The sequence below is a fragment of the Eleutherodactylus coqui genome, chromosome 9, assembly GCF_035609145.1.
Source record: "Eleutherodactylus coqui strain aEleCoq1 chromosome 9, aEleCoq1.hap1, whole genome shotgun sequence".
Taxonomy (NCBI): domain Eukaryota; kingdom Metazoa; phylum Chordata; class Amphibia; order Anura; family Eleutherodactylidae; genus Eleutherodactylus; species Eleutherodactylus coqui.
Genome location: NC_089845.1, coordinates 55,912,421 through 55,984,509, shown reverse-complemented (window position 1 = coordinate 55,984,509; position 72,089 = coordinate 55,912,421).

Here is a 72,089-nt window from a genome sequence, read left to right as displayed (position 1 = left end):
GCAACGTAGCAGAGTTGTGTATGACGTGCACGTAGTAGAGCTGTGTGGTGCATAGCGCCACCAGAAACACTGGCACTATAATTTCATAATAATTACTAGTAAAATGATAATGGTTACCTAAAGGACACTTGTGAAGGGTCCATGCTAGAGCTGCGAGACACCGTGTGCAGAGGTTACATCACAGCGACATCCTGCATAGTCACATGATATCAGTTTGTCTGTCATGGCCACCATTTAAAATGCATAATGCGTTCAACGACGCATGCATGCGCAGACATCATGGCCGCTATAGCAAAGCACAATACGCTCCACTACGCGCACATGCCCAGATGCTTCTGTGAGAAACTTTATTGGCACTTTGTCAATCTGACAGTGCCATATATAATTGCGGCCAGTATATATTGGGTGCTAAACCATTGCTGTATGGTAGAAGGATATTAAAGGAGGGTCACGTCTATAAGCAATTCTAAATCAATAGTCATAGTGGTACTACTGAAGCAATGAATATTAAATTAGTTAAATAAAAGGCTTAATTTTAACACTGTGATATAATACTTGTAAAAACTGGTATTTTCTTAAAACGTTGTTGAAACTATTAAAAGCTCATAATGCATAAAAAAAAACACATGTATGGAGTTCTTAAAGAATTGAATAAATGCGAGTTAATAACATAAACTATACTGATTGGATAATCATATAAAAATGTATACAGATACCTACCGGTATTTAATTATAAGATGAGGGAGATATATATAGTAAAAAATAACCTTCACAAGAATACTATTCCTGAATTTATAAACCTTGTGCAGTTGGCTGATAGAAAAACCTTGGATATTAAATTGAATCAAAAATATAAAATATAAAATCAAGTGGGATTTAAAGGGGTTGTCTCGCACCGAAACGGTTTTTTTTTTTTCCATAGGCCCCCCGTTCGGCGCAGGACAACACCAAGGGATGTGTTAAAAAAAAAAAATACATATTACTTACCCGAATCCCCGCTCTGCGGCGTCTTCCTTCTTCCTTCTTCTTCCCTCACCAAGATGGCTGCCGGGATCTTCACCCACGATGCACCGCGGGTCCTTTCCCACGGTGCACCGTGGGCTCTGTGCGGTCCATTGCCGATTCCAGCCTCCTGATTGGCTGGAATTGGCACACGTGATGGGGCGGAGCTACGTGATGACGCGTAGAAGGGGGCGGAGCCAGAATGCCGCTCGTGCCTGGACCGAGCAGAAGGGGAGAGGACCGCACAGCGCAAGCACGTCTAAAAAAGCAAGAAGACATCAGAATTAGACGGATCCATGGCGACGGGGATGCTAGCAACGGAGCAGGTAAGTGAATAACTTCTGTATGGCTCATATTTAATGCACGATGTACATTACAAAGTGCATTAATATGGCCATACAGAAGTGTATAACCCCACTTGCTGCCGCAAGACAACCCCTTTAAGGTCATATTGTGGATGATAGAAATATAATCGTTGTTAATTTTTCAAATTTTTTCCAAGGTTTTGTTTAGTCCACCCGGGACGAGGGTGTTTAATCTGAATATCCACTACATCTCTTTAGCCTTAAGCCGCATGAAGGATTCAGACTCAACCACTTTCAGGGGGGTTACACACAACAAGGAGGGATCTTTACCATGTACATTCAAGAAGTGTTGGGATACACTATGTTTATCGTATCCATTTCTAATGTTAGACCTATGCTTATTCATGCGAGTTCTTTATGCATTTATTGTTCGTCCTACATATTCCAGCCCACAAGGCCATTCCAGAGATCATATGATGTTTTAACTTTCCAGATTTTTGTTCATGGAGAGCTGGAATATGGTTTTCTCCAGCAGGCTTCAGGGTATTATGTAGCTTCCTAATTGTGTAGAAGCAGTATGCGCACACTGACCAAGTCAAACACGAGGTATCAGTCTCATGTCCAAAATGGCTCTTCTGGGAGAAACATCCAGACAGGCCCTTTTATTGAAAGACATAACACCTGCCCTTTATGGGCGTTTAACAGATTACATCAGTAACATATATATTCTTATTCGCTGGGTTATATAGAATTCCCCGCCACCTCTCTCAAGTAGGAGCCTTTGTCTTAACAACGTGGCCAAACCTGAAACTGAAAGTAAATATCTCTTTGTTGAAGAAGATTCTGTGTGGGGGATGGGGAGGGACTGGGAAAACACTCAATATTGAATACAGGTATACATATAACACTATGACCTTTAACTCTTAGAGGCTGCTTGTGCAACTTATATATATATTCAGCTAACATTATACCACACATCTTTCACCATGCCATTGTCCAGCAACTACCATGATGAGATTGTGTGGCCATTAACCTCCACAAAGTTAAAAGTCATTACAATAGCATAATACATTTGGTTTATACAAATTAATAGACATTTTATACTAACTAATTATCATGTCTACTACAATGGTCTATCATTATCTCTTTTCAACCGTGTTTAATTTGGGGGCAACACTTGCACCTTATCAATCCACACCTATACGAACCCATCAGAGATTTTTCAGATGGGTTTAGGATACCGTTAGGGGGAATCTTCCGAAGACAGGATGGGGCTAAAATATTTTTTAGAAAATTATTTTTGGGGTCCCCTCCAAGTATCTACCAATGTTTATCAAGGATTTGTCTACAGCTGTGTTGGGTACTAAACTTGGTAATAAATTAAAATCTGAATCTCTATTTATCAAAACCTGCCTTTGTCTCCCAATACTTTGCAGTATGTTGAGTTTATTAGCATTTTGGGGTAGCCTTTTTCTTTAGACCTGTGAGCTGTTTGCTTTTTTTTACTCAATAAAGAATTAAATTTTTTTAATGGTAGCTGCTCCTCTTCACTTCTATTTTTCTTTATATGGAATTTAGCCGTCTGCCGTCGGCTGTTTGAGGACGAAGCTCCCGTTGAAATTCAGATCTCCCTCCAACATTGGAAGATACTGCTGGTGAGGTGAGCCCATATTTGTTTTTTGGCTTTTTCTTTAAACCTTTCCTTCAAAATAGTTGCTTGTTCTTTATTAGTTTCCACCGAGTAACAGTTTTTCCTAATCCTCCTAAACTGTTCATAAAGTATATTAACTTTCCAGTTTTTTGTGTGACAACTTAAAAAGTTCAAATAACTATTTGAATCCACAGATTTAAAATGTGTTTTGGTTTGGATCTGTCCTTCACTCGAGGATAGTTCTATGCCCAAAATACTGCATGCGAAGATCTAATATTACTGGTAAATTCCAGATTTTGGTTGTTGTCATTGATACGAGAGATAAACTGCTGAAGTTCATTATTATCACCATCCCAAACTAACAAGATGTCATCTATATACATTTGATAGAAGACAGTATGGGGATCAATAAATCTTCTTCAAAGACCCCATATACAGATTTTCATAACACGGCGCTAATCTCATGCCCATCGCTGTTCCTTGGACCTGTACATAGAATTGTTCTTCAAAGGTGAAATAATTATTATGTAAGATGAAGCAAATCGCATCTAGAATAAATGCCCTTTGTTTTGGTGGCATTATTGGATCACCCTTCAAAAAATGTTCCACTGCTTCTAAACCCAATGTATGGGGAATGTAAGAATATAAAGATGTGACATCTAAGGTGTACCATACAAAAGTGCCCTTCCATGTTATTTCCTCCATTAGGGAAAGGAGGTGGCCTGTGTCACTCAAATGTGAGGGAAGACTGACTACATCTGGGATCTCCTAAGATTCTTGAATAGAGATGAGCGAGTATACTCCCTAAGGCACATTACTCGAGCGAGTAGTGCCTTAGCCGAATATCTCCCCGCTCGTCTCTAAAGATTCGGGGACCGGCGCGGGTGACAGGTGAGTTGCGGTGGGGAGCGGGGGGGAAGAGAGAGGGAGAGAGATCTCCCCTCCGCTCCTTCCCACTCTCCCCCGCCGCTCCCCTCCTCCTGCCGGCCCCCGAATCTTTAGAGACAAGCGGGGAGATAATCGGCTAAGGCACTACTCGCTCGAGTAATGTGCCTTAGTGAGTATACTCGCTCATCTCTATTCTTGAAGCTTCATCTACGTATTGATCTTTATCTATTATTACTGTTGCACCCCTTTTGTCCGCTATTTTGATAAACAAATTTTAATTATGAGATAAGTTATTTAAAATTATCTGCTGACCTTTTGTAAGATTGGAATGAAAGACTTTTTTATCATTATTGCATAGATCTGTCAGATCGTAAAGAACATTCTGATTGAACGTAGCGACAATAATTGTCCTTGCTATTGACTGGGTAATAATTGCTCAGTAACCTCAAACCCATTGGAACAGGGTCTAAAAGGTGGAATCAGGATAAGCTTCCTTCATTATTCGTAGAGTCGATATGGGGAGTGGCCATCTGTTGTAAAGTGAAGGGTTGTTGAAGAGTCAACTTTCTTACAAAATTATTTCAATCAACAAAAAGTTCAAATAAACTGGATTTGCTTGAAAATAAACCTTTAGTTTGGTTTCTTTTCTAAGCAGTATATGTTGCAAAATATTAAATATACCATATTTTTGTGCTTCCGTTAACGTCATTTACTCGTTAAAATGTCACTTTTGAGTGGCATTTTTCCCCCTTCCTACCCCTTCTTCTCTGGGTATTCTTCTCCGGGTTGTGGACTGGGGTTGAATTGGTTTTAAAAATTGACTGAATTTGGACTGGACTATGGGTAACTGGCTGGTCATTGGCTGTTTGGATGGATGAGAGCTTGATATTGAAGGAAGGGAAGGGGACTGAGCCCTAAAAAAGACGGTGGAGAATCAGCCATTGGGGAATGTAAAAAACCATAGGCCTTTTTATACCAGACTGGATGCGTCGATGTAAAGAAGACGAAGTACTTGTTAGTTTTTGGTTCTTGGGCATGATCATATATACCAGTTCTGCCTACTGTTGTAGATGGAGGAATATTCTCAGTTTAAGTCCTTTGTGGACTAAACGAAACCTTGGAAAAAAATGTGAAAAATGAATGACGATTATACTTCTATTATCCACAACATAACCTTTAATCCCACTTGATTTTATATTTTATCATTTTGATTCAATTTAATATCCAAGGTTTTTCTGTCAGCCAACTGCACAAGGTTTATAAAGTCGGGATTCTTGTGAATAGTATTCTTGTGAAGGTTATTTTATCCAATCAGTATCGTTTATGTTATTAGCTTGTATCTATTCCATTATTTAAGAACTCCATACATGTTCTCCTTTTTTAAATGCATTAGGAGCTTTTAATAGTTTCAACAAATTTCTAAAAAAAACTAGTTTTTACTAGTATTATATCAGACTGTTAAAATTAAGTCTTATATTTAATTAATTAATAGAGATGAGTGAACGTACTCGGCCACACCCCTTTTTCGCCCGAATACCGCGATTTTCGAGTACTTCCGTACTCGGGCGAAAAAATTCGGGGGGCACCGTGGGTGAGTGGGGGGTTACAGCGGGGAGTGGGGGGGGAGAGGGAGAGAGAGAGGGCTCCCCCCTGTTCCCCGCTGCTACCCCCAGCGCCGCCACGCCTCCCCCTCCCCCCGGCACCCCCCGAATCTTTTCACCTGAGTACTGAAGTACTCAAAAATCGCGGTGCTCGATCGAGTAATTACTCGAAACAAGTACGTTCGCTCATCTCTATTAATTAATTTATTTATTATTTATTGCTTCAGTAGTACCACTATGACTATTGATTTAGAAATGTTTATAGAAGTGACCCTCCTTTAATATCCTCGTTTCATACAGCAATGGTTCAGCACCCAATATATACTGGCCGCAGTTATATACAGCACTGTCAGATTGACAAAGTGCCAATAAAGTTTCTCACAGAAGCAGTCTGGGCATGCATGCGTTGTGGAGTGTATTGTGCGTTCCTTACGGCGGCCATGACGGACAAACTGATATCATGTGACCATGCATGTCGACGCTGTGGCGTCACCTCTGTGCCCTTAGTCTCGCGGCTCCGGCAAGGAACCTTCACAAGTGTCCTTCAGGTAACCACTATCATTTTACTATTTATCTTGAACTGTCTACAATGTTAATTATGCTTGAGAAAGGCGCCTTTGAGCACAGAAATGCGTCACATGCCATCAGCTGGTTAGTCTGATTATTTTTGTGGGTCTTTTTTTATCCCCATCTGTACTTCGTATTGACTTTTTGTTACTTTTTATGGAGTATAAAAACCTCTGCTAATCATTAGTCAGATGTGCGGAGGAATTTTTCCTATACTACGTTTTATGCAGTTACTATATACTTTTGTGAGCACCTCAGCCAATCACAGGCAGCTCAAGCTGAATGACTGACAGGCGAGAGCCTGTGATTAGCTGAGCGCCTCAGCCAATCAGAAGCAGCTCTTTCAGCAGGCAGGGATTTTAAATCCCTAGCTGCTGAAAGAACTGCATTACAGAGCCGGGGACAGCACAGAGAAGACACGGCTGAGCGCCGGCAGCTGAAGAAAGGTGAGTATGTTTTCTTTTTGTTTTATCACCACTTTTCCTTGTTTTTCAGGGAAGGGCTTATATTTAAAGCCCTTCCCTGAAAAACAATTACAGGATGCCGGCAGCTGGATCCCCTACCGCAGCAGTCATCTGTGACAGCTGTGGTAGGGAATTCTTTATACCCTGCAGGGATAAAGAATTCCTTTGCTGCATCTGTCACAGAATTCTTTTTCCTCGCAGGGATGAAGGAAATATCTGCCACATGCGGCAGATGTGTTCTTCATCCCCGCGGAGACATGGCAGCGGCGGACAGGTAAGTACTTTTTTTTCTTTTTTCTTTTTTTTTACACTAAAATTCTTATTTTTCAGGAAAGAGCTTATATTTAAAGCCCCTCCCTGAAAAACAATTCAGGGGTGCCGGAAGACCATTGTCTTCAACGGAGCCGCTGGCAGCAGCCGCGGCTCCATTGAAGACAATGCGTGAATTCCCTATGGTGCACGCATGTCCTATCTTTATAGGCATGCGCCTGTAAAACACAGACATGTGCACACACCATAGGGAATGCATTGGTTCTAATAGAAGCATGTTTTCACGCTTGTGTGAAGCAACCCTTAGTATGTAAAAAAAACTAATTAATTAAAAAATCACATATGTGGCATCGCTACGTTCATAATGACCCAGAGAAAAATGTTAGCACATTATCAAACTTGCACAGAGCCTGCCATGCAAAAAAAACATGGAGAGAATAGCAAATTTTGCCTATCTTGCCTTCCAAAAAATCTGAATAGAAAGTGATCAAAACGTTGCTTGGATTAACAAATAGTACTATTAAAAAGTACAACTCATCCTGCAAAAAACAATAGCTCATGTTAAACCACTGACAAAAAAGAAAAATGTTAGTGGTGTTTGAATGCAGCAATAAGTAAATAATACATTTCTTTTAAGGGTGAAGAAGTAGCAAAAAAAACCCTATCTAAATTTGGTATTAGTGTAATACTGGCCTGCAGAATTAATTAATTAAAAAAACATGCCAGAATATCAGCTTTTGTTAATCTTGCCTCTAGAAGGCAATAGAATAAAAATCAATCAAAATGTTATATATTCCTAAAAATTGGATACATGAAGACTAGAGTTCATCCCACAAAAAAACAAGCCCTCATATGGCCATGTCGACTGAAAAATTAAAAAAGTTATGGCTCCTGGAATTCGACGATGAAAAAAACGGAAAAATTAGTTGATCATTAAGGCGCAAACAGGCTTCGTCACTAAGGGGTTAACAAATATTCTGGCATCAACTGCTTTGTCGTAATGCAACATGAGCAAAATAATATCTCTGTCTTCTCATTAGCAAGGAATGGAAAAAGACAAAACAACAGAGAGGAGGACAACTGTGTGGATGTTGCGCAGGATGATTGACTCGTACACATTTTTGTTGTTCGGCAATAGCCTTTTCTTGTACAGTTCACAGAGGATCAGAGGTAGGATTGACTTATGATCTCCGTCCCGCTAGTTGGGTAGAACATATGGAGGAAACTTTACCCCTTCTTACCTTTTTATTACACAGATTAGCTCAATATGATTAATATGCAGTTATGGTTGTGTCAATTCTTGATTACCTACCTGCATCAAGTTTTAACACCTTATGGCTGCATTCCCACAAACGTATATCGGCTCGGTTTTCACGCCGAGCCGATATACGTCATCCTCATGTGCAGGGGGGGAGGATGGAAGAGCCAGAAGCAGGAACTGAGCTCCCGCCCCCTCTCTGCCTCCTCTCCGCCCCTCTGCACTATTTGCAATGAAAGGAGGTGCGACGGGGGTGGGGCTAAGTGCCGAGAATTAGCCCCACCCTCGTTCCGCCTCTCCCCATTGCAAATAGTGCAGAAGGGCGGAGAGGACACAGAGAGGGGGCGGAAGCTCAGTTCCTGCTCCTGGCTCTTCCATCCTCCCCCCCTGCACATGAGGACGACGTATATCGGCTCGGCGTGAAAACCGAGCCGATATACGTTCGTGGGAATGCACCCTACAAATTATTACCATCTTTGTATTTCCAATTGCTAAATACACAATGCTCAATGAGTGTCCTGCAACAATATAATAAGTGTCAGTGCAGTAAAAGGCAATACCCAATCAGCAGTAAGAAGTAAGGCTGTATACTGCCCTGTAACTGGAGCCACTTTGGAATGACACTGGAAATTTAGCTTGGGGGCCTCCCATTTCTTTTGATCATCTTTCAGATGTTTCTACACCTTGACTGGAGAACAGAAGGCGTAAATTCAGTTGATTGGATATCATTTTAAAAGTAACACCTCTGTCTATATAAGGTCTCACAGCTCACAAGACATATCAGAGCCAAAACCAAATCTGGAGGAGGAAATAACTGCCTGTAGAGCTCAGAGACAGGATTGTGTGCAGGCACAGGTCTGGAGGCCTCCATAATCCTTAAATGGAAGACGTTTGGAACAACAGGACCCACCAAACACAGTAGGGGAGAAGGGCCTTGGTAAGAGAGGTGGCCAAGAACACAATGGTCACTCTGACTGAGCTCCATTGATTCTGAGTGCAGATGAGAGAAACTTCCAGAAAGTTAACTATCACTGCAGCACTCTACCATTCTGGACTTTATAGCAGAGTGGCCCGAAAGAAAGCTCAGTAAAAAACACATAGAAGCTCACCTGAATTTTGCTAAAAAGTATCTAAAGGGCTCTCAGACTGAAAGAAACAAGATTTTCTGGCCTAATTAAACTACGATTAAACTTTATTAGCCTTGGGGCTCTTTCATGCAAGCATATATCGGCCGCTGTTTTCATAGCCGTTCGATATACGCTATGATCTGATGCATTGGACTCCAATGTATCAGATCACATGGCCGTGTTCCCGCGGCAAAAAAGAGCCCGGTTGGGCCAATATAGCGCCAGGCGCTTTCACGTCGGGCTGAAAAGATAGTCCTGGAACTATCTTTCCGGACAGAATACGTCAGCTGCTGCATGGGCTCCTATGGGAGCCAATGACAGCAGCTGGAGAAGGGAGGTGGGAGGGAGTTTAGCAGCATGACTTTTAAACTCCCTCTTCTCTCCTCCTCTCTCCCCTACTCTGGCTGTTTGCAATTTAAGGGGGCGGGACAGAAGCGCCCCTTGTCCACCACTTTCCATTGCTGGCTGCGGACAAGGGGTTGGGAGGGGTGAGTTTTCTGCCCCCCCCCGTCCCGCCCACTCCCATTGCAAACAGCCGGAGGGAAGGAGAGAGGAGGTTAGCCAGCAAGGGGGAGGGAAGGGGAAGCAACGGCATTGCGGCCTCGGCATAAATGCGCTGTGGCCTGTGCTGCCTGAACAGGCGCACAAACGTTAGATTTATGCGCCCATTCACATGTTGTTATGGTGCCGGCGGGCGCACGTAAGAACGCCTACGGCCATGTGGGAGAGGCCTTAGGGCGCCCACCCACTGGCGATTTTTTTTTCTTTGCGTTTTGCGTTTTTTCTCAAGAGCAATTAGAATTGAATGTACTCCTGTCCACTGGCGTTTTTATTTTGCGTTGCGTTGCGTTTTTTAACATAGGAACTGTCAGTTGCATATGTGTCCTTATTTTTCTCCTAATGCACCCATGAAAGTCAATGGAAATTAATGGAAAAGCCGCGAAAACGCGGCAAAAAACGCCGCGGAAAACGCCGCGAAAACGCTGCGTTCTTCACGCACGAAAATCGCAAACGCCAGTGGGTGGGCGCCCTTTAAAGGGGTTTTCCGGGAAAATACTATTGATGACCTATCATCAGGATAGGTCATCAATCGTTGACCGGATGAGGTACTAGAGGCTCCGTTCAAGGGACCAGTTTTCTGTAATAAATGGTCCTTTTGCTCTCATATTGGAATCACTTACTTATATCAACGTTACAATCACACAGAGAAAGTTTCATTCGATTTCAAAATATTTCAGTTAAGGGATTTCTTTTTACAATGAGTGTATATGTGGGCTATAGAGCAGGAATAATTCCACACTGTGTGAAAACACTCCTAAAAGGACAAAAAGTTAGTTGTCAGGAATATATCTTTCCATCTTTCCAGCTTCTCAGGAGAAAAGTTAGTTGCTTGAGATTGTTAATAACATATTGTTAGCTTATAAAACGCAGCCAAGTGTTATCTTAATAATAGCATTGCAGTGTACATATATCTACTACAGCCGGGCAACCGTAATATTCAGTGCCCATGTGGGTTGTCTCTATGTAAAGACTGAAGCTGTATATATATATATATATATATATATATATATGAGAGTAATGAATGGGCCGCTGAGTTGTACAGAATTAAACTACAGAATGGAAAGCGTTAATCAGTAATGGAGGAGACAAAGCAGAAGGGATGGGCAGTGAGACATTCATAGGCTTAAGAAAAATGACAGGAAATCTGTCAAGGCAGATGTCAGGACTCAGGATGGCAAGTAGGAAGTCAAAGGTAGCGGCTTCACATCCGGCAGGACTGACAGCAGGCATGCTCTAGTGCCCCTTGCGCCTCGTAGTCTCACGTCTTCCTCATCTAGTGATTATTGCAGTTGAGAAGGTGTGAATAACAGACCTATACAGCACTCTCTACTAGTTGATGTCACTGGACTCAGATAGAAATCTGCCATTTAACATCTACAGCTCCTTTGTAGACCTAGGTGTCTCAATGGCTACAGACTAAGGGCTCAAACGGATGGATGCATGCGCTAATACGCTCGCCGCTACGGAGCATATTCGGGCATGAACCAGGTTTTTCTATTTTGACTGTTCAAACTCTGCATTATTGCCCACAAGTTTGGGGGAAAAAAGCCAGAAAATAGGTCCTGCCTTATCTTTCTCGCATGTAATATTAATACGTGAGAGAGTAGTACAAAAAGAACAGCAGAATGAAAGAAAAAGGTAAGAGAAGGACAAGACAAATGCGTGGCAGATCAGAAGTGAACAGGAGAGGTTGGCAGGTGAGGGCAGGTCAAGGTGGGCAGCAATGGGCCCTTCTATTCCGATTATCAATGAGAAGTGTATACTGTATATCGGCCCCTGTCTGTACAACCCAAGAAACCACAGGCCGCATAAAGACAATTATTCTTAAGCAAAAAGGATAAAAACTAATAAAAGCTACAGGTCGCCCCACATAGACCGAGCCCTCACATAGCCCCATCGATGGAGAAATAAAAACAATTTTGGGTCAGAATATGGCAATAAAAAGAATTTTTTTTACAAAAGTGTTTAAAAGGGGTTGTGCCAGAATATCAAGTTATCTACTATCCCCTGATCGGTGGGGGTCTCACACGCTGACACCCCTGCCAATCTCAAGAACAGGAGTCCGTGTTACCTGTCCTTCTCACTGAGAAGTTACTGCACCCCCTGCAGCGGGGAGGAGACTGAATGGAGTGCCGGTCATGCAAGCACACCAGCGCTCCATTCACTTTCAGTGGGACTGCCGAGTACCCAAGCGGCGCACCTGCTCCGTCTCTCCCATTGAAATGAATGGAATGCTGACCATGCATGCTCAGACAGCACTTCATTCAGAGAGACGTCACTGCAAGGGTAAGGAGACCCCCACAGTGAAAGGAGAGGCAGTCCCGTTCTCCAGATCGCCTGAGCGCTCAGCAGTCACACCCCACCGATCAGCAAGTTGTCTCCTATCATATGGAAAGGGAATAACTTGAAATTCCCTTTAAGTAGTAAAACATTAGAAATCCAGCACCGTCCCCCCAAAAAATGGAAGAATTGCATTTTTTTCCATTCTACCAATCTTTAAAAATGTTTTAATATATTATATAGTACATTAAATTGTGCCATTAAAATGCAGCTTGTCCCACAGAAAGAAAGCCCTATATTGATGGAAAAAGAAAAAAGGTATAGGTCTTGAAAGAAGAACATGAAAAAACAATTAAAACGCAAGCCCCAAAATTGGCTGGTACTTATATGAACACTAACTTTTCACACAAGTTATCCTCCTCTAACAGCCGATGTGAATATCATCAATCTTGTAATATACTTGCAGTGATTGTGTTTGTTTGACCACTGAAAATCAAGTTTAAAATCCCTGCCACTAGGGGTCTTCCTTCCAGAAAATTTGCAATCCACTGCCTGTCGTTAGATATTTAGTTTCTCTAGAAACAGGGACATAGGTACACTGCTAGTTACTACTTGCAACTGAAGCGTGGGCATTCAGATGCGACCCTGCAGTTGATTGGAACAGTGCTATGCAAGGCAGCATGGGAAGTATGGGAGAGGAAGTCCCAGCCAATGCAGTACTGGCAGAATGGCTGCTTATGTCTTGCCCCTACCTATAAATGGATTGCAAACAGCAGGTCACCAGAAAAATTGTAACATATGCATGGACAACTGAATTACCAGAGCTCAGACTGGGTGCAAACAACAGCAAAGCAGCATCCAATGAAGACCTGGAAAGTTTTTTGAAAACTTTGTTTGCTTTACAGCCCAATATCGCGCTTGCCAATGTGAATTCTTCACGCCATTGCAAGGCATTTTTGATTCAAAACCGCCTTGCATAACTTCCGTAAAATTGTGATCCTCAGGAGTTTTTCCACGTGCATCAGAGGATCGCAAGTGTTTCTCATTGATTTCAATGGGAAACATCACATCGCACTCGCTCATGTGAATAAGTTCATACAAAAAAATGTTCTTATTCATATGAGTATTGTGCATCACGCAATTCACAAAACGCGCACAAGATTCTTGCCTGTGTGAATAAGCCATTATAGGAACACAGTGCACTGAATGAGTCCTACATAGGCCAGCATAGGGCCGAGGGACTTGTGGATCGTTGGACTAACTGCCCTAACTCTCCTCCAAGTTTCTGCAGCATTTGAATGCTTATTATGAGGTTCTGCAGCATCTGAGGTGTTTATTATGATGTCCTGCAGAAGCAGAGAGGCGTTGTAGCATTTGAGGTGTGTATAATGAGGTTCTGCAGCAGCTTATGTATTTGGAGGTTCTACAGCACCTGAGGTGTATATTATAAAGTTCTCGATCCTCTGAGGTGTTCTGCTGCAGAACAGTATAATATACTCCCCAGCTGCTGCAAAACCTCAGTACACATGTGAAGTGCCGATGGCCATTACATTATGAGGTTCTGCAGCAGCTGAGATGTGTGTTATGATGTTTTGCAGCCACAGATTCCTTAGCAGCTGCTAAGCCAAGAAAATGTGTTTTTTTAAAGTAATGTCTTATAGATCAGCATAACAGAGTTAATAGTTGAAAACATATTCATTCAAATTAATTATACAACATTATTCTTAAAAAGGTTGTCCAGTTGTAAACTATTTATTGTCTATCCACACGGATCAGCTGTTTGTTGGTCTGGTACTCTTGTGTCCTGAGCTGATTTCTACAGGAAGCAGACAGCTCCGTTTGCACTGCAGTGGCCAAGCTTGGTATTGCAGGCTACGTTACTACTGAAGTGAATATGAACTTTGCCTGTAATACCAAGGCTGGACACCACATTGGGAATGGAGCTGTCTGCTTCCTGTAGAAATCAGCTCAATTCAACAGAGTTCCCAGGTGGCAGACCCCCGCAATGTAATTCAATTCTGATGTTCTTGTGTTATAAGGAAGACAAACATGTACCTTACAACACCAGAACATCAGAATTCAATCACATTACGGTATTGATGGAGACATAATTTATGCTTTATTTGCTACTTCCTTTTAATATCTCTGGTTGATCATGGTCAGCTTCTTATGTGGAGTGATTCAATCTTGGACCACATCCCTATTGTGTTGTTCCACCACTCCGCTCCACAGCTGAACTACAAGTCTCAGCCAACTACTTTTGGTATTATCCCAGCATTTGGACCATATTCTTATTTGTTGTTCTGTCCCTCACTTCATATGTGACTGTGCTACTTGAACTACAAGGCTCAGCAGACAATTTGCTTGTAAGTCTAAGGCGGGCTTCACGCGAACGTATTTGCACACGTAATACGCAGAGAATGGAACCCATTGATTTAAGTTGATTTTTTAGTTCACATTTCTGTATTTTGCACGCGCATCATGGTAGCGCAAAAAAGGAGTCCCATAGAAGTCAATGAGGGGATGCGCAAATACATGTGCAATATGCAAGGAGATGCGCAGGAAAAAGAACACATCTGGAACTCATTAAGACTAATTAGCCATTTCAATTGATGCGCGAAAGGGCTTAAACACACGGGCGTATGCGCAAAAACGCTCGCTGCAACGGAACGTATTTGTGCATGAACCAGTCCAAAGCCTTTTTTCTAAGCTTTTCAAACTCTATTGCGCATTAGAAAAAAAACGGATAGGGCAGGACCTATGTTTCTCGTGTGTAGTAATATTGCGCAAGAATCACGCTAGTGGAAAGAAAACCATTGAAATCAATTCATCATTTTTTGCGGTCGCAAAAACAAGTGAGAATGAACCCTTGGAAATCAATGGATTCTATTCGCTGCGTTATGCATGCAGGGATTTTCCGTGCGCAAAATCGCAGCGAATCACGTTCGTCTGTTTAGGCCCTTATTGTCCAAAAAAGCTTAAATACGAGTCGATGCTGTTACATATTACAGCAGGAAAAGCTACAAGGAAACAGTAAAATGTTACATGTAATCACAAAATATAACAAAATAGCAAAAACATTCTGATCACCAACCATAAAATAACGTCTTTACATAAAGAGGGTCAACACAAAACAGGCAGCCAACCCATAGGGTCACGGGGAAGGAACGCTCACAGGAGCGCACTGCAGATTTATTGCAGCACTAAGCGTGGAGCTTCATGTCTGACCTTTTCACCATCGCACCATCTATAGACTACTGACTGAATGGGAAAGAAATATTGTACATCTCCGACCCCGTCACCCCATGCATCATGTTATGGGCCGCATCAGGAGCCACAAGAAAGGAGCTTTGTGTCGGCTCTGCTGCAGCAATAAAGGCTATTATTAATAGGGATTAAAGCTCCACTACTTCAGATGGCTGGGAGACAGAAGTCAGAAGGGGATTTGGAATATTGTTCCTTTATGTCTTTTGCGAGTACTATCACTTCAGTATAAGTAAGGCTATGTTCACATCTGTGCTGCAACCTCAGTTTTGGAGCTGCATGCATTTTTTCTTCCGGTAAGACACCGGGCAGCTGAGCGTAAGCTGAACAGTCACCATTATAGTCAATGGGGTCTGTTCAAAGCTGTTTGGTTACGTCTAGAGATGAGCGAGTATACTCTGTAAAGGCAATTGCTCGAGCGAGCATTGCATTTATCGAGTACCTGCCCGCCTGAGATGAAAGGTTCGGGTGGCGGCGCGGGGGAGCAGTGAGTAGCGGCTGTCAGCAGGAGGGAGCGGGGGGGGGGGGGGGGAGAGGGAGAGAGACATCTCTCTCCCCCGCAGCTCCCTGCCCGCCGCCGGCACCCGAACCTGTCATCTCGAGCGGGCAGGTACTCGATAAATGCAATGGTCGCTCGAGCAATTGCCTTTAGCGAGTATACTCGCTCATCTCTAGTTACATCATAAGACGGATTCGTTCGGCCAGGAGGTTCCCCTTTCCTGCCCCTCGAACGGATCCACCGCCGCAGATGTGAAAGCAGTGTGAGTTATATCTTTGGTCTAAACATTACCAGATTCGCATACTTTTTTGTGCATTTAGTTTGAACACATCAGCAGTAAAAAAAACGTTTTCCTGACGTCCATCCCTTAGTTGTGTCACTGGTTTATCAATAACTGTAAAACTAAAGGCCCATTTATCCACAACGATTATCGCTCAAAATTCGCTCAAAAGCCATCTTTTGAGCGATAATCGTTGTGTAACTGCACTGATATCGTGCAGTTTTCATTCTCACATCGCTCATCGTCGTCTTTCAGCACGCTGAAAGACAACGATGAGCCTTATCAGGGATTCACAGCGGGATACAGCTGATACTATTGTTTCAGCTGTATCCCGCTGCCTGATGACAGGCTGGGTATAAAAACATCTGGATGCAGAAGACAAGCGGGGACACCCCGCTTGTCTTCTGCATCCTCTTGCTCGGAGCGCTCAGCTGTACAACAGCCGGGCACTCCATGTAGAAAAGAGCTGGATGCAGAATGCAAGCGGGGACATCCCGCTTGTCTTCTGCATCCTCCGCTGGCAGCACAAAGTGATCGCTCATCTCCAGCGATCCTCTTGCGCTGTAAATGACACAACGGTTATCACTCAAAAGTCGCTTGAGCGACATCTTTTGAGCAATAATAGTTGTGTCTAAACTAGCCTTAGCTTGTCCTTTTCCACTGAGCATAGATAAGGTGGGTCATTAGGCAATGCATCCAGTCCTTTTTAATTGTATTGGAAGCTTGTTTGTTATGGTTACACTCAGGACCTACACTGAATGACCACTTTACTATAGACATCTATCCTTTAACAATTGCAGCTTCCCCATATGGAAATTAGACACCTGACCCTGGAGTGCAGCATAAAATCAAGTGGGCACATTCCCCATAGACTTGATTCAGTGTGAATCCAAATTAGAATAGGAAAATTGAGCGATCTGAGTGACTAGGCATGGCAGGAGCATAGCCGGGGGAAAGGGAGTAGGGGGCATGTGCCCCGTGTGCAATGAGGGGGGCACCAGACCAGTCTACAGTCAAAGGAGGAAATCAGCTACTCCTTACAGGTGAGCAGAGGAAGAGATAACTTTAGGGTTAAAGAACCTTTGGTGTGATGATCAGATGACCAGTCATATCTATATGAGAGCTGCTGGAGAATCTGTATGACCTTTGATGATGTCATGAGCAGGTGATAAGTCACCTGTAAGACCCCAGGCTGTACTGCTAGGGGAAGTTTTTTAGGTTTTTTCTGCAGTCCAGGAAATGAAGATCCACATGAGCAAGTGAGAGAGATCTAACACTATGTGGGGGCACATAGGAGAACACTATCGCTGTGGAGGGGGTACAAAGGGGGATTTTTACTGTGTAGGAGCAGGATGGGGAACATAAATCTTGGCAATTGGGCCCTTGATCTTTTAAGACTCTAGTAACACCCCTGGCTGATGGGTCACTTGATTTTCACCGTAGATTTAAAGTGGAATCTCCTCCAATTCCACATCAAATGTGCAGAAAAGTCCGTATTTAAAGTTTCTAATTAATTTAATAAGAATCCTTGCTGTAGTGTATACAATGGATTTTTTCTGCACGTGAACATGAAATCCACATGTGGAAGAAAAAGTGACGTCACTTCTTGATGCAGATTCTGTGTCAGAAAATCACGTGCAGATTTTTCCCATTGACTGTGCTAAATCCACATGGAAATCCGTGCAAGAGATCTGTGGAAACCACATGGATTATTGATGATTAAACAGCCTAGGGGCCCGTATGAACAGCCTAAAAGACCCAGCGATGCAGCAGAAAGTTACAGATGGAATGTAGCTAGCAGTTGTGGAGACTGAATTTTTGCACTGGGGGTCTGTGAGCCTTAGGCTTCTTTCCCACGAGCGTATATATGGCCTGCCGTTTTCACGGGCGGCCGATATACGCTGTGATCTGATGCATTCTGTTTCAATGCATCAGATCACATGGCCATATTCTCGTGACATAAAAGGGCCCGGCTGGCCAATATAGCGCCGGGCATTTTTACATCGGGCCCAAAAGATAGTCCTGGAACTATCTTTTTGGCCGGAATACATCGGCCGCTGCATGGCCTCCTACGGGAGCCAATGACAGCGGCCTGAGGTGGGAGGGAGTTTAGCAGCATGGCTGCTACACTCCCACCCTCTGTTCTCCTCCTGGCTCGCTCTTTGTAATGGGAGGGGGCAGGATGAGTGCGGAGCTAAACGCTGCCCAATTCAGCCTCCTCCCATTGCTGCCTGTGGACAAGGGACTGGGCGGAGCTAGGCTTCACCCCTCCCCGCCCCTTGTCCGCAGCCAGCAATGGGAGGAGGCAGGATGGGGCGGTGCTTAGCTCTGCCCCATCCCGCCCCCTCCCATTTCAAAGAGCGAGCGGGGAGGAGAGCAGTGGTGAGCCTGCGAGGGGGAGGGAGGGGAAAGGGGCAATGGCATGGTAGCCGCGGCATATATGCGCCAGGGCCTATGCCTTTGTGAATGGGCACACAAACATTAGATTTGTGCGCCTGTTCAGGAGCTTTAACGCCACACATGGTAGCGTATATCGGCCGACCGTGAAAACAAAGCCTTAGGACTTTTTTACACAAGCGTATATCGGCCAGCATTTTCACAGCCAGTCCATATACGCTTCATCTGAGCGGTCCCCCTCTTCCCTCCCCCTTATTGGCTCTCTCCTCCCCTCAGAGCAATTTGCAATGGGAGTGAGCGAGGCAGGAGGGGGTGGAGAAAAGCTCCCGCCCCCCCCCCCCCCCCGACCCTTGTCCATAGCCAGCAATGGGAGTAGGTGGGACAGAGCGGAGCTTAGCCCCACCCCCTTCTATTGCAAACGCTGGAGTGGAGGAGTGAGGCAGAGAGGCGGTGAGGGGGAGGGAAGAGGGGAACTGCTTAGATGGAAGCGTATATTGGCCAGCCATGAAAATGCGAGCCCATATACACTCGTGTAAATAAGCCCTTAGGCTATGCCCATAAGCTTTGACATGGTTACAGTACACCTGAGAACTGTGCTGCAATATTGTTTGGTACAAAGAATTACACTAATTTATTAATTAGCTGGGGGGTGTATATTTTCTCCAGGTGTAGGAAGACTTCGCTATACCTCGGGCATAGTGATTGGTGCTAGACTACTCAGGGCTAGAATTTCAAAAACCACCAACCTTCTAGAGTCTTCTCATACAGTGGTGTTGCAAATATACCAAAAATGGTTAGATAGCAGAAGTTTTCTTGATCTGAGTATTTTCATCAGCGCAGCATTCACTGCATAGGCCTTTTTCTTGGCCACTTTTGGCCTCCTAATGACCCTACTTGGCTTCCAGCTCACTCACTATCTTGGCTGCATATTACACTCATATTCTGCTGAAACCCCATTGATTTACATTGGACCATTCAGACCTGCGTTTTTCACATACATATTACATATGTGCAAAAATGATGCTGCATGTCCTGTTTTGGTGTGTATCACATGTCATTATAGTCAATGTGTGCATAAAATATGCAGTGAATATGTATGTTGCATGCATATTTGCTGTGCACTGAGTGCTACGTGTGTAATATGCAGCCAAAATACGCTTGTGTGATAAAGCCCTAACTCTGCCCCCCTGCCACTAGCCTTTGTATTTCACCCACTGCAGCAGGCCCTTACAAACAACCTCTCTTCATCCATTGGGCGCTGCTCTACCCTTGGGCCTTCCCTGCCGGACAGCGGACGTTCATATCTTCATCGGCACAGCAATAATCTAGATAATTATCTAGACAATAATTTCGGTTGGGTCCTATAGGTGAGGTCTAGACAATAACTTCGGTTGGGTCCTATAGGTGAGGTCTAGACAATAACTTCGGTTGGGTCCTATAGGTGAGGTCTCGACAATAACTTTGGTTGGGTCCTATAGGTGAGGTCTAGACAATAACTTCGCTCGGGTCCTATAGGTGAGGTCTAGACAATAACTTCGGTTGGGTCCTATAGGTGAGGTCTAGACAATAACTTCGGTTGGGTCCTATAGGTGAGGTCTAGACAATAACTTCGGTTGGGTGGTTCCAGTTAGCTCTAAAGTGCACTATTACAGTAACATGTCGTACATTCCTAAAACTCGAACTACAAGGATTGACATTATTCATGACTTGCATTGACAAGAAGTCATCAGGGGGACCAAATATAAGATCCACTTAGCATTAATGGGAGTTCCTTTTACGTTACTTACAGAGCGATTCCATAAAACAGATTTATATGTAATTTTTTAATGCTGACCTCAGCTGAGTCTAGGTCCAGAGAACAAGAGTTCACTCGAAGCAGGCTAAAGTGGAGTGTGGTGTCTAATGGATCTCCTGGTCTTCACCCGGCCTCTGCAAGGTCAGTTGGTCTTGACTGCAGATGAATTCCTAAATCGCAACCCTCCGGATAGATGTCAACTGGTGGCAGTCAGATAGGAAGAGAAGAAGCAAGAGTAGCATAGTACTGTAAGTAGCAAAGTAGTAATGGAACAGCATTAAATGATTTCATTCAGATACATAGAAAAACAGCTGGAGCAAATTAAGAAATAAAGCATTTTGGATACAAAAGACCCTTCATCAGATGTGAGCATGTGGGGAACGAACATGGGCGCTGGACCAGGTCAATGGAAGGCATGAGACGGCAATGTGCGGGTTCTTGGCTGTGTGTGCGGCCTGTGCCTACCCCACTGACCGAATACACAAGCTAGAACCTACAATGTAACAGTTTCTCCTCGCAAGATGGTGGTCGCTTACTTAGATACCAGCAGAGACAGGCAGGAAGGAACTGATGATGGTTACTTAACGACCAGGGAACAAAGTAAGATAAGGTGGCTTGATCTAGGGTTAAATGTACATGCAAGTGCCATGTGATGTCAATGGGAAACACCTGTGATCCTATCACACACGTGAGGGTCGCAATTTTTAAAAACGCTTCACATCACCCTGTAGATCACACATTGGCAAGAACGATATCGGGCCCTAGGCTACACAATTGTGATAGGATCGCAATGCCATTTCTTTCAAGTTCCCATTGAAAACAATTGACGAGATGTTCCGAGGGAACGCCCAAAGACAGAACATGCTGCGTTTGTGTAAATGACTTCATTCAAAAGAATGGATTTCATATCCTTGCAGATTTAGTATACATCGCATTGCACAATACTCGAGTGAGAAAATTGTTTGTGTGAATGCGCCCTTACAGTCAAGCAAGCAGAGTGGAGAGTCCGGTCAGATATAGGAGAGATAATAAACATGGAGGAACAGGTGTATAAGGGCAGAGTCCAGAGCTGGAGGAAGAACTGTTAGAATGTAGGGACTCAATAGTGACGGGGTCTGTTCCCCTGGATTACCCCCCGCCTGAGGAAGGGTCTCTTGTACACACATTGCATTGTTTTAATGGATCTGAATAAAATCCCTTCCAGTATAATTGGCGCGCTCTTCCATTCCTCCACTCTTTCTGTATGGTCAGGGAGTTCTGCTACAAGAGGAACAGATCTAACGGTAACATTGATCTCATTCTATCCCTGCATATACAAAGCAACCAGAGGCAATTATCCTGACGGTGAATTATTGCAACGTCTGGCTGGCTAGATAAATAAAAAAGAAAAATTGTTACTGCTGAAAAAGTGTTATTGCCTCCGTGCGAGAAACAAGGTAATATTCCTGCAGATGCGACAGATATGATATCTTTTAATAGCTAAGTCTGCAGTCACATGGCGTTATTGCCTCCGTTCGCCTTTCCCATCCTGGGGTTCTGCCTGAATAGCCAAAAACAGTATTCAGGTGGAACCCCAAATGGAATCATTGCCTTTAATTAGTCAAACTGAGACTAAGGCCGGCTTCACGTAGGCGTAAGTGTATTTAGGCACGCCTGAGCGTAGCATTGTTGATGAATGCACTATGCTTTCTTGCTCTTGCATCGCATTTTACTGCACTTTTTGCACCCACCAGGCATAGTCATTTGCGTATGGCAAACAAAGATGCACTAATTGAAATGGCTAATGAGTTCCAGATTCTTCCAGTGTTTTTTCCTGTGCAATTACCCAGTTTTTCGCACGTCTTTGTGTACTGCGCACGCATTTGTGTACACACACACACACACACATACTGACTTCTATGAAGTGTGCAAATACTCATTTTCTATTTTTGGCTGAACGACCAAAATGCGTGCACAAAATACGGAAATGTTACGGCACCCATAGAAATCAATGGGTTCTATTCTTTGCATATTGTCCGCACAAAATTTGCGCTTGCAAATATGTAAAGCCAGCCGAGGATACAAAGTTTGGTTTCTGTTTGATATGCTTTCCATTGATTTCCACCATTATTGGAGGACATACCAATGCAGTCGGCAGAAAAGCTCTTGCGTCCTTCAAAAATGATGGAAAGAAATGGAAACCATGTCAAACGGAGACCTAAGTTGGCACCTTTGGTCTCCAGTTGACTGATTAAAGTCAATGGTTTAGTTTTAGGTTCTGTCTGAATACCCCTTTAGCAATTCATGCGGAAGTCCAGGAAGGGATGGGTGAATTGAGGCGATAATGCTATGTGAAGGCAGCCCAATAAAAATAAAAGAAAGTAGGTTAAACGACAACTTTTTGCATCATTTCTTTTATTTTTGGGAGTCATTAAAAGTTATTATATCCGCAAGACTTTGTTTGTCTTACTGAGAGCGCTGACGGGTTGTCATACTTTTGATGGACTCTATCCTTATCAAAAATGAGAGCAAAAACATTAATTATCATATTTTTTTCTATATTCTGGACTCTTGAAGAATCTTAGTAAATCTTGTCCAATCCTGCCTGCTTTGTAGTTGAGCAGTCAGCCAAAACGGTGAATTTTCCAAAGTCATGGGTGTCCAAATTGGAATCTGTTTTCAGTCCATAAATAATTTGCCATTGGGCCATGAAGTACAGGATGGTCTGTGGAAGGAAACATGTATCTGTCATTACACATGCAATTCTACTATGCACCATGGGAAATATACAATTTACCAGAGGCGTAACTTGAAGCTCCCGGGCCCCGATGTAAAACTTGGAACAGGGCCCTGAACTATAATGCTTTACTTATAGTACTGGGTTCCCTATATGGAGAAGAGAGACCTTATGAGCCCCCTAAGGCTCCTGGGCCCGGGGGCAACCGCATCCCCTGCAATTTACAGTCTAAAGTGTACCTCTACTTTAACGTCAAGGGGTGTAATAAAAGTGTTATCTCTTTCCCATATAAGGAACCAGTACTATAAGCATTACAGTTGGTGGACCCAGCCACAGCTTTTGCATGGGGCCAGCCCCTTTAAATTACGCCTCATAAGCAGCCCAAGCATCAATATCTCCAGTATGACTAAAAATTCTTACTTGTGTACTAGGGGGTGGGAAAAGTCTGTTTGGGAGAACTTTTAATAAAATGACTTTCCTTAAGTACTGCAGAAGATGATTTAGGAACATTATTGGTCATTCCTAGAAACAGACAGACAGACATACAATGGAGCTTACACTAAGTGCTGCCCACTGTTGGGTATTAAAGGGATATTCCGGGACATTTTTTTTAACCTTTGCTATTGATGACTGACAGATCATCAATAGATGATTGATGGGGACCTGCCGCTTGGATCCCCGCTGACCAGCTGATTCCTGATTCCGCTGTCACTTTGGTCAGTGGAGGAATCAGAAAGCGCTGACCATAGTGCAGCAGTCAAGGTTAGTATTGCAGGCACACTACCAACCTGGGGCACTGCACTGTGGGCAGCACATTCTGCTGCCTCCACTGATCAAAGCAATAGCTGATTGGCAGGTTTCCAGGCAACGGGTCCCGCTAGTCATCTATTGATGGCCTGTCAGTCAAAAATATAGAAAAGTTAAAAATATCCCAGAATACCCCTTTAAGTACCTTGCTGAATGACTATCTAGTCAACGGTTGAAAGACTGTGTGTCGGCGTATTCTATTGCATTTTTGTCTGCCTGCGGTGCATTTTTTTGGCACACAAGATACCCCAATTGAAATGGCTAATTTGTCTAATGAATTCCGGATGTGTTCTTTTTCCAACTGAATTACGCAGCGTTTCATGCATCTCCTTCTGTATTGCATGTGCATTTGCGCATCCCCATTCATTTCCATGGGGACCGTTGGTGCGCAAATATGCAGAAAAATAAGGCATGTTCTATCTTTTTTTGCACCATTGAAATGTGCTCGCCAAAATATAGAAATGCGAGCAAACACATTGACATCAATGGTTTTTATTCTCTGCGTACTGCGCATGCAAATAGGTGCGCTAATACGTCTCTGCAAAGCCGGCCTAAGTGTAGCTCCTAGTCAGGTGGGTGCCATGTAAAACAGAAGCTGTTTAAATTTGGCACATTGTCAAAGTATCGTCCGGGTTGTGGGACCATACGTTGTCCATTGATGGAGTCGTGTTCATCCATTGGTTCTGGTTCTATCTACATGGAAATATTGCTGACTACATTTGAATGGTGCTTTCTTGTCAGGTATCCAAAAAATAAAGTTGCACATTTTTATGTTTCTTATCTAATAGTAAAGGAAAGTGAGAAAGAATAGGCTTGAGGAAGCCTTAACGATCATCATCCGTTCAGTTGAGGCCGACTTTCGATCTCTTTATGGATCATCGTTCTTCATGCTTTCCTATCCTTGACCACTTCTTTCAGTTCTTCCATGTGCATGTCTGTATCGGCCTTGACTGCGTCCAGCCAGCATGTTCTTTGTTGTCCTCTTCTTCGCGACCCATTAACTGTGCCAAGCATCAATATTGTTTCCAGAGAATTGTCTTGCATGATATGTCCAAAGTATGTGAGTCGCTGTTTGCCGTTTTTGTCCTCTAGCGATATTTTTGGCTTGATACACTCTAGGACCTTCTTGTTGGTGACCATTGCCGACCACGGTATGCGCAGCATTCTTCTTCACCACCATAGTTCGAAAGCATTGGTTTTCCTTCTATCTGCGTGTCCAGCTTTCGTATGGGTATATGGAGATCGGGAACACAATTGCATTTATAATTCGGAACTTTGAAGCCATGCTAATATCTTTCCTCTTCCCTATCCTTGCCATTCCTTGCTTTGCGCTACGGCCAAGTGAGGAAGCCATACTCGCAACTAAATTTCAGACTGCATGGTTTAGTAGCCATTTAGACTTCATATCAGACGATGAATTACGTAGTCAGGAGACTTTTCCTCTCACTTATCTTGGCTATTAAGCTATGCTCACCGTCTTGGAAAATAGCGGGCTTTAGCAAAAAGTTCTTGGGAAGCATATCCAAAACCAAATCTTCCGCCCGGACTGATTTACATACCCTTGAAACAGTTAACATCTCCAGTTTCCTTATTATAATGTACAAGAGAAGCTGTTTTTCATCTGAAGACTCTACCGGCCTTTCCTGCTATCTGTAGACATGATTTGTTATTGCAGGAGAGCGCAAAAGGATAAAAAAATAACAAGCAAGGTATCCAAAAGTCTATTAATTATATCAGCTGAAAAGTGGAACACTATAACAGACAAGCAACTAATCTCCTGCCTGACAGGAGCACTTTCTGACTTACATGGATAGTTTGTGTTATAATCCTGGCACAAGGTTACTGCAGTGAAAGTAATAAGAAGGCAGCCTGTGTGTCCTGAGGAAAGTGTTGTGTTTTTTGGCTCCCGAAGGTTCCTTTCTGAAGACGCACATTCAGCAGTTTCTGGCCGTGTTTATTTTGGAGATGCAGTCGCTGTGTATCTCCAAATGAAAACTCTGTTGCATGAGTTTCCAAGATGGCAAAGTGGCTGAAATTCTAACATCGATGTAGAAGAATCCAACAAGGTGGTCTAAAACCTGGATTAAAAAAAGAGGAAAGAAATGTTTGAAAGAATCACGCAGCATGGCAAATGAACGAGCGCACATTTTACATGACTAGAGCCCATACGAAAAACACATTTTCAGGGTTTTGCTTCATTTATTCCTAGTGAGCTTTTTTGCTTAAAGGAAAAATTTGACTCCTTCAGTACAACACTTGTCAACTTAGGGCTCAGTCACACGGACGTTTTAACGTGTGTTTTTCCACGCGTTAAAAAAAAAATCGCACTAGATAGAACCAATGCTTTTCAATGGCAGCGGTCACATGTGCGAATTTTACATGCGGAAAAACACCTGCAGCAAAAATAGGGCCCCATTGACCCCAGGTGAAACCCCTGGATGCGATGGCATCCAGGGGTTTCACATCCAAGGAATCCCCTGCTGCAGCTGTCACAGCTGCAACAGAGGATAGCGGGCAGCGCACTTTTTGAGCAGAAAAACGCAGCTAGGTCCGCTTTTTTTTGCATGCCGCCCACTTTGGTCCAGCAAATTTTTGAACCCATCAGTAAAGCGCAAAAAAATTTGTGCGTCAAATCGCCCGTGTGACTGAGCCCTTAGGGAATAAACTTATACCAGATTTATGAAGGGTCAACTAGGCTATGCCGTCCAGAGCTGGCAAGGTTGTAGAGTCGTTCAGATAGGCACTCCTATGTCTTATTTTATAAACTCATACCTGTATAAACTCATGAGTCAGTTGTAGGCTTCACAAGTGACACCGGTTTTGGGTAACCGTTGTGGAATCAATAGAATTCTTATTTAGGAACTTACCAACTGTGGATGAAATCTAAGGGTGCTTGTAGACGAGCCAATTCTTGTTTGAACGAGCGAGTATTGTCATGGTCAGCTCGTTCTCTCGTGCCTGTTGATACACTGTTGGTCGCTCAAACAAGAATTGTTCAGTCTTTCACAATGGCTGCATAAGCGAATCGGAAAGACCGAACAAGCGCTGTTTAAACAGATCGACCAGTGAATGAGCCAACACTGATTTTAATGCTTGCGTTTAGGATGAATGCTTGATAGTATTCACCACTCCCATCCCTTTATGTAGATTCAAGGGTTCCTGATGAACTGCCACTTTGGCAAGGAAACGTGTCTTCTTACTATCGTCTATATACTAGACAGAATAGTCTAATTCAGGGGCGTAACTATAGAGGGTGCAGGGGATGCGGTTGCACCCGGGCCCAGGAGCCTTAGGGGGCCCATAAGGCCTCTCCTCTCCATATAGGGAACCCAGTACTATGAATAAAGCATTATAGTTGGGGGCCCTGTTACAGGTTTTGCATTGGGGCCCAGAAGCTTCAAGTTATGCCTATGTGCAGCATGGTTTAGGTATGGGAACGGGTACAGATACAGATAGAGAGGGGCCCCAGCTCACCTTTTGCATCAGGGCCCCTGAGCCTTTAGTTACGCCCCTGGTCTAATTTCTAGACACAGACCCCCGTTAAAGAACCCATATTAGATATTCTTATTGTGTCTCTGAATAATGTATACGTGTGTCTGTTTAGGCTTCCCACGCATATTCTCCTATTAATTGGCGGGCAGGGCGCACGCAGCTATCAGTTGTGCCCTGCTCTTAACGAAGCTAAATAAAAATTAATTGTTTACTTAAGCGCTGCGGAATATGTTGGCGCTATACAAATAAAGATTATTATTATTATTATTACTATATGTGTATACTGAGAAGGGCTAATAATTATCACATAGACTATTCTGCCTAAATGTACCCCAAAATATTACCAATAAAAGCTACAGCTCGCAACACAAAAAAACAGGCCTTGTAGGGCTTCATCGCTGGAAAGATAAAAAAGCTATGGGACTGTAAATGCAGTGTTGAGTAGAGACTGTTCTTCATTTTACTCAATGCTCTTCCCCCAATAGCTTAGCATTAACTCAAGAGTGCCCAACTACTATACCAGCCTGGGTCCCCCTGCCCTCCAGGACCCCTTTGCAGCTGAACCAGGTACATAGGTGGTATGGTAGTCCTTGGAGTGCCATATAGGTATATCAGTAGAAATAACTATACATTATCGTTCTACACCATGTCACAGCATGCAGTGCCAAGACAGCTGGCATCCTGGTCAGCACTGCATCGCTATTACATCACCACTCTTAGTGCCTTCAGTAATGGTATAAGATCATTTGTACACTAATTATATCTGGCACATCCTATAATCATTAGTATCTCATGAAAATATTGGGACCTAAATAGAGAATGGAATGAACTAATGATCATCTGTAGCTGCACACTTACACTCCAAATTTTGAAAGAGTGGCAGAAAATGTGTAGTGCCAAGTTTCACGCAATTTCATGTTCTGTTCAGTTGGTTCATTTATTTTTATCTCTAAAGAACTGGCAGCAATTTTGTATTTCAGTCTTATAGGTGATATTAATACAATGATGACAGACATGCTGGAGTCAGTGGAGTGCCATTCAAAAGCTAAACTAATGGCTACCCATGGCACTAGTAGTTCTGCACAGAGAACTTTTTGCATAAGTAGGAATGCTCTTAAAGTGTATCTGAGTTTTCAAAAAAATTATCAAAAGTAGCCCAAGTGTTCATTGGCTGCTGCTTTGCCGCCGTTTGCACCCACTTGTAGTTCTATCTATTCAGTTTTCCATGTAGATGTTGCTATATTTCTGCTGCCCTACTGTTTTAAATCTACTTACAGATAGGGAACAAGTCCTAAGCCAGCCATTCTGCCATACCACGTTTCCCCGAAAATAAGCCCTACCCTGATTTTTCAGGTTTTTCAGTGGGGCTTGAAATAGAAGCCCTACCCCCAAAAAAACCCTAGCTGCATTACATTTTTAAAAAGCAATACATTACCTAGCAGGCACGGTCTGGGTGCCTCCCGCTGGTCTCCAGAGCTCCGGCGCTCTTGCTTGCAGTCCTCAGCCGACTACAGAAGATCGCTTCCTGGTTACGAGATTTATAAATCCCGCCTCCAGGATGTGATGGCTCGGATTGGTTCTCGAGCATTGCTTAGTCAATCAATGCAGCATTTAATGAAACAATGGGATGGCTGTGAACTGTTCATTGAGCACTGCATTGATTGGCTGAGCAGCGGTTAAAGATCCAATCACAGCCATTGTGTTGTGGATGCAGGATTTATGTATTGGCTGAGCGGTGGCATTGATTGGCCAATTCATAAATCTAGACTACACAATGCGAAGGCTGTGATTGGTTCTCGAGCGCTGCTCAGCCACTCAATGCAGCGCTCGATGAACCAATCACAGCCATCGTATTGTTTCATTGAGCACTGCATTGATTGGCTGAGCAACGCTCCAGAACCAATCAGAGCCATAGCTTCCTGGAGGCTGGATTTATAAATCCTGTAACCAGGAAGCGATCTTCTGTTGGTGACTGAGAACTGCAAGCAAGCGTGCTGGAGCTCCAAATAGCAGCGGGAGGACCTGGACCACGCCTGCTAGGTAAGATATCCCTAAAAATTAGGACCTAGTGCCTCTTTTGGGAGAAAAATGAGTATAAGACACAGTCTTATTTTAGGGAAAACACGGCAGTAACTAGCAGTATCCCCATGTCCCTGTTACTAGAGAAGCCAAATGCCTAACAACAGGCAGTGGATTAAAAAGTTACTGGAAGTGAGACCCCCAATGTCAGACAGCGCAAACTTGATTTTCAGTAGTAAAACAAAACAAGCACTAAAAGTATAGTAGATTATTGATGATACCCACGTAGGCTGTTAGATGAGCACAAGTTGTGTGAAATGTTAGTGTACATTTAAACCTTTACAATCCAATTTTGGATTCAGGGTTTCCTAGGGGGCTCTCTCTTTCTGCCATTATACAATGGCGCCATCTGCTGGCTAGAGCCAGTACTGCAGTATGTGACGTGCCAGAGAGGCCCCCGACAACCGAACGGCCTGAAATATACAGTAAGAATACCCTGCCGGACGTCTTCCAACATCAGAGCTGCACAGGCTTCAATCAGAATGTAGGAAGACGCCAGACAGTAGATTGGAAAAGGTTAAACCTTGAACACTGTGTAATAATATATGAAAAATATACCTATATTATTTATAAAAAGTTCAAACAGATTGTGACCACACAAATATTGGCATGGTGGAATACTTTACAACAGCTCTATATCTGTTGTTTATTGTGTGACATTAAGTAGCATATGTAAAGCCAGCAGTTGAGAGCCCTTGGCTACCTACTGTGAAATTAGTAGGAGGCAGCATGAACACAAAGAGATTCCAGAATAGTGCTGTTTAGAATACAGTAAAGGGAGGACAGGATGGTGATTCACAGCTTCAAAAGAAGTAGGGAGTGGGAACAATATGCTGTAGAAGTTATAACCTTGATGGCTGGCTGGCAGCTGAAGGGAATGCCCATTGCATTTGTGTTACAAGAAAGGAAAGACTGGACTTGGAAAAGCAATAATACCTTATCGGTTTGCAAGCTTTGTTCTCCCAAGATGCTTTTGTACATTGCAAGATTTTCCAGCTAGTACTGAAAATAATGTCGGCATTAAAAAGTAAGGAATACACTGCCACTAAAATATGGCATTACATCACTGCACGGGGTAATTGAAGTTTTATGGCCATACACTTAGTAACTCAATAGAGCTATAACTACAGAGTGCAAGGTTCAATTGTCCTAACGCTTGGAAATTTTGGGGTTAGCTAGACCATGACATGATACTTTTCTGAGTTAAAAAGATAATTGTAGAAGGGTTTTCATTGTCTGCGAAAGTGTTTTAAAGGAGCCATAGACATGCTGGTAACCGTGTCTGACCAATAAGCAGCTCGCAGGATGATAATCGTTGTATCTATAGTGACAAAGCAATTCATTCCAAGTGAAAAAATTACCTGCCCTGCTTAAAAATGGCTCCCGATCAATAGTCATTACTACAATTGTAGCGTTTAACAGCCAAGAATCACCCGTTTAGGTAGTGAAAATGTTGGACTGGAATGCTCTGCTGGGAGCAGAACAGCTTTTTCTTCTGTTGTGTAGAGGATTGATATTCCAGTGAATATTCATGGCATTTCCCATAGAGAACCAGATCGCCCTACTCTGAGCTGATGAGGCTAAAAAGCTCAAAATATGGCCGTCTACAAATGGGAATCCCAGGTCATGTTTAAAACTTTGGAACAGTTGGTAGACATTCATAAAGTTTGCAAACTTAGGACCCTATTTAGATGAGCCAATGTATTGTTTTATTGAGCGGGCAAGCGAGTGAAGTCATCGTCAGCGCGTTCACTCTAATGCACTCTGTTTATACAGGCAGATACACTGTTGGCTCAATCAAACGAGAAATCGTTCAGTCGTTCACATTCGCTGTACAACTGAATGAGAAGGACTGAATTATTGCTGTTTAACCCTTTAAGGACTAAGCATGGTAAATTGAAAGCACTTGGTCCTGAGCTTTAATTCTGGTCAATAGCAAAAGTACAGCGCGGGATTAAAGCCCCTGCTCCTGTGATCAAGCAGGAACAGGCCGGGTTCTCGACTGTTAGGTTAGGGCTAGAGATGAGCGAGCATACTCGCTAAGGGCAATTACTCGATCTAGCATTGCCCTTAGCGAGTACCTGCCCGCTCGGAAGAAAAGATTCGGCTGCCAGTGGCGGGCAGGGAGTGGCGGGGAGAGCGGGGAGGAACGAAGGGGAGATCTCTCTCTCCCTCTCTCCTCCCTCCCCCCCCCCACTCCCCCCTGTTCACTGCCGCAACTCACCCGCACCGGCAGCCGAACCTTTTCTTCCGAGCGGGCAGGTACTCGCTAAGGACAATGCTCGGTCGAGTAATTGTCCTTAGCGAGTATGCTCACTCATCTCTAGTTAGGAGGACCCTAAGGAGAAGGCAAAAGCGTTTTTTAACCATTTCTGCCTTCTCCTTTCCAGGCTACATAGTAGTGCAGAGACAAAGTGGAAGTGTTACTTCAACTAATTTGACCCGGCAATCACGTGACCCCCTGGCACAGCAGTGCTGCAGGGTCCTAGCAGACCCAGATCAGCTCTGTTAGTGACTACTGTCCCTACAGGAAGATGTTTTTCCCTGTAACCGGGGCTCCTATGTATGTTGCTCCTATGGATGTCCAAATTACAGTGGAAAATTAAAAAATTGAAAAAAAAACAAAACGTGAATGACCGCCAAAAGCCGTATAAGACATAATGTGACCAAAAAAATGAAAAAAAAGTTACAAAAATAGTTTTTCAAAAATTGCAAAATAAAATAAAAATGACCCACCGCCAACACCAACCAAAACTGTCGCCATATGTGCTCTGTAATTCAAAACTATACAAATTATATATCAAAGCATCTGAAACAAAATGACGAACCCATTCATGTACTTTATTTTACCATAAATTTACTAATTTTAAAAACCATTTTTTTTAGCTTTTTACCCCCAATAAAACTAAAAAATGTAACAAAAAAACATCACGGGAAAAAAAATGCTGCAAAAATTATTTTGGTAACTGAAGAAAAAAAAAGAGGCCGTAAAACCACCATATGGGTAAAATCCCTAAAAAGGGTCTGAACCTTTTGGACTAAAACTCCCTGGTCCTTAAAAGGTTAAACCAAACGAGAAGTGAGCGAGCGATGCCGATTTTAATGCCTGCAAAAAATGAACGATGAATGAAAGCGTCTGATTATCGTTCGTGGTTCAGTCGTTGGTTTGTGTTTAGACTGAACTGAGCTGTTTTGGATCCAGCATTCATGTATTTCCCTTGCTTCATAGAATTAACAATTCCCTTTGGCTCGGTATGTTTATGGAAGAGTCAAGTTGATAGTAGAGGCTCAAGTGTAGCATACGATGTGCAGCTGACTTGGTGCCCTGTAGGCAAGGAAGGCTCAACTTCCTTAAAGAGAAGATAACAGTACTGTCTATAATATTGCCTGTAATGGACTGTTAGTGCTTGTCATGGCTCATATTTACTGGGGAGTTACAATCCACCAGAGAAATTGCACACTTGCTAGTAAGTTGTACTATGTCTAACAAACTCGCTATTATATAACAAGCTGCTCACATACTTTTCTTACACAGGACCTATTCTGTCTATGTCCACACTACTGTGGAAAAACTACAAGCCAACCAGCAACATTTTTATTTCAGTAAACAGCTGTAGATGGTCAACTAGGCTTTGTGATAGAAAGAAGGCATTATGTTGACCCTTAGAAGGACAGTAAGGTATATTTTCTGGGACTACACTATTCATGACCAATCTTCAGGACAGGTCATCAGTATGGCCCTTTTCCATGGGCCGAAAATACTGGGAAACAAAGAAACATTTTCAAGGTGCCTGAAATTTTAGACCTTATTCTGGGTATTTTTGTGCAACTGACTCCAAAAATATCATCCATTTCATTCTAGGAGCTCTAGTAGTTTTTGAAATATTCCTGATGTCATTATCTATTTTTGTTATATTTCCTTTATTTTCCCGCCAGCATTTGCTCACTCTTAGTACATATGATACATAGCGCCTCCGCTGCACATCAAACTTGGGTCGATGAAGCAATGTGTAAATACACTGAAAAGAAATGGAATTTGTTTACACTACAAGTAGAGAATTTCCTGCAACGAGTATGGAGAAGCTAAAAGCAAGTAAATGCGATAGACCACAAATCCGGGAACTCATGGAGACCAGCAGTTCCAAAATTCAGCGGACAACTTTGAGGAGCATGCGCGGTCATTGTTTTGTAGGGTTGTAAATAGAGATGAGCGAGCACCAAAATGCTCGAGTGCTCGTTACTCGAGACGAACTTTTCGCGATGCTCGAGTGTTCGTTTCGAGTAACGAACCCCATTGAAGTCAATGGGCGACCCGAGCATTTTTGTATATCGCCGATGCTCGCTAAGGTTTTCATTTGTGAAAATCTGGGCAATTCAAGAAAGTGATGGGAACGACACAGCAACGGATAGGGCAGGCGAGGGGCTACATGTTGGGCTGCATCTCAAGTTCCCAGGTCCCACTATTAAGCCACAATAGCGGCAAGAGTGGCCCCCCACCCCCCACCCCCCCGCACTGTCAGCATAAAGATCGTTCTCCTCTGCCATAGCTGTAACAGCTGTGGCAGAGAAGAACGATGTTTGCCCATTGAATTCAATAGAGCCAGCAATACAGCAGGTTCCACTGAAAGCAATGGGCTGCCGGCGATCGCGGGATGAATTGTCGGGAAGGGCTTAAATATATAAGCCCTTCCCTGCAATTCATCCAGAAATGTGTTACAATAAAAATATATACCGGCGTATAAGGCGACGGGGCGTATAAGACGACCCCCCAACTGTCACCTTATACGCCGGGAATACAGCGGAGCAAAGAATAAAAATCATTACTCAATTCTCCTGGCGTTCTGCGGTGCTGCTGCAGGCTGTCGCTCCCTCCTGGTCCCCGGCAGAGCATTGCTTTCTGGACGCAGTGGTTGAAATCCCCGCCTCCAGAAACACACGTGCCTTCAGCCAATCACAGCCAATGACAATGATGTCATTGAATGGCTGTGATTGGCTGTGTTTCTGGAGGCGGGGATTTCAAGCCCTGCGTCCAGAAAGCAATGCTCTGCCGGGGACCAGGAGGGAGCGACAGCCTGCAGCAGCGCCGCAGAACGTCAGAAGAAGTGAGTAATGATTTTTATTCTTTGCTCCACTGTATTGCCGGCGTATAAGGTGACAGTTGGGGGGTCGTCTTATACACCCTGTCGCCTTATACGCCGGTATATATTTTTATTGTAACACATTTCTGGATGAATTGCAGGGAAGGGCTTATATATTTAAGCCCTTCCCGACAATTCATCCCGCGATCGTCGGCAGCCCATTGCTTTCAGTGGAACCTGCTGTATTGCCGCTCCATTGAATTCAATGGGCAAACATCGTCCTTCTCTGCCACAGCTGTTACAGCTGTGGCAGAGAAAAATGATTTGTCTTCTATACGTTCTCAATGGGGTCGGCGCTGCTGCCGCCGGCCCCATTGAGCGCATATAGAGAAGGGCAGATTTTAATACTCGGGTGACACCTAATCTCGCCAGCCACTCACTGCAGGGGGGTGGTATAGGGCTTGAACGTTGCAGGGGGAAGTTGTAATGCCTTCCCTGTCTTTCTATTGGCCAGAAAAGCGCGCAAATTTCTCAGGGAAGAAAATGAAAGTAACCCGAACACCGCGTGGTACTCGTTACGAGTAACGAGCATCTCGAACACCCTAATACTCGAACGAGTATCAAGCTCGGACGAGTATGCTCGCTCATCTCTAGTTGTAAAGCATTTCCTTGGGAACTATAAGGCTGCAAATTCCGGTGAACGTGTGGAGAGTACGCTCACTTCTGTTTTTGAACACTTGGCTGTAACATGGGCATCAGATTGCAGATTGTCTTGGTGATGTAAGTGATGAACAGGATGAACGATTTAACCAGGAAATAAGGACTGTGGAAGAACAGTACTGTGGATGATGGGATACACATATGATGGTGGACTACTGCTGAAAATCCATCGCGAATGTCCAGGAACATCTCATCAGAGGAAATCACAGAAATGTACTTTCATCAACATCTCCATGAAGAAACTCTTGATTTATTTGTGCTCTCGGCTTCTTGGGATTTATCTTTCTTCTGATTGGCAGTCATTACATGTATAATACAATATGTCTACATGTATACAGTTATATGGACATATATTGTATCTTGATAAGCAGACCTGATGGAAGAAAACTAATGTGATTTTCAGAATCTGTCACCCCAAAATACTTCAAAAAAGTTCTAACATCTCAGTCACCAAAAATTGTGTTCCCAAGTGTAATCGTTTGAAATCCCACGATCCAAATCTAAACGATTATTATTCAGTGTAAATGTATGCACCGATTGAACGATGAACCAGATTTGTTTGCTTCTCGAATGTCCAGTTTCTGCATGCAGAAAACTAAACAACAGATTACCCCATTTGCTTATGAATGACTGCCTATTAGAGATGAGCGAACGTGCTCGGCCACGCCCCTTTTTCGCCCGAATACCGCGATTTTCGAGTACTTCCGTACTCGGGCGAAAAAATTCGGCAGGCGCCGTGGCGGCACGGGGGGTAGCAGTGGGGAGTGGGGGGGAGAGGGAGAGAGAGAGGGCTCCCCCCTGTTCCCCGCTGCTACCCCCGCACCGCCACGCCTCTCCCCGCCCCCCGGCGCCCCCCGAATCTTTTCACCCGAGTACTGAAGTACTCGAAAATGGCGGTACTCGGACGAGTAATTACTCGAAACGAGTACGTTCGCTCATCTCTACTGCCTATTTATTGTGAATGGAGGTGGACGGGCTGGAACAATCCCCGACCTGCTTCACCTCCATTCACTAACAATGCTCGTTCCTGTGTAGAAGTACAGCGCCAATTATCACTAGGACTGCCTATTGACCTATTGGGCGTACAGCGCCAATTATCACTAGGACGGCCTATTGGCCTATTGGGCATCTATGCCTGACAAATCATCCCATGTAAAAGCACCCGTAGTTTAGTCCTGGAAACCCCCTTTAAATTATCATAGTACTTTATCATTCAAACTATTTTTTGCATAAACCTATCTATTTTTACATTAAGTGTTTGCAAAAAATACATATCTATTTAACCACTTACTTGTTGTGCTCTTAGACACTTTGTGAAGGTCTGTTGAATGGTCTTCTATAGACGAGCCTATATTCCTAGTAGATCTTTCCGCAGGACTCAGTAATCCCTCAGGCTACATTTGTAAGGAGGCCGACACCGCTCTACATGATGTAGAATACGTTTCTGCAGTACTGTATATGTCTAATTCTGTAACCAAATAATTACTTTCACATTCCATGCGGGTTTCATAGTAGGTCAATAGTTATGCCAGAACTAATGGGTTTTCCACTTGCCACTCTACAAATAAATTGGGGGAATAAGATGAGTGTGCGCAGGAAGGTTGCAGCTGGTTAAATAATGGCTTCTTCTCACTTTAGAGTCATTCTAAGAATGTCTATGAGAGCAAACACATTATAAGTATACATCTGCAGTGCATACTTCATGCCATTCTATTCATACAAATCAGGGGTAGTTTTGAGAAACTGCAGGTATGTTCTAACATGTTGTTTTAATTAACACGTCAAGTACTAACATCTGAACTCTTAAAACAGATCTGACATAATGGACCTACTTACACACAATGTTCAAAAGCCACTGAGGCGTTTCGAATGAGCTGTGCCCATTACCCATAGAACTCAAAGCTACTTGTAGATCAGAGAAAACAAAGAGCCAAAAAAGGTCGTAGACAGGGAGAAATTGTTGAACCTAATCCAGAACAGGTCTTCCAAAGTTCTTATGAGTTGCAGACTAGAACACAAGCACACCTGGGAAATTCATAAAGTACTTTCTACCTGTGGTCCCCAACCTGTGGCCCCCTACCTGCTGGAAAAACTACTACAGAATGCTGGGAGTGAAAGTTTTGCAAAAGTTGGAGACCAAAATTTGAGTATTACTAAGGAGTAAAATCTTAATATGATCACAATAATTCAGCATTCCTTTGTTAGTATCCTGTTTCCCTGAAAATAAGACATACCCTGAAAATAAGACATTTTACAGAATTTTTGAGGATGCAAAAATGATTTTTCAGGCTTTTTGAGCATGCTTGAAATATAAGCCCTACTCCAAAATTAAGCCCTGCTAACAGTTAATTTAAAAAGTCAATTTAAATAGTGTCCAGGCAGCTATACATGTAAAAAAGTTAAACCTTTTTGAACAAAAATTAATATAAGACACTGTCTTATTTTCAGGGAAACACGGTATTAGATCAGCAATAACTTCTAGCACTCATATAGTATATTATGTCTTAACATATGGTTCCCATTACAAATTGATCCTATTTCGGCAGGTGTTAGGTGAGAGTCAGAGGACAGATGAAGCTCAACAGAGGGAAGTACAAAACAGCACTGTATTATGTTGCCCCTCCAAAAGTGAAAGACAGACTTCTTAAACCTCCCGAGGCAACCTCTACTCAACACCTGCATCCGTCTACAGGTTAGTGATCTACTGGTTGGAATTTGTGATTGTACTTCACGTTGGTGGATTGTAGTATATCTGAGCCTTTAAAGAGGACACGTCACCAGTCCTGACATGTCAGTTATAGTAAATGATTGTACTTCCCCGGATAGAACTATTCTGGAGCATATTCATTTATAAGCCTACATTGTGGTGTTCATCTGATATTTCTCTGGGAAATTAATGCTTAAATTTGGCGCTGGTAGAGGAAAATAATTTAGATTTATTAGTCAACAGTAAACTTTGCTTTACCAACCAGTGTCAAGTAGCTGCTGCCAAGGTAAGGGTCCTTTTAGACGAGCTGATTTATCATTTAAACGAGCGAGTGAGCGAAAGAAGTAATTGTTAGCTCATTCAGTTGGAAAGCCTGTTCAGACTGAGAGATACATCATTGGCCCATTCAAACAAAAAATCATTCAGTCGTTCACATTCGCTGTATAAGTGACTGAGAGGACTGAACGAGCGCTGTTTAACTATTGAATGACAGCTGAGAAGCTGCCTCTGATTGGTCACAGTGCTCAGCCAATCAGAGGCAGCACTCACTCACCCATTCATGAGTTCATGAATGGGTGAGTGAATGCTGCCTCTGATTGGCTGAGGGCTGGGACCAATCAGAGGCAGCTCATTCAGCAGGCGGGGATTTTAAATCCCCGCCTGCTGAATACTACAGAGAGCAGTTCAGGAGAAGAGCCGGCTGATCTCCAGCAGCTGCAAGAAGGTGAGTATATATATTTTTTTATTTTTTACACTTTTTGGATGCTTTTCAGGGAAGGGCTTATATTTGAAGCCCTTCCCCGAAAATTAATACAGCGCTTGCCGGAAGCCCATTGCTTTCAATGGAGCCGGCTCCAGAGGATAGCGGGTAGCGCCCGTGTGACCGAGCCCTTTGGGCTGATAAACGCTGCTAGCAGCGTTTTTTTCAGCCGTGACGCTGGCTTCGGTCAAGCGATTTTTTGTGCGCATCAGTTTTGCACATAAAAAATCGTGCGAAAAAACGCCCGTGTGACTGAGCCCTAAATGAGATCATAGGATGCAACAAAACAGTTGCACTACATTACAAAGCACTATTCAGACTGCATATGGAATATTGTATACTCTTTTGGGCAGTAGCGTCTAGAAGAGAGATATCAGACCGGAACAAATACACATGCCTAAAGGCTGAATGGCCAGCTAGGGAAAACACCTAGGAGATGATAAATCAGGGTAGAGAAGAAGGGACTGTTAAACACTGAGGGATTTCTGACAGACGGCACCTTTTGAAGGGCCTTCTGCAGTAACAGGAAAGAGGCACTGCCCGACGTCAAATAACATGGCCCATGCACCGAAGGCATCATCATGTAGATCAAGACTAACTTTGTGACGCCACCCTAGCTCCATTTCCTAATTGCAGCTGGCATACTGCCATACCTGGTCTGTTCACTTTGGCAGATTACACATTTTTTCTCTACCCCACACTGAGGTCACATTTACATAGACTTAGTAATTCATAACAGAATGTAAGTTTGCTATTTCTTATTTTAAAAATGCAGCTACATAGGAATAAGGTAATTTTAGTTAATTATTGAAAAATTATGCTTGATTTTAACAAATGAGAAACGCGTGGGAATCTGATACCCGAGTTCATGGGATGCATCAGATACAAGTGAGTTGGAACTCTTCTTTCTTTTATATATTTATGTAATTATTTATTCAGCTTAATACAGAATACACTGTAAGGTCTGACCTGGATTAGCATAGGTTGTCTGTCAAACTAATAAAATGTTCTGGCTGCAGACACATCGCAGTCTGATATGGAATAATGTAGGAGAATCATGCGGTTGAATATAGATAAAAATAATATCACATACCTTCTCCTCCATAATGTAAATCATGATTATGAAATAGATTAAATTTACTTTAGTTTTACCAACTTTAAAATCTAGCTCACATTAAAAATTTAGAACAATTTTGCAAGGACTTAAAGGGGTTGTCCCGCGCCGAAACGTTTTGTTTTTTTTCAATAGCCCCCCCGTTCGGCGCGAGACAAACCCGATGCAGGGGTTTAAAAAAAAAACCGGATAGTGCTTACCTGAATCCCCACGCTCCGGTGACTTCTTACTTACCTTGCGAAGATGGCCGCCGGGATCTTCACCCTCGGTGGACCGCAGGTCTTCTGTGCGGTCCATTGCCGATTCCAGCCTCCTGATTGGCTGGAATCGGCACACGTGACGGGGCGGAGCTACGAGGAGCCGCTCTCCGGCACGAGCGGCCCCATTCAGAAGAAAGAAGACCGGACTGCGCAAGCGCGTCTAATCGGGCGATTAGACGCTGAAGATTAGACGGCACCATGGAGACGGGGACGCCAGCAACGGAACAGGTAAGTGAATAACTTCTGTATGGCTCATATTTAATGCACAATGCACATTACAAAGTGCATTAATATGGCCATACAGAAGTGTATAACCCCACTTTGTTTCGCAGGACAACCCCTTTAAAGCGTAACCGAACCTACAAGTGACATGTCAGGAATTTAGCTAATGGGCTGTCCGGGTGCCTGAGACGCCTGATCAATAAAACGAAGAGGCAAAAGGTCTCCTCAGAGACTCAATAGAAAGTCTATGAGTCTGTAAACTGCTTGCCAATCACAGCACAAGGGGCAAGTGCTCAACCGAGTATGTCTGCCCCTTTGTTTTAGCGAATACTAGGAGTCTTAGCGCTTGTACCCCATCAATTAAAACTTCTGACATGTGAGTGTGACATGCCAGAATATTTTTTGAGGGTTTTTTGTACCTGAAAAGTATTTTTTAGTACTTTTTAACGTTAATTGAAAAAAGCTTGTGATATCCTCATAGTTTGCAACAGATTTTGCTTAGCACTGTCTCTTTGTATCTGGCAGGGCCAACTGATGATTGATGTTACAGAGTTACAGTGGATCAAACTCAATCCACCCTCCAAGGCTGATATAACATGATATGACATGAATGATCACAGGTGAACTATGCAAGGGATAAAATATACAGTATATTGTAGTGCCCTTAGTAATAGTGCTACACCATTCTTAGAGTGTACCACATGAGGCTCCCAAAAACAGCATTATACTGTGCCCTGAACAATATTACATATGTACTTGTAATGCCTAGATAATGTACACTGTATCCATTGAGTGATGTATAGTGTTCAGAAAAATAAGCCCATACAATGCCCTTTTTGGTTTTTTTGCCTTCCTCTGGATCAACAATGAGGGGGTAATGGGCTGAACTGGATGGACATATGTCTTTTCTCAACCTAACATACTATGTTACTATGTTTAGTGTCAAACAGTGCATATTTGTTTCATACCCTCCCTCAACTATAAGTAACATACATTGCCCATTAATAAAATACAGTAATTTAGCCACTAGTGCCATACGGTGCCCCTGATACAATACTGAAGTCAGGACAATGCTAATGCCAGTTCATGATAAAAAAAGTCTAGTTGGTTGGTTGTCTCCCAAGTGTCTTAAACCTCAGTTTGCCTCCAACTCCGAGAGAATGTCCATGACCTCAGTGTCTACATGCCTCATCCTGGACCTCAATAAACTGGTAGTTAAAAAAACAGCTCTTTCCCTGGAGTTGGAGTCCCTAATATCCGCCCTTCAAGATTCACTAGCGGCATGCATAAATGCATCATTTATCACAACGTATGAGCAAGTCTTGTGCATTTTTTAAATTAACACTTTGTACAACAAAGTAACAAAAAAGGGTTCCTTTTATAGCTATCCCTATCCCTAATAGTTCCGTGTAGGAGATCCTCTTTCCTGTAGGTTTTATTTAAAGTGGTTGTGAAGTTTTTGTCATTTGACCTAATCTTTTTCTCACTTGTATCTGGATTAGCCTATACTCTGCGAGTTAACCCCTTCCCACTATATGATGTACATTCATGTCATAGACAGCAAAGCTTTAATGTGAATTATTGCACGTTTATGGCACAGTGATGGTGTAGACTTAAAAACTGAGCCCACGCTATTGACAGCGGATGTCAGATGTATGAGACAGCTGTCCCCCTTGTGCAATGGCTGAGACCAGAGATATCGCCTTTTCTGTCTGTTTAACCTCTTAAATGCTGCCATCAATAATGAATGCAGCATCTAAGGGGTTTGACAGAGGAACCTGTAAACCTTCAGCACCCCTGGAATCAACTGTGGGGTGCCAATGGATTGTCATGGCATTTGGGGGCCCTCATGCAGTTATGATGGCAAACAAAAATAAAACGTTTTTGGCTTTTTTAATGTGACAATGAAAATATGAAAAAACTGTCCCAAAACAGTCATGTCCTTAAGAGGTTAAAGATCCTTGGCATTTGAACATATTGGTCTTTCTAGAGGAAGTATGTTATTGAGCAGTAAACTGATATATAAAATGAACCACAAAAAGATTGTATCACCACAACAAAAACTGGACACTATTTATCAAATCTGTCTAAAAGAGAAACTGTTTTCGTTGCCCATAGCAACAGCACAGCCTTCATTTCTTAAAGGGGTTGTCAGAGATGTTTTTTTCTCTAAGCTACATTCCCTCTTTAAGAATATAACAAATAGTCATATACTCACCTCTCCCGGCTGTGTCCCACACCCCTGCTCCAGGTCTTCCCCGTGACATCATGTTTACAGGCTGCAGCAACCTCTTTACAGGATATTATCGGCTGCTGCAGCCAATGACAGAGCTGACTGTTCAATCTCTAAGCTCTGTCATTGGCTGTAGCAGCCTGTGATGGCCTGTGCACAGGCTAACTGCAGCCTGTAAAGAAACTCCAAATACGGAGGACTGAGTAGCGGCTTGAGAGATGAAGGAAGCCAAGAAAGACGAGTATGTGACAGCTTATGTTATTGCAGGGAAAACATAGCTTTGAGGAAAAAAAACATCTTGGACAACCCCTTTAAACTGCTCTGGTAAAATAAAAGCTGTGCTGTGATTGGTTGCTATGGACAACTAAGACAGTTTCTCTTTCAGGCCAAGTTCACACTTAGTGTTAAAATGGTGCAGATTTCCACAGTGGACAACTCTGTCATGCAGAAGAAAACATCCAAATTAAGAGTTCTTCAGGAGTAACTAATCTATGCGTGGCATTACTAATTAAATCAAGAGTGCATCCAAAACCTTGTTCTCTCAATGACCTGTAGATGCCATCGTAAAGGCTAGTGGGGCCTGTTAAGTACTAAGAACCAGCTACTGTACCAATGTGTACTACCTACATAACACGTAATCTATGACAAAATGCCTTTAATATATAAATTATTGCAGAATATGCAGTTTTGTAAGGATTTTGCCATAGGCTGATAGCGGCTGGATGCATAGCAGGTTGTGTGTCATTTCAGAAAATACATTGTATATCGTCGTTAACAGAATATTTATATTAAAACAGGATGATCATTGATTTGTGTACATATTTATTACATATATCTACTTTCTTATCCCTTTAACTACATTAATTTACAATTTATATATGAAAAAGTACCAAAACGCGGTGATGCAATATTTTTCGGCTCACTGTAGTTTTGTGGGGAAAGATTCAGTGTATTTCTTAATTTATTAATTTTTTGGCCTTCTCTCCTGTGGGAGTCCTATTTAGTGATTGACAGCTTTCTCTATATCAGAAAAAAGGTCCTGCTCTCAAGGAGTGAGGATGGAAAATATGGAGAGAATCAGTGCAATGCCAAAGGATATATCGTTGATAGACACTTACTTGGAAGGAGGGGGGTGTGGTGAACAAAACCCCCTCCTCTGAATGTCATCAGAAGATGTAAATCCACATGGAACGTCAAGATGTAGAAATGAAGTGGAACTTTATTAGGGCGGCGACGCGTTTTGGTGCTATAACACACCTTTCTCAAGCCGACATACAAATACAGACAAGAATAGCATACATTTATATAAAAAAAATATATGAGGTAATACCTTTCAGATGTGTCTCCCACTGCTAAGGGGTACCGGCGCTGAAATGAAGGCGCGGCCTGAGGTCACGCTGATCCTGACGTCATGTAGGTATTATCCCTTTTCTTTTTTATATAAATGTATGCTATTCTTGTCTGTATTTGTATGTCGGCTTGAGAAAGGTGTGCTATAGCTGCCCTAATAAAGTTCCACTTCATTTCTACATCTTGACGTTCCATGTGGATTTACATCTTCTGATGACATCCAGAGGAGGGGGTTTCTGTTCACCACACCCCCCTCCTTCCAAGTAAGTGTCTATCAACGATATATCCTTTGGCATTGCACTGATTCTCTCCATATTTTCCATCCTCACTCCTTGAGCGCAGGACCTTTTTTTCTGATATCTATTTGTGTCACTTTCTATCTGGGGGAGTTCTGATTCCCAGCACCCCCAGTCTCTCTGCAGCTCTCCTTTTGACACCAAGAGGATTGAAGTGAGTCCGGAGAAGATACGGTGGAGATACCCTAGCTTTGCATTTGCTATTTGATGTTACCCTTTTTGTCAGTACCAGTTTCCTGAGGCGCTCTCTACATATTTTCAGCTTTCTCTATATGACATTAAAGGGAAGCAGATTGCTAATGGACTTCACGAGAACCTCAGCGCTGAAATCCATGGCATATCTGGATGGGCAAATGTGCATTAGAGAGCTGCATTACATGCGAAACTTAAAAAATCCTTTTAAGGGAATGTATCGTTTATATTATTTTTACTAATTAAAACTAGATAGTGAAACATTTTTCTGATTATTCTTATTTTCTGATTTCTATTACCTGTACACGATTATGGGGCCGGCCATCTTGCCTTAACCTCATTTAACAGCATTTAGAGATGCTTTTAGGCTGAAATCATTGACCATTGACACAAGAAAAGTTGTCTCCAGAGAACAGGAAGTGTCAAACTATTATTAGGCCTAGTGGTCAGTGTGAAAATTGCAGGACTTTAGGATTCTTTTAAATATACATAGTGATAACGGAAATTTTAAAAAACGCCCAAAATTCATTAAAAAAATATGTTTAGCATAAAAACTAGATTTATACAAAAGGTCATTTTCTAATTACATATTCCCTTTAGGGCTGGAGAAGACCTTGCTATATCAAATAGATTAATTTATCTTTTTTATTTCTTTGAGTTGCTTTGAACATTTCATAGTTTTAGAAATTACCTAAGAGTGTATAGTGTTATATGTACAATTTTTCGGCTTGGAATATTAAACCGAGGCCTTAGGACCAGAACATTTGGACTGCAGTGTTCATATTTTATGGTATGGTTAGCTCTGATGAAGACATGTCCTCCATATGACCCCCGCAACAAAAGTAGGGGTTTTCTCAAGTGCAAAAACAAGTGTCATGATTCTTTTTCTTCATGGTTACAATGTCAGTGGGAGGTCAGCATGCATGTATCATTTACAGAGAACCTGCTCATCGACACGTCTCATGGAGAGGGAAAATCTGCAAGACAACAAACTATGGAAGTCAAATATAATTTGGGAAAGACAAAGTATTAGGTAGATTTTCAGGAATAGAAGAATCTTGAGAATCTTAAATTAATGTAGATCCTTTACAATAAAAAATTTTCTTAAGAAAAACCAAGATGCATGTTCTTGGAACACTGAAATACATTCCTTATGAAAAAAATAAATAAATCCAGCTCTTAGAAGTTGTCATTTTGCTGCAAAACTTGGCACACAGTTACATCTCAGGACGCCCTCAGCAGACCACCAGTAGAGCAGATCATCATGAACGATGAAACTGGACACTACAGAGTGGAACTGGGTTGTCTTTAGTGAGAAATCCAAGCTTAGATTAGGCATTGACAATGGCTGTGTTCGCATCTGGGGACCTGCAGGTGAGCAACTCGCTCCTGTCTTTTCTGTGCAGTGGCACGCTGCCCACATTGCTGGTGTGATTCTCTAGGGGCCATTGCATGACAGTCGGTCATTCTTAGTAGTGGTAGCGATATGTTCAGGACATCCTGCAGCCACATGTGTTCCTCTCATGGCGGCTTCCAAGAGGCATTTTCCATCAGGATCATGCTTAGCCGTACATAGCATGGGTGTCACAGGAATGCCTCCACAATATTACAAGACTTCTATGGTCTGCTCAGTTGCCAGATTTATCTCCAATAGTCAAATATGGGACCATCTGGGCACCAACTTTGACAGCCTATGTGTTTGCACGATCTGGAGGCTAATTTACATCAAATGTGGACTAATATGCTGCAGGATACCATACAGAACCTGTATGCCTCCATGCCCACCCATATCACATCTTGTATTCAAGCTAGAGGCGGTACAACAGGGTATTAGAGTCTCCATGCCCGCCTTTATCACATCTTGCATCCAAGCTAGAGGCGGTACAACAGGGTACTAGAACCTCCATGCCTGCCTGTATCACAGCTTGTATCCAAGCTATAGATGGTACAACAGGGTACTAGAACCTCCATGCTCGTCCGTATCACATCTTGTATCCAAGCTAGAGGTGGTACAACAGGGTACTAGAGCCTCCATGCCTGCCTGTATCACAGCTTGTATCCAAGCTAGAGGCAGTACAACAGGGTACTAGAGCCTCCATGCTCATCCGTATCACATCTTGTATCCAAGCTATAGATGGTACAACAGGGTACTAGAACCTCCATGCTCATCCGTATCACATCTTGTATCCAAGCTAGAGGCAGTACAACAGGTTACTAAAGCCTCCATGCCCGCCCGTATCACATCTTGTAGCCAAGCTAGAGGCGGTACAACAGGGTACTAAAGCCTCCATGCTCGTCCGTATCACATCTTGTATCCAAGCTAGAGGCGATACAACAGGGTACTAGAGCCTCCATGCCTGGCCATATCCCATCTTGTATCCCAGCTAGAGGCGATACAACAGGGTACTAGAGCCTCCATGCCTGGCCATATCCCATCTTGTATCCCAGCTAGAGGCGGTACAACAGGGTACTAGAGCCTCCCTTCAAGTGTTCAGCTTTCCACAATAAATTCTCCTTTTGCCCTGATACTGTATCCCCTTACTTATATCAACGTTACAATCACACAGAGAAAGTTTCCTTTGATTCCGACCGCTCCTTCTAGGTACTAGATGTTTTTTTTTTAACAGTGAGTGTATAAGACATTGTTTTCCAGTGATTATGCTATTGTTCCAGGCTTAGCCTTGGTAACAGTAATGTTCTGGTCTGTACCATGTTATATTGGTTAGGACAGAACATTTTATGTTGACTGCCATCTGGTCTGCAATCTATATAAATTACTATCATGAAGATATAACCTATATAATAAGTACTGTATATAGGGGAAACTACAGTTACATTTCCTTTAATACTTTAAAGCAAAAACCTTGACTGTACATTACATTATTTTAATACCTTGACATGATGCAGTGGAACAGTCCAAACCTAAAAGACTCTTCTGTGTTCAATTTAGGGTTCTCAGAAGCATAGAGCTTACATGATGGGCATCTGCTGACAATAAAGCATTCATCAATGGTGCACTGCCCTTAAAGAGTGCAGCTTAGAAAGTTAAAGGTGAAGGCCTTTAGCCTTTTTACTGCTACATGAACCAGAAATTATTTGCACACCAATGAGCAACAGAGCTACAGCCTCAGTCAGTGAATACATAAAGAAGAGTGTAAAAACTCGTATATCAACTGCAGAACCTGGAAAGAAAAAAGTTTGAAAGTAGGGGAAGCTACAGAATGGAATGGTGAACAAGGCATTACGCCGAAACGCGTTCTTGTTTGTATCATGTACCTGATTGTACAAGCATAATGAAAGAATAAAAGCAAAGAAAAATCATCTGTGTCCGCATTCCCGTGTATCCACTATCATTTGAACAAGCCATAGGACCGAGTGGCAGAACGGATGTAAGTATGATTTTCTCTGCATACACACACTACAAGCACCATAAGCAGCTAAGAAGGTGAGACCACTTCTTATTATTTCAAGCATCATCTATTTAACAGTATTTTCAGCAATACAAGAGCCCGCAAGACTACATTCACATGTATCAGGTAAGAGATGGACCCATGTGTGGTGCTCATCTTTCCTAGAAGGAAGGGCATTGGCGTTACAGTCCCTGTCATTGTTACAAGGCTTGTATAAAGAGTCTAACATTGACTTGCAGGAAGCTGCCTTCCAATAGGTGGCGCTACAGAGGTATTGTTCCGTCTCCCTTATTTGCATATTACCCAGAGGAGCATAAATTGCCTTATAAGTCTCTTCACTCACCTTTTAGATGCTTTCCCTAAGGAGAAAAGATGGTGTTCCTGACCTGAAGGAACAGTAGTGGCCGTTGGTACAGTTGTTGAGCATTAACCTTTTCCAATCCAATTTGTATCCTGGTTTTCCTAGGGGGCTTACTCTTTTTCTGCTGTTATACAACGGCGCTATATGCTGGCTAAAGCCAGTACTGCATGAGGTGACACGTTGGATAGGCTCCGACAGCAGAGAGGCTGGCAATATACAGTAAGAGAACCCTGACGGATGTCTTCCAACATCGGAGCTGTACAGCCTTAAATCATAATGTCTTTAGACGTCAGACAGTGGATTGGAAAGGGTTAAAGCTGATCTGAGCCTGACATCCATATATATGTGAATGAGCAATGAGCGCTAATAAAACTTCTCATAAATCTGCAGTCCTAATAATTTGTCATACATATCCTATCTTTGTCAACTGACAAAGCAAAGCTGGCCTGGATTTGTTGAAAGGCATTAGAAGACCAGAGTTCTAATGGCAGAATTGACAGGGTTTAGGTTCTTCTCTGTCTGAGAAGAATATGGTCACCTCTGCCACTTTCGGTGTAGTTATTATTACCTTTTCTTACAATTTACCCGCTGTGTACTGCTGTATAACAGCTGTGGAGATCAGAGCAAGGCAGGAAAAAGGAAATGGTGTTATCGGCCGGTAGGCTAACAACTGTCCCATGTAGGACTGAGCAGGAGGAAAGAGATGTGTCTGCATGTTATAGATAGACTGATAAGTTTCTTCATAAGCTGGAACAGATAAAGCTCGAAGACAGTCCACTCAATACAGATTTAAAGAACTTCTGCAGATTGATTGCACTAAATTATTTGTGGCCATAGACATAATTAAACATGAAAGGTTATTTCTTATTTGTATAGAAGTACGGGGTAAGAGCGGTAGAGATACTCTATCGTCACTTTGCATAGGCTGTCCATACACATTAGATATTTTTAGTCAAATCTATCCCACTTCAGCCTAATATGTATAGGAACAGTCTGACAGTGGGATTTAATTTGTAAAGGGAGCCTGCCAGCATATGTAACCCCTAGTAATGTTCATATCATTAGATGGGCAATCATAGCATACCATTTCTGTTGCTAGTGCTACCATTCTTCCCCACATGCCAAAGCAGCACTAGACCATCTAATGAGCATTCTTCATAGCTTGGATTGGTCCTGTGTTTCTGCTCTTAGTCTTCCCCAACCTCTCCTCTTGCCTAATGGTTGACAATTCCTTTCTGCTTTGGATTGGTTACGAGGAGAGGGGATGGGGAATATTGAGTGCCGTCTTCACTGTTATACAGGGTTATTCAAAAAGAAGGACAGATTTGGGATTTCATTACAAACTAACTACCAAAGCCAGGTACACAATACTGAAAAGGGGAAGGTGCAAAGTTTTTTATGATATATCAATAAGTTCCATTTTCTGCAACACTGCAGCGCTGTTTCTTGTTTTTTACAGTTTATAGGAAAATGGTGACACCACAAGAGAAATCATTTTGTGTACTTGAATTTGCTAAGTGTCAATCCACTGTTCAAGTGCAACGTGAATCACATAGGAATTATACTGACTGAAAAACTGACTTCTTGAGAAAATATAATGCCAAGAAAGTCTCAGGTGGTTAGAATGAGATCACATGACTCACCTGAGGAGAAGGACTCTAGGAACTTTAGATAGGAAGGAATAACTAAACAAGGTAGGTTTAAGTCCCGTGGTGCAAGCACTGAGTCATGACTGACTGCTAGGGTGATATTCCATCGAAGGGTGGTACTCTTGTGCTTCATCATTCGTCGTATACCTCATCACATGGCTATGTGGTGTAGGATATGTTGGTGAGACCACTATGGAGGCAAGGACGAGGATGATGAAGCACAAGAGTACTATTAGAACCAGGAACATGGATTTGCCCAAATCTAGGCACTTTGCTGAGTGCAAACACAGCATAAGTCAATTCAAGTTTCGAATAATTGACCCCGTTCTGACCCTTCCAAGGGGAGGGGATTGTGATCGATTACTTAAAAAGAAAGAATTATACTGGATTTATGAGTTGGACATTATGGCACCCAAAGGCTTAAATCTAGAGTACCAGTACATGCCACATTTATAACATCTTGATTTGTATTGCATGCCCCAATACTTAAAAGACGCTTGAAAAAGACAGTGGAGGTCGAAACATAGCTGCTTGTCTTTTCCTTATGGGAGAATAAAGCCTGATCCATTGCTTTGCACCACTTTATGCTGCCAAGTATCTGTTTATTCCTAGGGTGATGTCACATCGTGACATTTTCTTGGCAGACAGTTTTTGCAGGGGGGTTTGCCATTGCCTTCCCCAGTCATCTTTTACCGCCCAGCAAGCTGGATACTCATTTTACCGACCTCGGAAGGCTGAGTCAACCTTGAGCCAGCTACCTGAACCACCCGGGGATAATACTAACCCAATTATATATACTAGGGAAGTGTGTGTGTGTGTGTGTGTGTGGGGGGGGGGGGGGGGGGTAGTTACATAACATTTGAAAAAAACAAGCTTCACCAGAGTGGCTTTTTGATGTATATGAAGAGCTGAGGCATAATACTTGTCAATAATGATCCTATATACTTGAAAAAAAGCTATTAAAATATGTTTAAGGTCTTGTCCTACCTGGTCTGCTCTCTGGGTATGTCAGTATAGGAAAGAGAGCTGAAAAATGTGGGAGAAAAAAACAAAAACATCTAATAGCACTCCTATACCTACTGACAGCAGTCGCCTTGTTTTACCTCATATATGCCTCTAAATTGTTTTTCAGACCAGTATCGCATTTTCTTCAGTTCTCCAAAGTCTGAGATGATGCATAGCTAAATAGCTTCATTGTTTATTTGCATTATCTATGCACTCTATCCATTATCACCTAGCATAATCTACAAGCAGCAAACATTACTTAGGATGGTTCTAGCCCTCTAAGTGACAGGCACATGCAGGGTATTTTCTACTTTGCATGGTAATTCCAGGCCTCTCCACGTGATTGTTCTTTATTTGTTATCATGTCAGTGATTTTAAATGATTCATGGTATCAGTTTTCAAAGAAGAATCCCATTGTTCCTTGGCGTTATTTATGCATAAACACTGGCCCTCTTTTCCTGCTTTTACCAAGACGCTGCTGTATTCACAAAGTGCACTGAGGATGATATTGCTTTCTAAATGAAGAGTAATTCAATCTTAAGAAGACATGCTTCCCGTGGTATTGCGGTATTTGTTTTCCTTATACTCCTATTATAAATAATAATAACAATCACTGTATACTTCAGCATCATCCACAAGTGTTCTTTCATTGCTCAGTGGAATTCAAGGATAGCGTTGCATGCTCTCTTCCCCATCTTGATGTAAATTATAGTTCAAGGGAATTCATGTTCTCAGCAGCACCCTCATGAACGGACATCTACGTTACAATAATTTAATCGCTTCTTCATTCCAAGTAGTAGTGAGCATTTCAGCAACCATTTAAGAAAACGCTCATAGAAGGGGGCAATTGTAGGCATGAGATTATGTTCTTATGTACTTCTACAAGTGTCAGTGGCAAAGATATATTAGGTTTTATGTATTCTCTTTCAATGTTCCACCTTAAAGGGGTTTTGTCATAAAAAAATATATATCTAAACGTACCTATCCCTTCCCTGTCTGTCTCCTTATCACATCTTCTCCTGGTTGAGCTTCTCCAGTGCCCCAGGTCAGCTCACTGCAGGCTGGGCCCAGCTTGTTATGAAGGCTGCTTTATCACAAATTCCTTCCTGCTGGGTCAGTGAAGGTCACATCCGTGTGCTGTAGCTTCACTGCCTAGGAAGGAATTGTAATCTATTTCAGAGACAGCTCGCATGAGCAATCTCTGAAGAAGATAGGCAGTCCTCCTGCTGGCCTGTGAGCTGTGACATAATGTACATTGGCAGACTGCCAACCTATTGTAGGTAACCTCACAGGAAGGAGCAGAATCAGGCAAGTGGAGGTGAAGTGAGCCCCCAGACTACAGGAGAAGATAAGGGAGGTGAAGATCTGGTAAGTAACTGATGGGGGAGGAATAGATAAGTAGAGCATTTTTCTTTTTTAGTGACAGAACCCCTTTAATTCCTGGACTAGTGTACTGAGTTTCCAGACACTTTGTATCAACTTATCAAGTCCCCCTTGTATTATACATTAATTAAATAAAAGTGTGTTTTTTAAAGAGGTATTCCCATTTTGTTAGGTTATGGCATATTGCTGGGATAAGCCATTAAAACAAAGGGACAGACTCTATGTCCCATTGACGGTTTTGCTGCTTACAAGTGCTCCTGGCCACTTTTTCTGGAACTGTAACCATGCTTTCTTCAATTGATTGAGGCTGTGTAGTAGTTCTCTGCCCAATGCTTGGCCACAAGCAGGTAAAATAAGCTCCTATAGTCGGTCACAAAGATCATGGAAGATAGAAACACAATAGATTTTATTCAGTTCCCAGGGACAGGTTCATCTCCACTGTCTCAAATAAGTACAGGTAATAGAAGTGGTGCCTGAAAACCACTTCTTGCTTGGCATGTACTCAAAAATTTTCCTGATTTCCATGCCAGACAGACGTTTCAGAACAATAATAAACCTGAAGTACCTAAACATCTTCATTTGGAAAATATGTTATAGAATGGAAATAGTCTGATCCGTCATCTTCTTGTTAGACCCAGACATGGTGACTTTGAACCTAAAGGATGCATATCTCAATGTGTCAGTGGCAGAGGCTTACATGAGGTTCTTTCGTATCAAAGTTAAAGAGGGGAGTCAGATTCATCATTCTTTGCTCCATGTCTTCCCCTTTGGGATATCCACAACTCCTAGGAATTTTACAAAAACTGGTCCTGACCATGGTAGCCAAACTCCATTATCCAATAGATAAACAATTAGTTGATCAAGGTGATTTGCATCTGTCTTCCACAAAAGCAGGCTGATTGGGTTATTTCATTTCTGTCCTCCCTCAGATAGGTGTTAAGCTTAGGAAAATTGGGAGTTTTTCGACCAGTTTCTCGGATTCATACTGGACTTGTAAGAGATGACAGAGAGAACGTCATCCTTAATATTTCAAGTCTAGAGTCTGCTGTAGTCCAGTCGGACATCCTTTTATACCCTGTCATGATTTTAGGCCTTCTGACTGCAGCCAACTAGGCCAAGTGGCACATGTATTCCCTACGGTGGGAGAACTTGAACAAATGGATGGACAGAAGTAGAGATGAGCGAGCACCAAAATGCTCAGGTCCTCGTTATTCGAGTTGAGCTTTTCATAAAATTCGAGAGCTCTATTCGAGTAATGAACCCCATTGACTTCAATGGGAGACTCGAGCATTTTTGTATGGTACCCGCCGGTTGCCGAGTTTTTTTTTTTCCTGTGTACTGTCTCTCTATCCTCTGCCAAGCCAGCCACAAACTACCGTTGACGTGTGCAGCGTCGCAAGCGGGGAGGGGTCAAATCTGACATGTCAGCAGTGGGGAGGGGCCAAAACTGGGGCGGGGTCTAACACGGTGTGATGCTCGCTCGAGTAGCGAGCACCATCGAGTATGTTAATACTCGAAAGAGAATCAAGCTCGGAAGAGTACGTCCGCTACCCTAGACAGAAGCACTTGCTAGGCCAGTCCTGTGTTCTATCAGAGAAAACCAAGGAGTCTCTATATTGATGGCTGAATCTAGGCCATAGCAAGAGCATGATCACCTATAATGAACTGTCTTCACAAGAGACGCATCCTTCCAAGGCAGGGCTGCTCACCTCCTAGGAGTGTTTATTCGGGACCCCTAGATTGGCAATTCCTCTTCCATTGCCAAAGAGCTGCTTAGTGTTCAAAGCTCTCCACTATTCCAACCAGCAGCTTTTGATCGGAGGTGTGAGAGTTCAGTTGAGTAATATCACAACATTGGCATATATAAACTGTCCCCTCTTCTAGAGGGAGTGGAGGAGTTGATGATCTGGGCACAAGTTTATGTAGAGGAAATTTCATCAATATACATTTCAGGAGTGCTCAGTTTTTGGGTTGATAGCCTCAATCATTTACAACCAGTCCTGGGCAAATGGTTCTTCCATCTGGAGTTGTTTTCCCAGCAGATGTCAAGATGGATTCAGCACAAAATAGACCTGATGGTGGCCGACATAATGCCAAGATCAGCAGATTCTTTTCCCTTTACATCATAGCTAGTTGTATGCACTGGATACCTTTTCCATTCCATGAAATTTTCACCTGGCCTACTTATTTCCTCCTGTGCCAATGGTCTAGCAAGAAAAAACCTTTCCATTCTGGTTAACACCATGGTTTTCCCTACAATTCAAGATGAGTCACAAATACTATTGGAGGCTACCACTCAGGACAGACATGGCATTGCAGAATAACCAGATGTCCAAGAATCTCAAAATATTCAGCTTGACAACTTGGAGATTAACAGGGCTTTATTAAGATCTCTAGATTGTATGAAGGAGTAATCTCCACCTTAATGTGCCCTAGAACTGCAGTAACCAACAAAGCTACATTCAGGAGATGGGGAACTTCATGGAGAGATGTGGAGAACTACATCCAGAAGCACCTGCTTGTTAACAGATTCTACAGTTTTTGCAGCACTGGCGTGCATGAGAATATCTGATACGGCAGGACAGTCCCAGATTTGTGGGGCTCTCTCGAAATCTCGGGAAGCCTGCCACATGTTCACCCTCACCTTCGACCCCAACATCTCAACTCCAGTCTCCATGCATTAGCTGTAGTAAAACTTTATCTTCCTTAAATACTGGTGCCAGTTCAGACACAGGCAGCTCGCTCTGTACTTCATATCTTGACTCCTTTTCCTGGCTCCGAACACATTCTACTCAAAGCAAGAGCTGGGGGGGCAGTCAACATATGCAGTACGGAGCAGGCTGTCCATGTCAGAACTAACACCAATGTGTAAATAATGCAGATAGAGGGTTACTACTGCTAATGTATGGAGACTGAAGTGGGAAGTGGTGGTGAGATCGGGAGACTAGAACCAAGTGGTGCCATAATGTCAATAACTATAAAGTGCTAATGCATGTCTAGTGTGAATTAGAACACAATTAATACCCTATATCCAAAATCTACTCCTAGCAGAAACAAAATGTTGGCAAGAAGAGTACACCCCCTAACTGCATACATCCTTTTGGCATATATTTAATACCTGCCAGTATTGATTTTGGATATAGGATATTATTTGTGTCTTAATTCATACTTACTTTTTCTGCTCTTTACATGCATTAGTACTTTATAGTAATTGACATTACAATTGTAAATATACATTTATAATATTTGAAGGGTGATATAGGCTAGCATTATAGGTATTGTATCATATGTATTTGAGATATCTTAGTAGGGTGACCTGTAGGTTGACTATTACTGGCTACAATGTTTGTGTATTTTAAATTGTGTTTAATTGCAATTGTTTAATTTAATTGTTGTCAATTCTCTTATTTTGTCCCAGTTGCAATAAAGTTTATATTATTTTGTATTTAGGGTGTGCACTCATTTTTGATGAGTAGTTTGGTTCATTTATATATTCTATAAGGACGCATCTTGTTGAACTCTAATATGGTTATTCGTTTGTGGTGCCACAGAAGGAGCACTATTACTTTGGGGAGGCACTGAGAAGCTCATCAAGGCTGGAAGAAATCTTCATGGTGTCTGGACCAGATAGAGTAGAAAAAAAAGGATGACTCCAATCAGAGAATGTCACATGAGATCTCTGAAGGTAACTGCCTTGTAATCATGATCACTGTATAGAATTGGTATTTGACTATTATTTTGAGGTAAACTAGTACTGTGAAGGGATTACTGAGAGGCACTATCACTGTGAGGTCACTAAAGGACACTATTACTATGAGAGGGTCACTAAGGAACACTATTCCTATGAGGGGTTAAAAAGGGTGTGACTTAGGTTAAAGGGGGCATAGCCCAATGAAAAAAAAATCATTGTGGCACAAGCAGCATCATTTCTCTATTCGTTTCTTAAAAGTTGGGAGGTCACGTGTGGTTATAAGTTGATGTAAGCAGTGTGGAGTGGAGAGATATCATACTGTAAAGTATATCAGCAGGAACCAGCTACTTGTGAAGCGTATTGGTACAGATATTGACAACACCTGAATAGCAAACAGCCCACCTGGTAGATCTGTGACTCTGCAAGCTTTGCCAAATGGAGGCTAAAAGAGCCAGCTGATTCAGAGTTTCCCTACTCCAGAGACTACTGATCTTGCCAATCTCGCAATTACCAAGCCAAGATAGAGAGTGACCTGAACCAACAGCCGTGGCTGTGTTGTTTATAACATTTAACAACTGTACGTCACATCTGAGTATAGAGAAACAAAAAGTTAAAGGGACGTTCCAGTTATGCAAAGTTGCTGTCAGAAGAATGCTAATTAAACGTTATTAAAGTTTGCAATGTGGCTCTGCTTTGGATTTTGTGTCTGTATCTTTATAAAGATAGTAACACAGTATGATAGGCTGAAAAATGACAAATATCCATCCAGTTCAGCCTGTTTCCACCCATACCCCACATGTTGATCCAGAGGAAGGCAAAAAAAAATCAGGCAGAAGCCAATTTACCCCATTTGGAGGGGACAAAAACTCTTTCCCAACTCCATAATGGCAAGCAGAATAATCCCTGGATCAACACTTTTCAGAGAAAAATTTCTTCCTGACACTAAGTCCAGCAGTCGGAAGATCCCCGGTCAACAACTGTTCTGACTAGGGATGAGCGACTATACTCGCTAAGGCACTACTCGCTCGAGTAATGTGCCTTAGCCGAGTATCTCCCTGCTCGTCCCTGAAGATTCGGGAGCCGCTGCAGCTGACAGATGAGTTGCGGCGGGGAGCAGGGGAGAGCGGGCGGAAGAGAGGGAGAGAGAGATCTCCCCTCCGTTCCTTCTCGCTCTCCCCCGCAGCTCCCCGCCCCGCGCCGGCCCCCGAATCTTTGAGGACGAGCGGGGAGATACTCGGCTAAGGCACATTACTCGAGCGAGTAGTGCCTTAGCGAGTATACTCGCTCATCCCTAGTTCTGACTATTTAATGTCTATAACCTGTAATGTCATAGCACTTCAAAAAGAGAGCTAGTCCCCTCTTAAGCTCCTCTATGGATTTTGCCATCACCACGTCCTCAGGCAAAGAGTTCCACAGTGTCACTGCTCTTACAGCAAAGAACCCCCTTCTGTGTTGGTGATGAAACCTGCTTTCTTCTAGATGTAGAGGATGTCCTCTTGTTACCGTCGCGGTCCTCGGTATAAACAGATCATGGGAGAGATCCTTGTATTTTCCCCTCATGCATTTATACATAGTTTTTTTTTCCAGCATGAATAATCCCAATTTAATAAATATGTGCTCCCAGCGGGGAACAGCTGGGTGCAGAGAACAAGCGGCCCCCTGCTTCTTCTCTGCATCCTCCGGAGTGCAAGGTGATCGCTGAACGTTTGAGCGATCATCTTGCAATGTAAATGACGCAACGATTATCGCTCAAAAATCGCTCAAAAGACATCTTTATTAGCCTCTCTGGGTATCAGAGTCCTCGCATTCCATTTATTAATTTAGTTGCCCTTCTTTGAACCCCCTCAAGCACTGCAACATCCTTCCATTAACTCCTCTTGGCACTTTCGAAGTGTCTATTCCCAGGCTGCCCTGTATACGACCAGTAGGCATTCCAGCTCTACAGGTAGGACTTGAATAAGAACGACCAGGGATGTCTTTTTCTCTCTTCAACTCTTGGGACCAGACTGATGACCACTTAGCAGGGCAGTGCTTAGTTGGGACATGCACAGGAAGGAAGTACAGAGCGAGGAATTGTGGAAAATATAATTTCTAGCTGCATGCAAAAAGGGATGTGGCAGCCATCTTGGAAAATAGCGATATGGGGAGACATCAGAAATGGCGGAAAGGATAAGAAGATAATGGCTGTGTGATTTATACCCATAAACAGCTGTACATAAACCTTTTATACCTTGAATTCTTCAAAATTCGCTTCCCAACTGGAATACCCCTTGAAGTTACCCAGTTGTACCCACCATGATGTACGGTGTTCTTGAGTACTTCTACTGCAGGGCCAGGCTGAGACCACCAGGCTGCAGCCTTACGGGCTGAAAATATCTGATAACTAGTCTCATAGTTCCTCTTTTGAAAACCGTTTATAATGTTTCACTCATTACTGAGATGTGGAGTTCTGTATAAATGCAACCAGGTGACAGATTAAGACCTTGAATATCATACCACCAAGGGCCCTTTAACAGGAGATGCGTGTCAGGAGATGATTGGGACAATCGACCCAGCAATAATCCCTCCTGTGCTTTTACATAGGAGCGATCATTGCTCAGTGAATGGATGGACCACCCAGGAATCGTTTAGCCGCCGTCCCCATGTATCTATAGGAGTTTCTAATGTTACGCATCGCGACAAAATCGCAATTTACCGCTCATTCACTTATCGTTCAGTCTACACAGCGCTTGTTCGGTCCTTCTTAGTCACTTATACAGCGAATGTCAACGACTGAACGATTCTCCTTTGAACGAGCCAATGATGTATCTGCTGTATAAGCAGGATGCCTGAGCGAACTCTGACATCGTTCGCTCGTTCTAACGATATGTCGTTTGGTGTACACGGACCCAGATGCCAATATCAACTGTTATGGCAGCTGAACTATAAAATCGATTCATGTATTAGAGACTTTTTATGTGGTTTTTGCTGTCATTTTTGTAAAAGTGCAGCAAAGACAGTCATATGACGACAGACTGCAGCGGTCGCATGTCTATAGGACACGTCAGTGATGGAGGCCGGCATGCAGACTGGTAGGGGACCAGGCAAGTATCTGCACAATTAGGATTGGTTGTGGATTTTTAGTTCCCATTGAACTCAATGGGAAAAACTTGCAGTGAGGCTTCTTCACATGGGTGCAATTTAGTCCCGTTAGGCGGCCATGATAATCACGTCTGCATAACGGAAAAAAACGAAACTACTTCAATAGTTTTATTTTCACTAAAGGGGTTCTCTCTAGAGATGAGCGAGCATACACGGTAAGGCGATATACTCGAGAGAGCATCGCCTTTTTTGAGTACCTGCTGGCTCATCCCTGAAGATTCGGGGGGGCCGCGGGGGTTGGGGCGGCGCGGGGCAGCGAGGGGGAGGAGAGTGAGAGAGCTCCCTCTCTCTCTCCCTCCCATCCCCCCTGCAACCCTCTGCTCACCACCGCGGCCCCCCCGAATCTTCAGGGACGAGCCAGCAGGTACTCGAAAAAGGCAATGCTCTCTCGAGTATATCACCTTACCAAGTATGCTCGCTCCTCTCTAGTTCTCTCCCATTGATAGTACGGACGAATAGGGCAGGACCCATCTTCCCGCTGCTTTTTCCTGCGCCATAGCGGGGAATTTGAACGGCCAGAGAAGAAAACAAAATAATGTTCATGTGCAACTACGCTCCGTTGCGCATACAACCACGCATTTTTGCCCTCAGTACAACATATTTGCGCGTGGCACCAGGTAGCCATGCACACGTATTGGCACGTAGAGCTATAGTTTTTGTGCGTGCGCAAAAAATGTTAATGATAATGAACCCATTGACATCAATGGTTCTATTCTCTATGCATTGCGCACATATATTTTAGTGCCCAAATACAGTCATCTGAAGAAGCCCTAAGGGCAGTTTCAGACAAACGTGTTTTTCTCCCCTTACGCTGCCATGATTATCACGGCTGCATAACAGAACAAAACAAAACCACTGATTTCAATTGAGTTCAGTGATTTCTTTCCACTATCAGGATTCTGCCCGTTGGTTATACGGGCGACAAAAGATGGGACCTGCCCTATATTTCCAGCTCGTAGTATTAACTCTGCAATGGCGCAGAGTTTGAATGGACGGCAAAAAACTTTATTCAGGTGCAAGTACGCACACTGGTATGGCTGTATGAAACCGCCCTAAGGGCTCTTTCACACAAGGAACCTAAGCGTGCCCAAAGTCAGCGTATTTAAAAAAGGCGGCTAACTGCGCACAAAAATGCGTGAACGAATTCATTTTCTGCGCACAAATCCCAAGCTTAGTTAGCACTAAACTCACTGATACACACGATTGGGAGCTGCGTGCTGCAGAAAAACAGCACTGCTGTTTGGGAGTTCAGGGGCGAGAGAGAGAAAAAGATCACAGGAGCCCCGAGGTCCCAAACAGCAAGTTTTAAATATCCTACTGTAAGCTCCTGTTAGTACCCGCGAGTCTAGCGGGGACTTCCAGAGGGATCCCCCTACAGCAGAGAGAGAGAGGGTGGGGCTAGAGGTGTGCCCTGCTCCCTTTCTCTCCTTGACATGGGGGAATCCCTTGGAGAGTCCCCTCTTGCCTCACCCTCTCTCTCTAGTCCCGCCTCTCTCTTCTCCGCTATGGGGGATTTCTTCAGGGAGTCCCTTCCTGCCCTTCTTTCTCCTTCTCCCTGTGTAAGCCCCTCCCCCTGTTTTTAGCCCCGTCCCCCCTCTCCCTGCTATGGGAGATTCCCTCAGGGAGTCCCTTCCAGCCCGACTCTTTCTCTCCCCGCTGTGGGGGAATTCTCTGTAGCGGGGAGAGAAGGGTTATCCAAAAAATATGATAAAAATCCCAGCACTTCCTTAAAAGTTCAACTTTAATGTTAATCCACAAAAACGACAAAGGTAGTGACTACACAAAATAGCACCTACCTACGCATTTCAAGTGTTACTGCTCTTAGTCATGGCATGTGCCGCATCTGTGCCGCTACTGGGTAGTTTAACGACTGAAAGGCATAATGACAATCAGTGTAATTACGTCCTGCAGGGTAACCCTTCTCTGCCAGCTACAGGGAATCCCTCGTTCTCCCTTTGCCGGCCGGCTCGCATAGTCTCACATAGGAGAGACAGATCCTATCTTTCCGCGCAGCAGGGATTTGGAGTTGCTGAATTTCAGCCGCTGAGGTCCCTTTTTTTGGCAGAGTGCTTTTTGTGCGCAGCTAAAATTCCTTCGTCTGAATGTTTCCATAGGAAACCATTGGTTCTAATAGCCGCGCTTCTGTAGTGCGCCTACATTTCATCAGAAGGACGCTCGTGTGAAAGAGCCCTCAATCTGCAATCAATCTGCAGCATAGATTGTCATGATGTTTGTTTAAAATCTGCACTGCAGAACAATTTACTTTGTGGATTTTTTTCTACAGCGTATGAATGAGATTCCTCGAAATCTCTTCCACTTGGGTTGTCCTGTAAAACTCTAGTTTTCGCATGCAAATCTGGCAAAAAAGTAGCATATAGTCCACTAGTATTTCAAGCCCAGGCTTCATTTATTCTTATAAGTTTGCCCACCAGTTAGTACTTATTAATCACATGAACACCTATGTTTGCTAACCATTGACAGCTTTCCTGATTTCGGTTTTACATCTCTGAATGAAAATGCAACACTGTCATTTGAAGAGTGCCCCTGAACGTGCAGGACGTAACCTTCCTCCTGTGTCATTAAGGGGTTAAGGACCAAGCACGATAAATATACAGCACTTGGTCCTGGGCTTTAATCCTGCCGATAGCAGAAGTACAGTGCGAAATTAAAGCCTCTGTTCCTGCAATCAAGCAGGTGCAGGTCGGGTCCTCAGCTGTCAGACACAGCTGAGAACCCAAAGGAGAAGGGAGAAGAGGTTTTCTGTTTTCTCCTTTTCTGGGTACTATGAGCGCTATATGCTAAAGATTGAAAGTGAGCTTATTACTTTCACTTTCCGTCCCGGAGATTACGTGACCACCTGGACTCCCTGATGCAGCAGAGCTGCAGGTTCCCACCCTGATCAGTTCTGTCAGTGACTATTGTCACTGCAGGAAGATGTTTTCCCCTGGCTCCTATGGATGCCCCAGCTACAGTGAAAAATATATGAAATTTAAAAAAAGAAAAAAAGACAATGTGACTGTCCCCCAGAGGTCTTGTATGACATCATGGGGAACATAGATGGTAAAAAAATAAATTTAAAAAATTACAGAATAAAATAAAAATTTATACATAAAAAAGAAAATGACCCACCGCCGATGCCAACTAAAACCGTCGCCATGTACGCCCTGTAATCCAAAACCATACATCTTATATATCAAAATATCCAAAACAAAATGAGGAACCCGTTCCCATACTTTATTTTAGTGTAAATTTACAAAAAAAAATTTTTAAAGGACTATAAATTTTAAAAAATCATTTTTTTTTAGCTTTTTACCTGTAATAAAACTAAAAGATCGGAAAAAGAGTCAGCGAAAAAAGATCTAAAAAATAGCTTATATGTCATTGGAGAAAGAAACACAGCAAAAATCATTTTGGTAGCTGAATGCAAAAAATAGGGCAGTAAAACCACCACATGGGTAAAATCATAAAATCCGTAAAAAGTGTCTGGTCCTTAAGGTACAAAACAGCCTGGTCCTTAAGGGGTTAAAGTTTACACACAAATGACTAGGCAAATGCCCACACATCAGACTTTGCTGCTTGCATTCATTTTGTCCCAGAAGTGGATGGCACAGTTTTAAGAGGTGTCAGACAGAATATTTGTGGCTCCTGTTTTTTATGCCATGGCTTGGCTGGGATCCAATAGGGAAGAGAGGTATACAGACCTCCTTTATCCGCTTTTCCTCGTTTGATCCTGTCCTAATATTGGCATAAACATGCGAGTAGAAAACACACACTAGTACATCAACCAGAGTTTCTGACCATGCTGGGTAATTTTCTCTCTGAAGTCACTTCTGGTTATAATTATACATGCTACATTTCCTTGTCTCTGGTACTTGCAACACTTGACCTCATAATATATAGTTACACAGAGACTTATTACATTGTGTTTTCTTCGTACTGTGAGTACAGATAATATACAGCAACTGTGTTCCTGTGCCAAAATCTGCACATTTATGTTCTGTCTTTGAAGTAATCAGTGTCTCATTGTTCTGCTTCGTACCTGCGCCTCTACCTCTACCTATGAGGCAATCTAGAAAATGAGTGTTCCTGTTTACACTGTTCTACTTGACTGCTTTTCGTAACTGACTCAGGTTATAGCAAAGCCACTAACGTTTGCTCTGTGTAAAACAGATCTTAAAAGCAGTGAAATGTGATAAAGGAGAAGCGGAAGGAAGTAGCAGTAAATAATATGTAGAAGTAAAGGATGTAGCAGAGTAGTGAGGGCAAGGGAGATGGTTTATCGAGCAAGTGGGAGACGCACAGAACACCAGGAGAGGGACTCCCATGTGGTTTACCACAAACAGTCATTTTATTGAGAGAATGGAACGAATGGAATTTTTTTTTTTCACACTTCAACTTTTAGTGAACATGTTATACAAAAAATACACTGTTCAAACTAATGTAAATGCTGGAGAAACTCTACGAGACACTGGCCAGAAGAGAACGTTGGTTGGTCTTGGCTTCTCCATGACCACAAAAACAAAAACTATACCCATAAATCCATGATTCAGCAGTGGGTCCGGGCATCATCTTTCCTTTTTTTGCACTGAAGGGAGTGAAAGCTACCAAGACGTCCGTTCAGTGTGAGGGACACCACGTCTTGCTCACAAGTGAACCTCATTCTTCATAGTAAAGCAGGTCGTAAATTTAAAGTTGTCTGAACCCACCAATTTTAGTGGAATAGGCCAAAGAGTTAATGCATACAGTAGAAGCCTTTTAGTCCCCTGATGCTGTTTTTCAACCCTGCAGAAAATAATTGAATGTCTAAGGCCGAATGCACACGACCGGGTTGGATTCCACATGCGGAATCCCACAGCGGAATCCGACCCGGTGCTTGTCCGGTGGCCCCTGTCCAGATGTCCTGGCCGGCGCACATGCGCAGCATAGATGTGACCGCGCCATCCCTAGGCGATGATGTTGATCCCGTGGCCTTTCCGCAATGATGATTGTGGAAGGGCCATGGGATGGATGGCTTCGATTGACTTCAAAATAAAGCATGTTGCAATTTTCACTCCGCGAGCGGAACATTGGAATTGATTTCCGCTTGTGGGCATGAAAACCTATTTTTACATTGCATGCTTATGGCAGGTATTTTCTGCGGAATTCGGAGGCAGACACCTGCTCCAGATTCCGCAATGCAAATCTGGCCATGTGCATTGGGCCTAAAATACTGAAAAAAATCACTTGTAACTACCCAGATTCTAGTAATGGTGTGATGTCATAAATAAATTCTGCACTTGTGATTGGGCGCAGCACTCACATGTTGACATGACACATCACAGCTGAAGGCCAGCTGTACAGAGACCAGCAGAGGACTGATGCCATGGGAGTGCGGAATATGGTTAAGATTAGAGATGAGCGAGCACCAAAATGCTCGGGTGCTCGTTACTCGGGACGAAATTTTCGCGATGCTCGAGGGTTCGTTTCAAGTAACGAACCCCATTGAAGTCAATGGGCGACCCGAGCATTTTTGTATATCGCCGATGCTCGCTAAGGTTTCCATTTGTGAAAATCTGGGCAATTCAAGAAAGTGATGGGAACGACACAGCAACGGATAGGGCAGTGGAGGGGCTACATGTTGGGCTGCATCTCAAGTTCCCAGGTCCCACTATTAAGCCACAATAGCGGCAAGAGTGGGCCCCCCCCCCCCAACAACTTTTACTTCTGAAAAGCCCTCATTAGCAATGCATACCTTAGCTAAGCACCACACTACCTCCAACAAAGCACAATCACTGCCTGCATGACACTCCGCTGCCACTTCTCCTGGGTTACATGCTGCCCAACCCCCCCCCCCTGCACGACCCAGTGTCCACAGCGCACACCAAATTGTCCCTGCGCAGCCTTCAGCTGCCCTCATGCCACACCACCCTCATGTCTATTTATAAGTGCGTCTGCCATGAGGAGGAACCGCAGGCACACACTGCAGAGGGTTGGCACGGCTAGGCAGCGACCCTCTTTAAAAGGGGCGGGGCGATAGCCCACAATGCTGTACAGAAGCAATGAGAAATATAATCCTGTGCCACCGCCATCAGGAGCTGCACACGTGGGCATAGCAATGGGGAACCTATGTGCCACACACTATTCATTCTGTCAAGGTGTCTGCATGCCCCAGTCAGACCGCGTTTTTTTATAAATAGTCACAGGCAGGTACAACTCCGCAATGGGAATTCCGTGTTCACCCACAGCATGGGTGGCTCCCTGGAACCCACCGGCGGTACATAAATGTATCCCATTGCAGTGCCCATCACAGCTGAGGTAACGTCCGATTAAATGCAGGTGGGCTTCGGCCCACACTGCATGCCCCAGTCAGACTGGGGTTCTTTAGAAGTGGACACATGCAGTTACAACTCCGTGTGGACCGACAGCATGGGTGGGTGCCAGGAAGCCACCGGCGCTACATAAATATATCCCATTGCATTGCCCATCACAGCTGAGGTAATGTCATGTTTAATGCAGGTGGGCTTTGGCCCACACTGCATGCCCCAGTCAGACTGGGGTTCTTTAGAAGTGGACAAATGCAGTTACAACACCGTGTGGACCGACAGCATGGGTGGCTCCCTGGAACCCACCGGCTGTACATAAATGAATCCCATTGCAGTGCCCATCACAGCTGAGGTAACGTCCGATTAAATGCAGGTGGGCTTCGGCCCACACTGCATGCCCCAGTCAGACTGGGGTTCTTTAGAAGTGGACACATGCAGATACAACTCCGTGTGGACCGACAGCATGGGTGGGTGCCAGGAAGCCACCGGCAGTACATAAATATATCCCATTGCATTGCCCATCACAGCTGAGGTAATGTCATGTTTAATGCAGGTGGGCTTCGGCCCACACTGCATGCCCCAGTCAGACTGGGGTTCTTTAGAAGTGGACACATGCAGTTACAACTCCGTGTGGACCGACAGCATGGGTGGCTCCCTGGAACCCACCGGCTGTACATAAATGTATCCCATTGCAGTGCCCATCACAGCTGATGTAACGTCAGCTTTAATGCAGGTGGGCAAAAAATTAATTGGATTACACTGTAGGCGGGGGCCCCAAAAAATTGGTGTACCAACAGTACTAATGTACCTCAGAAAAATTGCCCATGCCCAACCAAGAGGGCAGGTGAAACCCATTAATCGCTTTGGTTAATGTGGCTTAATTTGTAACTAGGCCTGGAGGCAGCCCAGTTAAAATAAAAATTGGTTCAGGTGCAAGTTTCAACGCTTTAATGAGCATTGAAACGTATAAAAATTGTTTACAAAAATTATATGACTGAGCCTTGTGGGCCTAAGAAAAATTGCCCGTTCGGCGTGATTACGTCAGGTTTCAGGAGGAGGAGCAGGAGGAGGAGGATGAATATTATACACAGATTGATGAAGCTAAAAGGTCCACGTTTATGATGGTGATAGAGAACGATGCTTCCATCCGCGGGTGCAGCCTACGTATTGTTTAGGTATCGCTGCTGTCCGCTGGTGGAGAAGAGAAGTCTGGGGAAATCCAGGCTTTGTTCATCTTGATGAGTGTAAGCCTGTCGGCACTGTCGGTTGACAGGCGGGTACGCTTATCTGTGATGATTCCCCCAGCCGCACTAAACACCCTCTCTGACAAGACGCTAGCCGCAGGACAAGCAAGCACCTCCAGGGCATACAGTGTGAGTTCAGGCCACATGTCCAGCTTCGACACCCAGTAGTTGTAGGGGGCAGAGGCGTCACGGAGGACGGTCGTGCGATCAGCTACGTACTCCCTCACCATTCTTTTACAGTGCTCCCGCCAACTCAGCCTTGACTGGGGAGTGGTGACACAGTCTTGCTGGGGAGCCAGAAAGCTGTCAAAGGCCTTAGAGAGTGTTCCCCTGCCTGTGCTGTACATGCTGCCTGATCTCTGCGCCTCCCCTGCTACCTGGCCCTCGGAACTGCGCCTTCGGCCACTAGCGCTGTCGTATGGGAATTTTACCATCAGTTTGTCCGCCAGGGTCCTGTGGTATAGCATCACTCTCGAACCCCTTACCGTGGGTCGAGCAGTGTGTACACCCAGTAATCCGTAGTGGCCAGAATGCGTGTAACGCGAGGGTCACGAGAAAGGCATCCTAACATGAAGTCAGCCATGTGTGCCAGGGTACCTGTACGCAACACATGGCTGTCCTCACTAGGAAGATCACTTTCAGGATCCTCCTCCTCCTCCTCCTCCTCAGGCCATACACGCTGAAAGGATGACAGGTAAGCAGCATGGGTACCCTCAGCAGTGGGCCAAGCTGTCTCTTCCCCCTCCTCCTCATGCTCCTCCTCCTCAACACGCTGAGATATAGACAGGAGGGTGCTCTGACTATCCAGCGACATACTGTCTTTCCCCGCCTCTGTTTCCGAGCGCAAAGCGTCTGCCTTTATGCTTTGCAGGGAACTTCTCAAGAGGCATAGCAGAGGAATGGTGACGCTAATGATTGCAGCATTGCCGCTCACCATCTGGGTAGACTCCTCAAAGTTTCCAAGGACCTGGCAGATGTCTGCCAACCAGGCCCACTCTTCTGTAAAGAATTGAGGAGCCTGACTCCCACTGCGCCGCCCATGTTGGAGTTGGTATTCTACTATAGCTCTACGCTGCTTATAGAGCCTGGCCAACATGTGGAGCGTAGAGTTCCACCATGTGGGCACGTCGCACAGCAGTCGGTGCACTGGCAGATGAAACCGATGTTGCAGGGTGCGCAGGGTGGCAGCGTCCGTGTGGGACTTGCGGAAATGTGCGCAGAGCCGGCGCACCTTTCCGAGCAGGTCTGACAAGCGTGGGTAGCTTTTCAGAAAGCGCTGAACCACCAAATTAAAGACATGGGCCAGGCATGGCACGTGCGTGAGGCTGCCGAGCTGCAGAGCCGCCACCAGGTTACGACCGTTGTCACACACGACCATGCCCGGTTGGAGGCTCAGCGGCGCAAGCCAGCGGTCGGTCTGCTCTGTCAGACCCTGCAGCAGTTCGTGGGCCGTGTGCCTCTTCTCTCCTAAGCTGAGTAGTTTCAGCACGGCCTGCTGACGCTTGCCCACTGCTGTGCTGCCACGACGCGCGACACCGACTGCTGGCGACGTGCTGCTGCTGACACATCTTGATTGCGAGACAGAGGTTGCGGAGGAGGAGGAGGGTGGTTTAGTGGAGGAAGCATACGCCGCCGCAGATACCACCACCGAGCTGGGGCCCGCAATTCTGGGGGTGGGTAGAACGTGAGCGGTCCCAGGCTCTGACTCTGTCCCAGCCTCCACTAAATTCACCCAATGTACCGTCAGGGAGATATAGTGGCTCTGCCCGCCTGTGCTTGTCCACGTGTCCGTTGTTAAGTGGACTTTGCCAGTAACCGCGTTGGTGAGGGCGCGTACAATGTTGCAGGAGACGTGGTCGTGCAGGGCTGGGACGGCACATCAGGAAAAGTAGTGGCGACTGGGAACTGAGTAGCGCCGGGCCGCCGCCGCCATCATACCTTTGAAAGCCTCCGTTTCCACAACCCTATACGGCAGCATCTCCAGGCTGATAAATTTGGCTATGTGCACGTTTAACGCTTGAGTGTGCGGGTGCGTGGCGGCGTACTTGCGCTTGCGCTCCAACACTTGCGCTAGCGACGGCTGGACGGTGTGCTGAGAGACATTGGTGGATGGGGCCGAGCACAGCGGAGGTGGGGGTGTGGGTGCAGGCCAGGAGACGGTACTGCCTGTGTCCTGAGAGGGGTGTTGGATCTCAGTGGCAGGTTGGGGCACAGGGGGAGAGGCAGCGGTGCAAACCGGAGGCGGTGAACGGCCTTCGTCCCACCTTGTGGGGTGCTTGGCCATCATATGTCTGCGCATGCTGGTGGTGGTGAGGCTGGTGGTGGTGGCTCCCCGGCTGATCTTGGCGCGACAAAGGTTGCACACCACTGTTCGTCGGTCGTCTGCACTCTCAGTAAAAAACTACCAGACCTTTGAGCACCTCGGCCTCTGCAGGGTGGCATGGCGCGAGGGGGCGCTTTGGGAAACAGTTGGTGGATTATTCGGTCTGACCCTGCCTCTAACCCTGGCCACCGCACTGCCTCTTCCAACCTGCCCTGCTGCTGCACTTGCCTTCCCCTCTGAAGACCTGTCCTCAGTAGGCGTAGCAAACCAGGTGGGGTCAGTCACCTCATCGTCCTGCTGCTCTTCCTCCGAATCCTCTGTGCGCTCCTCCCTCGGACTTACTCCAATTACTACTACCTGAGTGATAGACAACTGTGTCTCATCGTCATCGTCCTCCTCACCCACTGAAAGCTCTTGAGACAGTTGCCGGAAGTCCCCAGCCTCATCCCCCGGACCCCGGGAACTTTCCAAAGGTTGGGCATCGGTCACGACAAACTCCTCCAGTGGAAGAGGATTCAGAACCATTGCTGCCCATTCTGGGCAGGGGCCCGAGAACAGTTCCTGGGAGTCTGCCTGCTCCTCAGAATGTGTCATTGTAATGGAGTGAGGAGGCTGGGAGGAAGGAGGAGCAGCAGCCAGAGGATTCAGAGTTGCAGCAGTGGACGGCGCAGAATTCTGGGTGGTTGATAGATTGCTGGATGCACTTTCTGCCATCCACGACAGGACCTGCTCACACTGCTCATTTTCTAATAAAGGTCTACCGCGTGGACCCATTAATTGTGAGATGAATGTGGGGACGCCAGAAACGTGCCTCTCTCCTAATCCCGCAGCAGTCGGCTGTGATACACCTGGATCAGGAGCTCGGCCTGTGCCCACACCCTGACTTGGGCCTCCGCGTCCTCGCCCGCGTCCACGTCCTCTAGGCCTACCCCTACCCCTCAGCATGCTGTATTACCAGTAGTGCAGAAACAGAACGCTGTAATTAAATGTGCCGCTTATTGGCCTGTGGTTGGAGGCTGACTTCCCTTACGGAACGCACAGTAGATCCAGGAAACAATTTTGCGCCAGCCTGCTGTAACGCTTAGCTGCGTATTAATTAGGACTACTACCCCCAGCAGATACATACTGTAGGCAGCGTATAATATTATGTATACTGTTTCCCTCTGGCGGGATGATGGCGCTGATGTAACAGAGACAGCAGATCCAGGAAACAATTTCGCGCAAGCCTGCTGTAACGCTTAGCTGCGTATTAATTAGGACTACTACCCCCAGCAGATACATACTGTAGGCAGCGTATAATATTATGTATACTGTTTCCCTCCGGCGGGATGACGGCGCTGATGTAACAGAGACAGCAGATCCAGGAAACAATTTTGCGCCAGCCTGCTGTAACGCTTAGCTGCGTATTAATTAGGACTACTACCCCCAGCAGATAGATACTGTAGGCAGCGTATAATATTATGTATACTGTTTCCCTCTGGCGGGATGACGGCGCTGATGTAACAGAGACAGCAGATCCAGGAAACAATTTTGCGCAAGCCTGCTGTAACGCTTAGCTGCGTATTAATTAGGACTACTACCCCCAGCAGACACGCAGTAAACTGAAGACGGTCACAGGCAGCCCAAATATAGTATTTTTCCCCAATTTTTTGGAAAAAGCCCACTGCCTATATAGCCTGAATATCTCTTTCCCTGCCTCACCAGTACTGGCCCTATACTCTGTACAATGACTGCAGACTGAGGACGCAATGCTCTGCACGGCCGATATACAAAAAAAAAAAAAAATGTGCAACACTGCAAAAAGCAGCCTCAACAGTACGGCACACGGTCAGATGTGGCCCTAAGAAGGACCGTTGGGGTTCTTGAAGCCTAAAATCACTCCTAACGCTCTCCCTATAGCAGCTCCGGCATCAGCAGCACTTTCCCTGATCTCTGTCAGAATGCATCTGTGGCGAGCGGCGGGAGGGGCCGATTTATATACTCGGGTGACACCTGATCTCGCCAGCCACTCACTGCAGGGGGGTGGTATAGGGCTTGAACGTCGCAGGGGGAAGTTGTAATGCCTTCCCTGTCTTTCTATTGGCCAGAAAAGCGCGCTAACGTCTCAGAGATGAAAGTGAAAGTAACTCGAACATCGCGTGGTACTCGCCTCTAGTAACGAGCATCTCGAACACGCTAATACTCGAACGAGTATCAAGCTCGGACGAGTACGTTCGCTCATCTCTAGTTAAGATGTGACACCAGGCGCAGCTCTCCAAGAAGAGGTAGCAATAGGAGCTTAAACAATGTTCTTTAATATATAAAAATGTTTAAGGACCATCCTAGAAAATGTGTCTTTTCTTCAGTTAAGCTGGGATAAAGCACAACCAGTTAGGGATCGGATGCTTGGTTGTGCCTGTTGGCCAACATGGTAGAACATCGCCGGTGGTGAAGGTTCAGGGATGCAGGAATCGGTGCTGATGGCGTTGGCTGTGCCTTGAAATGTGTTTCTTGTGCTACTTCTTCAACTTTTTTATATGATAAAGAATATGGTTTAAACTGCTGTTGCCGCCTCTTCTTGGAGAGCAGCACCTGCTGCCAGATTTTAACCATTTTCCATAAGTTGCGTGTCCTGTTAGTCACAGGTTTAGACTGGCTGGCAGCACATCCATACATATGTGCTCATTACTAATAAATCACGGAAATTGGTCCAGACTCCATAGTTGACTAAAAACACTACCGCGGGGTTGTTCCACCTTTCTCTCCTTTTTTCTTTTTTCAATATTTACATGGAAGTGCTGGGGGGGGGGGGATTATAGTGCTTTTTTGCTAAATTTAATGTATCTGTAGTTGATGGCTTGATACTGTCAAAGCTGATGTAGTCATGGATATCAAAGAACTAAAAGAATCAGCGCAAAACATTGAGGGTCATGAACGACTAAACAACTAACAGCAACAACATCTGTACTTGCAAATTTTGATGCAAAACCACAGGTAATCCGCAGCAACGTCCATAATAGGCTTTCTGCTACGTGTGCTGCTGGGATCTGTAGTTCTAAGCTTCCTAGCAGCACAGACCTCACAGGGTTAATTGATTGAGCTGGCTGGGTGTGGTACTTCCTGCTGGCCAATCCCCAGGAGCTGGGTTTACATGTGAGCCCAGACTCAGGGGATTGGCTAGCAGAAAGTACCACACCCAGCCAGCTCAATCAATTAACCCTGTGAGGTCTGTGCTGCTAGGAAGCTTAGAACTACAGATCCCAGCAGCACACGTAACACTTTCCTTGTGGATTTCTACTTTCCAGTTGGATTCAACAGTAAAAATCCGCAACAAATCTGTGCACTTTACTCAGCAGAAATTGACAT